Source organism: Diadema antillarum, unplaced genomic scaffold (assembly GCF_040938485.1).
Source record: "Diadema antillarum isolate AM-2024a unplaced genomic scaffold, OU_Dant_1.0 seq00000330_RagTag, whole genome shotgun sequence".
In the NCBI taxonomy this organism is placed as follows: domain Eukaryota; kingdom Metazoa; phylum Echinodermata; class Echinoidea; order Diadematoida; family Diadematidae; genus Diadema; species Diadema antillarum.
In genome coordinates this window covers 173,160-231,202 of record NW_027271347.1, presented here as the reverse complement: position 1 = coordinate 231,202, position 58,043 = coordinate 173,160, and the positions used below count along the sequence as shown (strand labels likewise).

The window sequence follows — 58,043 nt, the reverse complement described above, 5'->3', positions numbered from 1 at the left end:
GCAGTATTTATTGCTCTCCTCAGTAGAACACTTGCGCTGCTTTGCCAAAACAAATGCCAGCAATGTTTCCTAGTACACGACAACAATCAGTGCGTAAACTATCCATAAAATGCTCACTGCAGAATGACTAATGTGAGCCATAATCTCTTTATTCTGTGAGAGATCTTCTAATGACACTATGCATCATGACCACAGTAGTCTGTCATGTGTCATTTTGCGATAGCTTTTGTTGGGCTTTATTGAGTGTTGTCCCCGGTGTACTTTAGGAAGTCTATAGGGCTTTTTACACTTGCAAATTTTTGCTTAGTCCTCGTACCAACGGTTTAGGCTAAGGCGGGGGGGGGGGGGGGGGGGGGGGGGCCTTAGCCCCCCTGTTGGTACGGGACTTTCCTTAGCCCACTTTCTGTTTACACATGTTTTTGCCAAAGTGGGCTAGCCCCACCGATAGTCCTGGTACTATCTGGCCCTGCAAAATAGCAGGGTTAGCACCGCAATTGCGGTGCTAACCCCCGCAGTTGCGGTGCCAAGCAAGCGAGTGTTAAACAGAACGAAAAAACAATCCGGGGCTAAGCGACGGAGACGAAGTCCGACCCCCACTGACCAATCAGAAACGAGGTAATCAAGTGCTGCCGGTGCGTGCGTGTACGTGTACAGTGCACAGCGTAATCATGAATATTCATGTGGTTTGGAAAGTACCGGACTAAGAAATACAAGTGTAAAAAGGTCAATTTTCTCCTTAGCCCCGGACAAGAGCTTAGTACGGGACTAATTGGCGAGTGTAAAAAAGCTGAAAAATTGGTACGGGACTAACGATAGTCCTGGGTCAGAGAAAGTACGTGGTTAAGAAACACAAGTGTAAAAAGGGCTTACATGTGCTGAGAAAGGCTTGCACAAAATCTTGCAGGTCAAAGGTCATTGCATTTTGGCTTTAAATGACACCACTCAGCTGTGACTGCAGCTTGGATTCATTGGTAATGTGCATGGTATTCACAATACCATTGTAGTTAAACAATTAGTCATATGATTGGCATAAAAGGCTATGTCATGTCCTTAGCAATATCCTAACATATATATGCCCCCAGCTATGAAGGCCCATGGTACGAAGATTTAGAAATGGATAGACCATTCAAAGATTAAACTGATAAAGGTAAAAGGTCAAGATCCAGGGTCACTGAACCTTGGCTTAGAATGTCATGATTTGTGATTGTGATTTAGGAGGAAAGACAACTTTGATAACAAAGTTAATCAAAATTAGAGGAAAGTCAGTGGTCAAGGTCAATGGTTAGCCAAGTTTCAAGATTGTCATTTTCAAGCCATTACTTTAGGGGGAAAATCCAGGATGAATATGATACCAGAAGAGGCATAGAACTGAAATAGGAAATATGTTCTTTGTCAATAGGGCATTCAAGGTCAATTCCAGGAACAATGATCAAAATTATTGAACTTTGTGTTGAGGTAAATGAAGGGCCAAACTCGTGATAAAGTAAAAGCGAGAAGATGCAGGCATCCCAGTTTACTGCACTGTTTTCAAATTGCTCTAGGTATCCACAGAGCTCATGCAACTTTGAGACTTGTAACATTCTGCTTATGAATAGAATTCAGCTGCAACTCCTTTTGCTGAACAATAGATTTAAACATTCAGAAAAATCTGCAAACGCAGGCTAACATCCACACATTTATCATCAAATAATGCTTGTGCTGTTGTCATATAACAGGACAATTGACATAGTTCCGTGGAGTAAAGGTTATGAAAGCAAACTGTAGGCCCTATATTACACATAAAAATTAATGTATTGAATTTGGTACGACATGGTATGTAATGGCTTGTCAGATGGCATCAGGATGTCAAATGTTGTGACACCAGTAGTTTTCCTCTGTACACCAGAGCTCACTTCAAGAGCCCCGACGACAGATCCTCTTAAATGTTCCCCCCCCCCCAACTGAAGTGAGGTGATGACTGTAAAGGCACTGCACGGATGAGTTGTTCACACCCCCCCCCCCCCCCCCAAAAAAAAAAAAAAATAAATAAATAAATAAATAAATAAATGAATGAATAAATAAATAAATAAATAAAAAAATAAAAAAAATAAATAATAATAAATAATGTATGTGTGGACAACAATATAAAGAAAATATAAAGGGAATTCCACAAAAATTTCTTTTTCATGAAAATTGCACATTCCATCAACTTGATAGTGACATATGTTAAGGGTAGGCTAGCAATTATTCACCCTGCTTTCTGAAAGCGGTTAGTCAAGCACTCTTTCATTATGCTAGAAAAGTGAATTTTTGTTTAATTTTCTTTACATTTTGGGTTTGGGTTCCCTTTAATGTTCGAACTCGGTGCAGGAGACATCATGACATTCCCCTCTGCCTCAACTCGACAGGAACAGATGGCAATGTCCTGATAATGTGATTACGGTTCTTTGTCGCGATGACAGTCATTGCCCTCGTATGATTGACTAGCCCATCTCGGTATCTTGGGATTCAAATTCTAGGCGACCGATTCCCCACACCTGTTTATTGTGGAAGGCAGTGCAGCACAGTGCAGCATTGTTTGTCCACCAGTATGTCACTACTGCATTTTGTTTTGCAGCAAAAGTTTGCTAGAAAGTGACGGGCATCTAAACTGTGACATTATGTTCAAATTTTGTCATGTCGCATATTATGAAGTGGTGCAGATAGCAGCTAGTAATCATTGTGTGCATGACATATAAAGCATTTGGTGTACTAAGCTGTAGATATATTCCTTTAGATGCTCAGCAGACTTTAATTGGGGAAGTATCTGTGTCTTGAGGCAGAGATACAAATATATAATGCTCTTTGTTGAGAAAGAAGAAAGCAAAAGAGCTGTAAAGATTCTATCATGTCTTCACTTTTCCATTTTAAAAACTGAACTATTATTCCATGGTATCAATAATTCCTTGTTTCTGTCACAACTTTCTACCAATATGAAAGTTTCATAATTCTGACAGAGTCAAAAAGTGAATGTTACTCATGCATTGCCATTTGCCACGCTTAATGCTTTTCAAGGCCATGTATCACCAATATGAAGATGGCATCGGGTTATTGTGTAGTGAGGTAGCTATACCTATATCTCCAATCTCAAGTTACCTTTTTTGATGGATTCTTTGTCCCATTTCCAATGGCTTATGTAAACAGAAATAAATTTGCTTAGACAGCAGTGAGACATATAAGTGCACTTTCTAGCAAATTTGAATGTCATCTGTAGCACATGTGTTGGGTCACAAGAAGATAAAAAGAGTCACATTTTATTTAGAAAGAAACATGGAAGAGATTAAAACATTTAGTGAGCAAGTATGATTGTACTTTTTTATCGAGGTAGGAAAGGGGGAAGTTGGTGAAACTTAACCTGTTTAAGACTAGTCTTGAGTATTCTTGGGAAGGGGTAAATGGGAAATGGGTGTTATCGGAAAAAGCAGTCAATTTTCGATGGGTGAAGAAAGACACTAGATGATACGAAAGGTAGAGTGAAACTGAAATTGTTGATATCACAGTGAAACCTTCTGTTGGAGCAGACAACATCTTGGTCATGTGACTGAGATGTCACATGAGAATTGATTTCAATTTGTTCCGGCATGAGTGTGTGATGAATGTATGCACTTTCTGTAGCTGTTATCTATGTTTCCCCACAATGCAAGATCAACTTATTAAAGGCTCTTTCATATACAATGTACTTTTGTTTTGAGTAATCATTTGTCATTTCTGTATCTCAACTACATTTGTCTCCCTCTGCAGTTAAAGGACAAGTTCACCTTCATAAACATAAGGATTGAGAAAATGCAACAATGTTAGTAGAACACATCAGTGAAAGTTTGAGGGAAATTGGACAATCGATGCAAAAGTTATGAATTTTTTAAATTTTTGTCTTGGAACCGCTGGATGAGGAGACTACTACAGCTTGTGAGTCATATGCGTACAACAGTATAAAGAAAATGTAAAAGAAAATTCAACATATTTTCACTTTTTTCGCATAATAAAAGAGCACTTGACTTGCCTCTTTCTAAAGGCAGGGGGAATAATATTACCCATAACATTTGTCGGTAACGAGTCAGGGGAATGTATACTTTTTTCAACAGATGGAATTTTGTGAAATTCTCTTTATATTTTCCTTATATTGTTGTACGCATGTGACATCTAAGTTATTCATACACTGCAGTAGTCTTCTCATCCAGCGGGTACTGCACAAAAACTTCAAAAATTCATAACTTTTGAACGGATTGTCTGATTTTCCTCAAACTTTCAATGATGTGTTCTACTAATATTGCTACATTCTCTTAATCCTTATGTTTATGAAGGTGAACTTGTCCTTTAATGAACTTAATGTTGTAAAATTTTGATTACTGTATTATTTATTAAAAGCAAAGTAATAAAGTTCTTCCTGAAATAATGATGCAAATTTAAAAATAACAAACAAACAGACAAACAACTACAGCAACTCATGAGTGTTGTGACAGGGACCACATAGCTGCCAAGTCTGTGCTAACAATTCCCTCCCCCACCCCTTTCCCCCCAGGCTGGCCTAGCCTCTCCATCCAAACCAGACCAGCTGCTGATTGCCCTGGAGCCAGAGGCAGCCTCCATCTACATCAGGAAGTTGCGGCTGAGGGAGCTGGCTCCGGAGCACCAGTCCCAGAGGCAGAAGTGGCTGAGAAGCAGTGCGGGCAACATTGCCAAGTCTAACTCGCAGGTGTCAGAGAAGATCAGACATGGTGAGTCAGTCGATACACCTATTTGGTATTTCACTGAACCCTCTCCCCCTAGGGTTGTACCTGTCCTCAACCTCTTCCCCAACCCCCTCCAAAAATATATAGATGAATAAATAAGTGAATAGATAAGTAAGTGAATAGATGGATAAATTAGTTAATGAATAAAAAAGTAAATGAATAGACAAGTAGATGAATGAATAGATAAAATATACATTGATTATTAAAAAGTAGATAGGTACATAAATGAATATTATCTGACAAAATAGATAAAGGTCTGAATTGATGAAATGATAAAACACAAATATGAAATATATAGAATTGTAAAAACTCATTAACCTGGATTGACTGATGAATGTAATTATTATGCTATTGATAATTTTTCTTCCTCATTAATAGTAATGTAGACCAACGGGTGAGGGGAAGTGATGATATGTTTCACAAAATTCTAGTAGTGTTTGAAGATCCAAAGTAAGTTTAGTAAGAATTTTAATGCCGATACGAAGTATAGTGGCAGAAGTATAAGTCTTTGACTGAAGTGACATTTGATATTTTCTTCATGATGTTACAATGTGATTGATCACAGACGTTACTATTTTTAAAAAGTTGGGTTCCTATGAGAATAGATAATTTGATGTAGTGTTATGCATGATTTTGAGGGTGGCAAGTAGAAAATTCTTAATTATCAGTATAATAGGGATGTAATATAATATGTGATTGATCACAGACGTTACAATTTTTAAAAAGTTGGGTTACTATGAGAATAGATAATTTGATGTAGTGTTATGCATGATTTTGAGGGTGGCAAGTAGAAAATTCTTAATTATCAGTATAATAGGGATGTAATATAATATGTGATTGATCACAAACGTTACAATTTTTAAAAAGTTGGGTTACTATGAGAATAGATAATATGATGTTGTGTTATGCATGATTTTGATAGTGGCAAGTAGAAAATTCTTAATTATCAGTATAATAGGGATGTAATATAATATGTGATTGATCACAGATGTTACAATTTTTAAAAAGTTGGGTTACTATGAGAATAGATAATTTGATGAAGTGTTATGCATGATTTTGATGGTGGCAAGTAGAAAATTCTTAATTATCAGTATAATAGGGATGTAATATAATATGTATTTCTTTCTCCATACTTTAGCTGTAGTGAAGCTGGAGTGGATTCCTGCAGACTTTAAGAGAAAAGTGTGTATTGTATAGACTTTTTCTATTCCCAGCACTCATATGTGACATACACACCAAGATCAGCAATATTGGCAAACACTGGTATTGATGGTGTCCTCATGGCTTTGTGTTTACAGGGAAAAGTGTGGTCTCTCCGGTATAGTGCTTGTGTTTGGTGTTTGGTATTTGTTCTTGGGAAACTTGCGGCCATGAGCATCAGTTTGGATTATATACATTAACAGTTATAAACAGTGGTGATTAGTGGAAGTATTAATGTTAAAACCAGATAGGTAGTTCAGTAAGCTCTTGTTGGTTGGCTTTCCAGTTATGGTAGTGCTGGTGGTGGTGGTGGTAAAAACATTTTTGTTTTAAAGCAACATTTCACCGTAAGCCTTGTTTGCTCCAGTATTAACGTAGACAAAGCTGGTTTAGCTGTAGCAGGATTGTTAAGCTTAGCATTATGTTATCAGCTTGGTTGTGGTGGTTTAGGGGAGAGTGATGTGTGTGCATTTCATAAGCTTGGAAGAGTATGACATAATGAGTTTTCACACATGGTGTACTGACGTTATCAAGTTTGTATTAGATCTGCTATACTGTTGCCCTTTTATTGAATGTTTGCAGTTTCTTCTGATTTTTTTTTTTTTTTTTTTTTGCGGTGGATTAAAACAAGTTTCCTTATTTATTTTTGTACATGGCATATGTTTCAAGACAAATAAAGAGCAAGGATATTTTCTAGGCAACTAATATTGAATGTTATAGTCAAAAGATTAATGATGATGCTTGTGATGATGCTTGATCATCTTTACAATCGACATGTAAAATAATCTATCGTTGAAGTATTGGTATTTAGTTTATTGAAGTCTTTATTTGTTGAAATTTATTTGTGAATGAATGTAGTCTTTAATGTACATGACCGGTGACTCCTGTTAAAGGAAATCCTTGGGATTGGAAGTTATTTTTTGTTATATCAAAATGTCATTATATATCCAAACAAATATTAAAATATGCTAAGATAATTATAATATAGATAAAAATTTTGAGACCTGAATGCATACTTTGTTGTAACAACATCTTGTTGTTGCTGTGTTCATGATGACAGGAGTGCACTGTATACAATTATACTGTAGAACAAGGAATGTTCGTGTGCACTTTAATTTTGCGAGAGCCAAGAGTCATGAAATTAAAATGCATGCGAAGGCTCTTGTCTACACTATATATGCATTGAATGCCAGAGGCACTTTGTGAAATTTTCATGCCATGAAGAAGGCTGTCGGCTCCAATTCGCGAAAATTTCCTGCCGCTAAAATATCATGTTTTATAGTATCTCCGATATACTGTCATTTTGATGAATGAGGATATTGATACGACATATTATTTACATAAAGAGTCCCGCTCATTGAGTATTGAATGTCTGCCCTCTACTGCCAGGAACCCGTTACATGGTGGTGGACTGTGGTGGCGGCACGGTGGACATCACCGTGCATGAGGTGGAAGAAGGACCCGGTACCCTGAAGGAGCTGCACAAGGCCGCAGGGGGCATGCACGGCTCCGTCAATGTGGACCAGGAGTTTGAGCAGCTGCTAGTCAACATCTTTGGCTCCACGTTCATTGAGGAATTCAAGGTGGGACTAGCTCACTTCGAGTCCATCATGTACCACATTGTTGTATGTTTGTTTGTTTGTTTTTGGAGGGGAATGAAGCCCAAATATATGTGCATTGAATGAATGCAGCAATATTAATCAGCAAAGTTTGATGAAAATCGGAAAATCTGTAGAAAAGTTACGAATTTTCAAAGTTTTGGTGCAGCCATAGCTTGATGAGAAGACTTCTGTAGTTTGTGACATCACATTTAGGCAATGATAAAAAGAAAATTTAGTAAGAATTCTTCAAAATTTCTTCTTCTTTTCTATATAAACTGTATACATTCCCTCAACTTGTTACTAACATGTATGGTAAAGGTAATATTATTTCTCCTGTTTTCTAAAAGAGGAAAGTTGAGCGCACGTTCACTATGCTGGGAAAGTGTAAGTATGTTTAATTTTCTGTGCATTTTCTCTATATCATTGTCCATACATCACAGAATGTTGCAGTCTTCTCATCCAGTAACGATGCTACCAAAACCGCAAGAATGTATAACTTTTTAACAGATTGTCTGATTTTCAGTAAAACTGATATGTTTTACTAATATTGCTGCATTCCCTGAATCCACACATATATTTGGGTTTCATTCTTCTTTAAGGTTAATACGGGTTTGTAAAGATGTTCAAATGTCAATGAGCAGACTTTTTCTTGACTAATGTAAAGTTAGCAGTCATTGAAAGGACAAATTTTCCCAGATATGGTACACAGAATCCAGTTTATATGAAGATTTATAAACTGCATTTTGTTGACTTTACCCTTCATCTTTTTTAGCAGAGAGCGTACCTCTAAAATCTGTCGTTGTTTTCTCATACATCTTAGTCAATCTGTCCTTACTGTGTGTATTGCAATGTTGGTGCAGGTCAAACGACCAGCTGGCTGGGTAGACCTGATGATCGCTTTCGAGGCCCGCAAGCGCAACGCGAGCCCCTGGAAGAACAACCCCCTCAATGTCTCGCTGCCGTTCTCCTTCATTGACTACTACAAGAAGTTCACCAAGAATAAGACGGTGGAAGAGGCCATCCGGAGCTATGATGACGCGGATGTCAAATGGTCTTCACAAGGTAGGACAAGCTCCATTAAGTTTTCAAACTGGGATAAAGGATAAAGAATCCATGACGATAGGAAACAAGGTAATCTTTTATCTCGTGAAGGAATCGTAGTAATGTGTACAACGTTTGGCTCGCTACTGCTGAGCTTTGTCAGGTACAATGCAGTAGCGAGCGAAACGTACATCTTTAATACTACAATTTCTTCGCGAGACAAAAGATTAACTTGTTTCCTATCGTCGTAGAACTCACTGCGATGGTCAACATCCTCACAAGATAAAGAATCCAGTCGAGATTTCCCAGGACCTGCACAACAGGCTGTGAAGAACAGTGTGTGCTGTTTGAAGTCCCGGCAGCATGGAGATACATGGATGGCCCATTTCAATCGATCTCAACTGGCTGCCCACCAGGGTACATTCGAAAACCATGTATTACGCCAGTCAGATAATGTCTGCATTGAAGCATCTGCTCGTCGGTAACAATGTTCTCTAGTCTAGATTCTCCAGCTGTGTGTGTACTGTGGTAGAGATCAGTGGTAAAGCTGTCCAAAATTTGTTATGGAGGTTCTTGAATATATCCGAGCAGGGCTAGCCTTTTCCCACGCCATGGTATCCCCAAGTTACCAGGTTTTGAATGAATGCACATCTACTGCAGAAAACTTGCACATGAATCTGCATAAACTATGGAAGTGGGCATTATTTCCAGTAACCATGCCGTTGATATAATATTTCAATTCAGTATTCAGCTGAACTTTATTTCATTTGTCGACAAAGCATCTACCAAAGACAAACTAGTGGATACATTATTTCATATATCTTGAAAAACTGCAGTTGGAGCAGTATTCAGTGGATATAGCAATGTTTGAGAGTTGCAGTATGAGGAGAAGCCGTGTAATCTATAGGAACTGGATGAATTCATAAATTTTGGTGTGGATGATAATTGCAGTAGGGGATAGAATCCTGAATTCATGAATTTTAAACATTTTTGCGATATGTAGCACCATACAAAGGATGCAATTTAGGGCAAAATCTACAGATAATGGCGTATTGTTATGTAATACTAGACTGTAAGGGTGCTTTGGAAAGTTTATTTATATTCTTGGCTAATGACTGCAGTATACTGACTGACTTGTGGTATGGAATGCATGCCTTGTGTATTTCGCTGCATATCTCCCTGAACAGTTTGATTTTGCAGAAGTATACCTGGACTTGTAATCAAGAATTTATTCATATGCATGATTTAATGCATTTCTCTGACCGTTTATGTTTGTCGTGGCATATCTTGCTATTTTACGTTTTATCAGCTGCCATAAAATATTACTTTTCAGTTCTGAATATATGCGTTTACGGAGTATCACACATTATAGCCATTCATTCATATGGAATTATCAGTTTCTCACACAAAATCTTTTCATCTGATGATATGTGCAATGTCACATGTATATCTGCACCTCCAATCAGAGAATATTTCATGATTTATTTTTGTTTTTCTGAACTGTAATCAGACCATGACATGTGACTGCTGCACACAATCTTCCATATCGTCTCTTCGTCACACATTTCATGATGTACACTTCACAAGAGCCAATATTACATTCCCTCATCACAAGCAATTAAAGAGCAAGTCAGCATTTACACAGTTTTTTGACATTGTCACATCATTTTTCACTACTACCCAGTGGCATGATAAAACCAGAAATTGATATTTTCATTCAGTTTGCAGCAAGGTTGATGCTTTAAAACAACTCCAGTTCTGTAAAGCAGCCAATCCTGGTGACGCTTAGGCGGTTGATTTGTTCACAGAATAATGAAAAAAATTCTCTCTCCTGTAAATGATTTGTTGTTGATTCGAGAGCTGCACTGCCTCTAAGAGGAAATGAGATGTGAATCTCACTATTGATTATGACTGCTTTTCAGGAAAGGAAACAAATTATCTAGTCCAAACAAATTAATGTGTTTCTATACCTGGTGAATTGTGGCAGGACAATGCATCCTTTGTATTGACCTAATTTTGACTTAACACTATGCATAATGCTGATTATGATCATAGAAACTTTTTGAAATAACCTGAATACAAACTTAGATACCTAAATGCTAAATACTTTCCCCCCTCAGTTTGCATATGTTGTTTCAAGTGAAAATGATTTTATCACCAATCAGCCTCCGAGCAGATTCAAGTGAATCATAACAACTTGCATTTCATAATATGTCTGCGCATGGCATGTCATTCATTATCTCCAAGTCATGTCCAGCTTTCCGCACTGACTCATTAACCACCGCTTCCATCCTAACACGTCACCCTGGGCTGGGTTTCTCTCTTCTCTCTTCCTCTCATGGCGTGTTCCCCTCTTGGAGTTCCAGGTATGATGCGGTTCACACCAGAGGGCATGCAACGCCTCTTTGCCCGTACCCTGGCCAGCATCACCTCAGGGGTGGAAGAAGTGCTGCACTCCCCCAGTCTTCAGGGCATCTCCTACCTCTTTGTGGTGGGGGGTTTCGCCCAGTCAGCTCTCCTGCAGACCGCCATGCGCAAGAAGTTCAGCAACGATCTCCGCATCATCATTCCCCGGGACCTGGGCCTCTCCATCCTGAAGGGGGCGGTGCAGTTTGGCCTCGATCCCTCGGCGGTGCGCGTGAGGCGCTCTCGGCTCACCTACGGCGTCGGCGTCCTGAACAAGTTCCAACCCGGGAAGCATCCCGAGGCGAAGAAGGTAACCAAGGACAACATGGACTGGTGCAAGGACATCTTTGATACCTTTGTCCAGTCAGACCAGTCAGTTGCCGTCGGTGACAAGGTGACCCGCAGCTACACCCCGGCCAAGCCCTCCCAGCAGGAGATCATCATTAACATCTACTGCAGCGACCGCGAGAACGTCCGCTTCATCACCGACGCTGGCGTCAGAAAGTGCGGCACTCTGCACATTGACGTCAGCGACTCGCAGTGCGGCCCCAGCTTGCAAGGGAGGCGGGAGCTGCAGCTGACCATGCAGTACGGCGACACAGAAATCAAAGTCAGCGCTCTGGATGTGCCGACGGGGAAGTGTGTCAAATCCAGCATTGACTTCCTGAACAAGTGATCTGCATTGAGGAGCAAGTTGACATTTAATCGAGATAGTCTCTCACTTTGGTGCTTCAGCAGTGTGTTAACTCTAACAGGCGTTAACTTGTGACATCCCAAAAAAATTTTGACACATTACGACTACAATGAGTGGTAATTTGGTGGGGCCTTGTATTGTGCCTAGTATTGTTGTATATTAGACTTTGTAATGTGGCTGTAGATAGAGGTGAAATCTTTAACTTGATAACAGAACTTGCGGATGGATACCCTGATTCCATTCTGGAAAGCAAGTCCATATAGCTCCAATCATCTTGCCAGATTCCAGACTGTAGTAACTCTGGGCCCATACTTCTCTTTTCCATGTGGTACCTGGCCGAAAGGCCACCTCCAAGATGTGCCTCACGACAAGGCTTCCATGAACAGACTCGGATAAGAACTGAGAAAATGAGTTTATCTATGCATCATATGGTCTTGCCAGCTTTTCGCTATGCAGAAGTGATCCAACTCATGGCATATTTTTTTTTTTTTTAATTTCAGAATTTCTTTTGCATCTTTATTTTATGATACACGCAAGTGCACACCCATCTCTTCTTCCACTGAAATTGTGTTTAAGTATGTAGTTTTGTATGTGTATTTATTTATATTTATATCTATATTTCATTTTGTGTACCTCAGCTGTGCCAGTTTTTTTATCATTATGTGGAGAAACTACAGCAAATTGTTGGATGTGTACATAGCTTTGTGATGTCATTATGTTTTATTATTGGAATAGTGTATCTGCTTTTTGCTATCAATTTCACTTGATTATTAATCAATGTACAGTTTTGCCTGCATGGTATCTAATTCCATACATATTGTTAGTGCCAGATACAGTCTTTACTTGCATAGATGTTTACCTGCGGCTTCAAGGTACATGTATTTGTGTATAGCAGTGTATTGTTGTTGTTGTTGTTGTTGTTGTTTTTTTTTTTTGTATAACTACAGTAGACAGCAGTGTACCATTTTATGCACAATACAAAAAAGAAGAAAATGACACAAAGAAAGAAATAATGAATTTGATACCAAAACAGAATTATCCACAAAATGCTAAGCAGGGATTGTGACCAGACCAGCATCAGTGTCACAATTTTGCTACCTGATGCTACAGCTTGTGGGAGTTGAGAGAATATGGACCTAAAATTTTTCACCGAATTCAACTTGTTTTCAAAATCGTGCTTTTCTTGGAAATCATATTTTGACTACCAGTATTAAATTGGTTGCGTTTGTTTTCTCTCACGTAGCCTGCCTACCATGAGCCATTGCTATAAGTCTTACTGTTCAAAACATGATGGTAGATTTACAGAAAGGTAATTGGATTTCAGAGCTTTTTTACCATTGGAATTCACGGAATTGTCGACCATAATGTAATTTCAACTAAATGCATTGATGATTTGTGCCACCAAGTGTATTACTTTACATTGTTTCACTGTGCATCCCCTTTTCTAATGTATTCACAATCTTGGAGTTGATGATATTCCTTTGATTCCTACTGTTCTTATGATTAAGCAAGAGCGGTGAAGAAAAATGTATTTCTGTGCATTGCAATGTTCCTATACTGAGAAGGGTGATATGCAACATATTTAGCACACATTCAAAAGCATATTCTATTGAAATAAAGCTCTAGTGCTACTTTACGTAAAAGTACTGCTGTTGACTGTTTATACTTGCCTGTTAAACAAGGTAAATACCATAGTATGTGCTGGGACATTGTATAATGGCATGTGGCTCAAAACGTCATCGTGTGTGTTCCTACAAAGGAGGAGAAAATAGTTGAAGGTCTGGGTAGTCGCCGGTTGCGTTCATGGAGCGTGACAAGGGAGGTTAGGGAACTCCTACAAAGGATTAAGCTTACCCCAGAGCAAGAAATGTGACTACCTACTGGTAGTTGAACTGTCAGTGCCCCAGTTCTTGCACAGGTATATCCTTTCATTGGATGAAATCAGCTCTGCAGTGAGCAGCACTTGGAGAAGAGCCTTCGTTTTTTGATAGATTGCCTGTTCTTGTAGTACCGATATTGTATTTGATAGTAGGTTAAGTATTGTAGACTCAAGATTGATGAACTTGCCCACCGACGGTCTATGATGCTTTCAACAACAGAGGAGGGGTATTCTCCTCGTATTTGAAGTGTGCTCCATGGCATTTGTCCCAAAACTTTTTGCTTCCCCCCCCCCCCCCCCCCCATCTACTGTAGCATATTTGAGAATGTTTGTGACAAATTTTGGCACGTTGTTATGTGCTCCGTGAATATATGTACCTATATTGGCATAATATCCCCATGCATATGCTTAGTTTATATCATAGCTGCAGTTTTGTACCCTCTCTTTTACTTGTAAAATACCTAGCTGTGTTGTCATGGTATGTTAGCTATCACATGTTTCTTGTCTTTGCCACTGTGTTTACAGGTATTCTATGTTTAATCTGTATTTTATATATTTCATAGTGTAAGTATGCCATCGTGCAATTTATATTTTGTACAGTCTATGTATTGACATAATGTATAATTTACACTATTATCGGACAATATTCATTGCATTGTATTTCATTCCAGTTGAGTCATTCAAGCATGTTCATCTGTATTTCATAATGTAGCTATTCCCATTTTTGTATGCTCGTTGTACAATATTTCTCCTACATAACATTCTATTAATCGTGCATAAACCATTGGTCAGTTTTAATTTTCATTACTTGCCTTTTGATTGTAGGTTTTTATTTTGTGCTGATAAAGAATGATGAATATCTGAACAGAATTGATACTTCACTTGCCAACATGTAGTTTGTTCCCAAAATGAGATGTAGGGAACTAAAAAATAAAAGGAATTGAACATTGGTTAGTAATGTTTTCATCAGTGTGATTAAACAGAATTTGAGGGATTAAGAATAAACACATGTATACCAATATACTAAAAGGTACCTGACAGAACAACTGCACTCTGAGAGAAAGAAAGAGATAAGACAAAGTAAGTGGAAGAGTACCATGAATTTTCAGTTTGGTAGTCTGCATCACTGCTAAACACAAAAAAAATATCTGCTTGTTTGCTGGGGATTTGTCAGTATATATAAGATATACACATCAGGGTTGTGGGTAATGGCTGTCTTGCCATCAAGAAACAAAATTGAAATCGGAATTGTCAAATTGTTAAATTGCAAAATAGAAATATTTCACTTGTATGCATTATTCACGAGGGGATCAGTGTACTGTATTTCTTTTAATACTGTAGAAATTACAAACATGACGAAAAAACGTTTGCTTTACCATATTTTGATGTAGTTTCAGGAGTCTGCCTGTTTGAAATGAACTGGATCCATACATAAACTATAAATTCAAAGATTAATCATTTTTCTCTTGATAAATGTTAACTGTTTCGTTCCTTGTACAATAATTTACTCCCAATAATGTAGATGAAATCGATCTAAAGCAACATTTAGCTGCAGTTTGCTCAATGAATTCAGAAAATAAAATTACATATGCAAGATGCAGATTCCATGATCTTTTACTTTATTTCACATTGCTTGTTCCAATTCAAATTTGTCTTTGAAGACAAGATAACCCTCTTTAATCATTTAATCATACATGTGATGAAGAGTACACATGAATTGTAATTGTTTTGACGAGTATTTACCTATGTAGATGACATTTTGTATGGGGGAAAGTTACATCATTGTATTGTGTATCAATCAACGTTTATTGTTATGTATCTTTTTTATGTTACTCCGTAGGAATGTACCTCATGTTATTTCTTTATGTTATGATCCAATAAACTATGATATGGATTCATTTATGTAAAAAGAAAAAAAAATTGTGTTCTGTATATGATTTTCCTTTGCCCTGTTATGTCTGGCTTTACTTTTAAATTTTCATGAGGATTTAATTTCTTTAGCAAATTTTGTGAATCACTGTTGGGCTGTAAATTTAAGACACACAAACACCACTCTGAGAGCGCAGACCTCCACCAAGCATGCAGCTCATTTCCACCACTGATCTTGTTCTTCCATATTAGTGATTTCCACCCATACGTACTTGTAGCATTGTGTGCTGAAAGTCGCCCGATTTCCCAATATAGAAGCCTTTGTTTCTTCATAAACCCTCAGATGCCTCTCCCCAGCAGAAACTAGAGCACACACTTATAGTGCGCGCATGCAAACCTCAAATACGCGCAGCCTGAACTCCCAAATTCATTGACCCTACCTGCCAAAATAGCAAAAATCCTTCATAAATTCCCCCAAAATTCTCGGATCACTACCAAAAGTTAATCGTTTGTTACTTGTGTCGTTCTCAACCTTTCCTGCAAGTTTCATCCCAATCCATTAACTACTTTTTGAGTTATTTTGCACACGGACAAACTAACGAATGAACAAACAAACCAACGGTAATGAAAACATAAACTCCTCCCGTGGCGGACGTAATAATGCCATGTACAGTAAAGTGGTGGAGTGTGCAGACGGGCATTAGAGCACATGACGCCTCATTTCAAATTGTGAAAACAACATCTTGCAAAAATGTCTGTGACCTCATTTGATCATTTTTTGATATTTGTATACAAGAATAGCAGCCTCTACAGTGAAAATGTAAATGCACAGTCAACCTTGCTGTAGTCAAAACTAAATTTACTTGGACTGAAGAAGTAGCTTCAACTTACAGAAAATTTAACTTAAATAAAAAACTAATAGAATATAAAGAGAAGAGGACTTGAAGAGACCTTCGAGTTAGGCGATTATTTGACTTATGTGAGGTTGCCTGTAATACACTTCCACTGTTAGCCTCATGTACAACACAATCTCTCTCTCTGATGTATATATATATAAAGATAGCTTCTGACCACACGAGTAAAGAGAGTTAAGGGTTTGGGACGAACACCGATCTAGGGCTTTCAATAGCTCAGTCGGTAGAGCACTGGTCTAGCAATCCGGAGGTCTCGGGTTCGAATCCCGATGAAAACCTATTTTCTTTGCTCAAAGTTTTATATATATATATATATATATATATATATATATATATATACATGTATATATATAGTGTGATGATGCTGATATTCCTACCGCACGCCTCTGTCATCTTAAGTGAAATTATAGTTGAGACAATGTAGATAACAGAAGATGTCGGTTTCATGCCGGTTTCATGCGACATCTTCTGTTATCTACATTGTCTCAACTATATATATATATATATATATAATTTGGCAGATATTATTTCATCAGATGCTAAGGTTTAACTTGGTATATGAATGTCCAAATTAATTGAGAGGAAAATATTTTGAAAAAGTCCCCCAAAACTGTAAAGGTTATATCGCTGAAGTCGCCTTTATGTGCATTTTTCTTCTTTTTATGATCTCTGACTTTATACGGATATTGTGATGATGCACCACAACTAACGACCCTACAGAGGCCAGTACAGCAATGAGAAACAAGTGACTACACAGCTCTTTATATCAAGCTACAATATAATATATATTCTCAACACCTTGTACAATGTATCAACACAACACAAGTATTTGGCTACCTGTCAATCACCACATAATTACTTTGCACAATTCAAGATGAGCTTTATGTGAATAATAAATATCACCACAACTGCAAGTGTCAGTGAGCATGTATGTTTAAAGGGAAATATTATGAAATTAATTTTTGCTGCTCTATGTATATTAAAACAACATTTTACTCCAATTGGCAGTATCAACTGGGTAATAACTTATATGTGAAAAGCACAGCTAGAGTAAAAAGCAGGGGACAGATAATGAGATGTACATTGTACCTGTGATCTTGCAGATGTTTTATCTTGGTCCTGAAACAATGACAACTTCTTTCATTAAATACCAGATAATAGGCAATTCGGGAAAATTTTCAATCGGAAGTGACATCCTAAAACACCACAACCTAAAGAGCTGAAAAATTTAAAGTTGAGTAAAAATCATACATGGCTGTTGGTTGATAAGTGATGCATGCAATTTGATGCACACATGCAGGTAATTTTTTGAAGGTGGTGGATTCAACATAGTCGATGGCATATATTCAGTCCATTTAAAAATGAGAAATAGCTGTAACTGTGCCTCACATTCAGAAATTGCATAAACTGAACATGAATATCATACAGTGAGTAATCCAGGACACACAATACATGTATACACCTGTATGTCCAAAAATTGTCAACACACATTTACACCATCTTGTTGGAGACTGGTGAAATTTCCATACGCAATCACATCTTGAGCTACAAACATGGTAGATCGATAGTTGTATAAATTCTGATATTCAAACATTCAATGAATACTGTGTTTATATATCTGATCAAGTGCATGTACAAAGTGGTAAGTGTCTGTGAAATACAGTCATATGAGCAGCAATCACTAACATCTCGCATTTAGTTGGGGACTCTTGGTCAAAAAAAAAAAAAAAATGTATCAGGCCATACGGAAAACTTGGCACTGCTACAAATATTATCATTGTGTGTATATTATACAAACTAAAGGGAGATCTTTTAAACAGATAAATGTTGACTGTAACAACTTAGTTCAGATGAGTGAATGTTATGGATTCGTTCATTGTTGGTGATGAATTCTTGGCAATTTTAGTGGGGACTTGCAATGGTTGGTTTGGTGGTTGCTTGTTTATTCATTATACTGCCCCAGCTCATTCTACTACTTCTAGTGGCTTTATGAAGTAAATCCACACTCAAACTCAATTTGGAAAAGACAACCTGACTTTAAGTTCTTGCCAGTAATTTCTTGACTCTTGTTATGAGAGATCTACCAGTGTTTGTATGTTACTGACTTTTTTTTTTTTTTTTTTTTGGGGGGGGGGGCACTACAGTGGAGATTATAGTTATGATTACTTTAACATTCTTAATGGTCACCTGTTCATCATTGGCCTTACATTATTCAAGAAGAATATTGATAAAATTTTACAATACTCATGGACAGCAAATCACACATACAACTATGACATCATTGAAATTCACTGGAGTAAATAATCCAGTAGTCTACAAACACAATCATATTCTTTTACCTATATGCTAAATTTGAAGGCACATATCTTTCACCTTAAACATATTGTCAAAGTACACTGTACACTGATAAGGGTAAGCAATAAATGACACTTTTATAATGTGTTGAGTGGTTATGCATTCCATGAACCAAGTTTCATTTGACCTTTCACCCCATGGCCCACAACTTTGATAGGTGCACCTTTGTCCACTCGTACATACGTATACTATGCAAAGTTTCATTTTGATATCTCAAATCCCTAGGTTAAGTCGTTAACAAAATTGATTATGGACAGATGGAAGGACAGACATAAGAACAGACAGACAGACAGACAATCCGAAAACAGAATGCCTCTTGCGACACTTCATGGTGTAGGCATACAGGGTAAAAAGACATACGTGATCCGTCGCCACAAAAACTTGACACATCGCTGACCATAGAGTACTGGAGTATCAGTTTTGGTAATTGCAAATTCTGCTGACTCTAAGCTTTCTGGTGAAACATCATTTATCTCCCGTATTTCCTAAATCCTACAGCACAGATTACAAGAAAACTAACAACCAGATCAAAGCATACTGAAGAGGATATCAGTTTTGTAGTTTCAATGTCAGGGCATGCAGGATTTGAAGCATTTAAAGAAAGAAGGACAATCAAAATACTGTAGTGACATACTTCATACAAAGCAAATGCTTCCAATATCATATGTTCACACCTTGAAATTCAAATAAACGGTACAGGCGACTCCCATTATAACGGATTATAACACAAACCTAGGGACTAGCAAACATTCTTTTATATCCGAACAAATAAAGTGTATAAAAGGTACAGGCGACTCCCATTATAACGGACTATAACACAAACCTAGGGACTTCCAATTTTCTTTTGTTATATCAAACATTCTTTTATATCCAAACAAATAAAGTGTATAAAGACATGTAGATAATTATTTGCGGCCCTGAATTTTACTTCCTTGATCCAAAATTTTGTAATGGCTGTGTTCACTATGATGGGAGTGCACTGTCGAGATATACCACTTTCAACATTCAAGCAAATATCATTTTAATCTCTCTTTCAGCCAAATGTCCTTATTATGCAGTTAATGTGGTGCTTGGCCATGTATAGTCACCGTGTCAACAAACTACAGCAACTAACAATTATAATAATGGCCAAACCTCTATCTACTCTATTGCAGTTATATTGCACTGGATTATTATGTCCCATACTACTAGTACATTATTGAACTCAGTATTGTGTATTGCCAGATTATGGCTTTGTCAACCAGTAAATAAGCTACACTCCAAGGCCCAAATTCACAAAGGTGGTTTAACTTAGACCAAGGTACAAATTTAGACCATGGTCTAAAATAAGCGTGAAATAGGCGTCCCTTTGATATGCACGTATCAACGCGCGTTTGCTACTTGACGTCTGTTGGCATATTAAAGCAGTCTGTCAATCGTATCTATGCAAAAGAAATTTGCATAAGCCATGGTTTAAACCATGGTTTCAATTGTACCACCTTCGTGAATTTGGGCCTAGGTGTCCATCTAACCTCAAATCTCTTCCTACTAAGTAAGTAATGCCGATGTAAGTAAATATATTTGATGGGACCATCTTCACTCATAAGCATTTGAGTCAGGCCCATCAGTACCTATTGACTTGAATAACATTGACTTGAATAACAAAGGACACATGCCAATTTGAAGAGTTCAGGTCAGTGCAGTATTGAATCTCATGTCTTCCTTTAGAAAAAAAAAAAATGATGACAGTAATGACTAATCAAATTATTCATCTCTGGGTCCTGATCTGAACAGTCAAAAGAAAATGAACAAATGATAGAAATTAAACTGGTCTTTTACAATGAAAAACAAATATTTTACAGCCATCACTCATTTGTCATATTTGACAGCAATTATAAAGGTTATATAGCCCTCGGTTGGTCACAAACATTTTATTAGTCATCTCCCATCTTGTCTACACCAATGGAAACATATTTTACTATACACCAAAAGGGTATAAACCCTTGAATACACAGCTAAAGAGTGGTACATGTATTTGAGACAAGCATCACTGTTGATTCATCATTCTGGTTCAACAGCAGTTACATGTATGTTCAGACGATGATCCTTAACTTCAAGGATAAGCTTGTATTTAAGTATGGGACGCCAAATGTCTCTCTTTACAACGAAATCAATCATTTCATGATGAATCTGTTTTTCAATGACAAGTGATGCAATTTTGTCATAAAATATTTTGTCACAAAATTGTCATTTCGTTGACGAAATTGACATCACTTGTCAACGAAAAAATAATTTTGTCGTGAAATTGTCATTTCGTGACAAAAGAGATTATGTGACACTTCATGTCCCATACTTGACTACAAGCTTATCTTCAAAATTACGGATCACCGTCTGAACATAATTAGTGATACAAATCCTTGTTGAAATTCTACATCATAACTTGGTCCACAACTGGTTTAGATATACCTGGGGTAGTTTTGTTGTTTTTGTTGGGGTTCATCTTTTTCTCTTTTTTTTTTCTATTTTGCAAATTTCTAGAGAGCAAAATGGTCAACTACCCTTCATCACCTTGACAATATTAGCAAAGAGGGTATTACAATAATTATGATGACAATGAAGATACCTTTCACTCTTTCACAAAAGAGCGATGATTGTGATAATGATGTTTTTACGAACAATTTGTTTTATAGTGCTTTTGTGTCACATTGCAATCCTGAAAGCACTATCACAATTATGACATTCAAGATATTCATTGAGGTATATGATAAGTCTATGTATGATATTGTCAATTCAGTGGCATACCAGTTATCCACCCATGTCAGAATGTATGAGCCTGTTTTCTTATTGCAGCATATACAAACTGTATACCTCAGTCCCAAGTTCTTTCACCAATTTATAATAATGTATCAAACAGATTTTTGTTCTGTAACTGCACACACATGTAGCTAGATTTTGAACATTTGAAGAGAAAGACTGGTCAGTAACTGGCTTCTCACTCTGACACATAGAGTCAGTTCATATTTCGTCATCTAGATCTCTAAACCATGGAAGAGCATGAATGAATCGTAGAAATCTGTCATCTTCTGATATCAGTGCAAAACATTGAACAGGTGGTCTGAAAAACTCTCTCTCCAATTATCCATGTTCTTCATATCGGACTGAGAGTGGAAATTAGAATATCTTGTCCATGTCCAACATCTCCAAGGGCAAGGGGGACCTCATGTCATGCATCTTGGAAACCACATTGTTCCAACATTCTTACAGACAGATTACTTTTTACTTTGTCTTCAAAAGATAATTCTTTGTCCTCAGTTGATGACACAGTGGGTTATGACAAGGAACACACACACACACACACACACACACACACACACACACAAATATTGGCCCTCCATTCAAGTATTTAGTGGATTATATTAAGCTGGATCCTTTTCAGAATACAGGTGAGAGAGTTTTCCAAAATGCTATCATCGCTCCCCCGTCTCGAGGTTGAGCGGGCTGGTCACGTTTAGTCATCATAATCTGGAATGTCCTCGAAGGAGTAGCCCTTGTAGCCGCGGTAGGCGTAGAAGGCGAGGCGCACGTGGTATGCACCCGGTATGAAGAGGAGCACACCAAGAATCATGATGGGCCACAGCCGATCCTCGTTGTCGTTCGGGATGACACCTGTGAAGAGGAGGGCTCCCACAGTGAGCAGCACGGTGCCCATGATAAAAAGGATGATGGCAACTCCAATGGATCTCCAGGGGATCTTGGGAGGCTTCTTCTTGAACTTTATAAGAGGAATAATGTTTAACATACATTTATGATAACATCAGAAGAGTTTCATCGTTAAAGTTGGTAAGTTTGAGTGAAGATATTTTGTGCTAATCAATGAGTACATAACTTGATTCTGGATAGATTTTTGTTTCTTTGTTTTGCAAATATCATCACACCAACACTGAAGTGTTACAGTACAGTCATGGCTTTCAGAAAGGAAAAAAAAAAATAAACAACAGATGGAAATGGATTCATTACAACTTCAGAAAAAATACTAAATGAATGAGGGACAACAACATGTACCTATGACCTTCGTGCGACAATATCAAAGGGAAATTTATGTGTGTGAGTGTGTGGAGTCACTGAAGTATTAGTGGAACAAATTGCAGTTAAGTTTGAGAGAAATCAGACAATCCATTCAAAAGTTGCAAATTTTCAGTTTGGCATAATGCATGCGACGATAGTGGTACGATATAGAATCTAATAAGAATTCCACAAATTCTAGTTTTTCTTGCAAAATGAAGGAGCATACTGCCAGTAACAACATGTCAATAACAAGTTGAGGGAATGCGTACTTCTATCACAAAATACAGAAAGGTGGAATTCTTGTACCATCAAGATATTGCATGTTGCAGATTTCCCATCCAGTAATTGACTTCACACACATTTACCCCAAACCCTTAAAATGCACAACAATTTTCTCTATCACCTACCTAAACAGCCTGAAAATTTTGGGGTTAACTTCAGTGTATTTGGAGGAAAATTAACTTGTATATCACATACACATGTAAAAGCTGCACAAATGGGATAATACCAAAACAAGATAAAACTGATATGTATGAACTCCTGTTATTATAATATAAATATTAGATTCATTTAGATAAATGCTACAATCCCATTTGCATGTCCCACCACATTGTATCACACTGAGAAACAAAGCTCGCATATGAAAGGCGTAAATAGCCAATTTCCATCACTAAGAGTTCCTGTTAATTCTACCAGAGCTTATTTGTTCCACTCATTCTTTGTCTTCATGGCATCGCAGAGTTTTGGTAAAAGATAAAATGCACATACACATGCATTGAGTTTTGGACTTTTGATCTACAAGTGTACTTTAGCAACTCTATTGGTCATGAACACCCACATACGTGCATATACAGCTATATATATATATATATATATATATATACATATATAGGCGAACCTGTGTTTTGGTGCCTTGTCTGCTACCGGCGGTTTCACGCTGTCGCGATTCTCAGGCAGACTGACAAAGTGGTGTGTTTCTGTGCTCATGTGGCGCGGTGAATCTGTTTGAGGCATGGATGATTTTTCTTTTCCGGTGTCTGCATTTGGATATAAGCTCGGACCTTTTATTGAGTGCGTTTTTGTTTCGGATGATGATGGCCTTCTCGTCAAGGCAGAGGTTGCACAGGCCACTCCTTCTTAGAGTTAAGTTTGACTTTTTTTGGATGTCCCATGTCAGTGTGAAGTTTACGCGTTTTTCTTTCAGGCTCCAGATGTATTTTGAGAGTTGGGTTTCGTTTTTGTATTTCTCATTCTTGATGGATTTAACATGATTCCTATATCTGTCTTTGAAGGTACCCCCCGCCAGCCCGTAGTAGCATTTTTCCTCGTTGTCATGCTTGACGGTTGCCTTATACACAAGAGTCGTTTCCATGCATCTTCCTCTCAACGGGCATTGATCTTTTTGGCGGCAGTTGCATTTGGGTTTGGGTTCGGTGTCACGTGACTTGGATTGTTTGATAACTCTTTGGTTGTGGGATTTTATGACTGCATCCATATTTTTCATGCAGCTGTAGCTCACTTTTACCATATTCTTATTGAATATTGGGTTCAGCTTGTGCCCTTTGGAAAGTGTTTGTTGATGAGCTTCAGAAATCTACCCCCCACGTTTGTCTTGGTCGCTGCATTGTAAGGTGGGTTGAACCATGTGATATTCCTGCTCCTGTTTTTCCTTTTTCTTCTCTTTCCCTCTTCACTCGGTTTGGAGTACTTGATGTTTTTCTCGTAGCCGCTTTTTTCAGGGCTTCGTTGTACAGTGGCGCTGCGTTGTGGAATATGTCTTCGTTTGAAGACAATGTCGATATGCGTTTTTCAACTGCTAAGGGTATTTGTGTTAGTGTAGGGGGCTGGTGGTTGGAGTCCCTATTGACGTAGAGGGGGGTGTCGTTTGGTTTCCTGTACGGTTGGAAGGTGCCAGTGTCTAGATTAAGTGTGACATCTAGGTAGTCCACTACCTTGAGGTTGGTTTGGACGGTGATGCGCAGACCTAGCTCATCAAAGGTCCGAGCTTATATGCACATGCAGACACCGGAAAAGAGAAATCATCCATGCGTCAAACCGATCCACCGCGCCACATGAGCACAGAAACACACCACTTTGTCAGTCTGCCTGAGGATCGCGACAGCGTGAAACCGCCGGTAGCAGACAAGGCACCAAAACACAGGTACGCCTAATATGCTCTGCTTTACAGCATTGAGCACTTTTCAATCCTCAACAAACTACATATTCCCGATGGATATATACCAAACGGATATGTATATATATAGACATATACATAGAATCAGGTTAAGATTCACGATTGTACAGTATTTCCACTGGTATTTAGTATTGTTATGATATGTATAAATTTGCTTGTCTTGAAGTAGACTTTTACAGAATTTTGCATGCACAAATTGTCTTTTTTAATTATCATTTTGCCCATTTGTCCCACTCCCCTATGGCTGTTTTTTTAATGTCTGGGTCCCTCTCTTTTGGATAATCTTTTCCTTGTCCTTATTCATTGCAAATCCTTTTTTTTTTTTCTAATGTGATTCATGAGATATAAATAATGACGTACAGCTTCAACATTGTACATTTGTTAATGGGATCAGCCTCGAAAGGCCAATGGCCTAAACTGCTGATTTTCTTTTTGTATGTTTTTTTAAACTGAATTTGTGGAAATAGACTTGAATTGAATATATTCCTATTCAACTAACCTGTAGAGGCGTGTAGCTGTCACCTGTTGCTGGTGACTTCAGCCGGGTGTATTTGACATCTGCAGACTCCGCCCCATTCGACATCTTGTGACGTGAGGGCATTCTCTCCCTTTACAATTACTTGTCAATCTTGCTTTCTAGTCGGCATGCACAGGGTTCATACCTACAAAGAGTAAAAATAAAAAATAAAAATCATTTTTAAACATGCAATTTGATGGATCATTCGCCTAGAAGTCGCTACTTGGTTATAATGGGAAACATAAGTTGTAAGAATTATCTGTATAGTTTTCTGCAAAACAACAACAAACATCTATCGTGGTAAAGACTACATGGGCTGAAGCAAACAGATGCCAGAATTTATGTAAAATTAGAAATAATAAACAGAAACATTTTAAAATAACATACCAAATTACAATTTGGCATTCATATATTTGATGAGTGACAATATAATAGAGCTTTGCATAATATTTCACTTCACATGGTTTGGAGATAGAGATAGAGAGAGAGATGTTGAGGAAATATCGACTGAAGTTTACAATGTTTCAATGCCTATTATACAACATCTAAAGAGAATGTAGCTATCCGATTGGTCAACTGCGCACACGTGGCATTCAGTTAAAAGTACCATTGCACGCTGAGGCTGTCAGTCATGCAATTTTGTTTGAGCAAAAATGGATATCACATGTTCACCATCGCATGGCTCTGATGTCACAATAAACAAACATTTGCTGCGCGCACTCCACAAATACATGCACGCTTGCAAGTGCGTACTTTTGTCACTAGTTTTTGTAAACAACTTAAAGGGTGTGTACAGTTCTGGTCGAGGTGAGGATTTAGCTTTTAACGTTTTGCGAGATATTCAGAAACCACTCTATGAGATGTCAAAGAGCATGCAGTTCTAAGGGGTATCAAAAGTTTATTCGATGAAAATCGGTTTTGAAATGGCTGATATATCCAAAAACAAGGTGAAACAAAGAGATCCTAATAAAGTTGTGGCATGTCGCCTTTTATTATTAGCACTTTTTTGGATATCTCAGCCATTTGAAAACCAAATTTCATCAAATAAACGTTGAATCCTTAAAATTACATGCTCTTTCATATTTCATAAGAGGCTTTTCATTATCTCACTAAAGGAATGTTCAAAACATGAATCCCCACCTCAACAAGAACTATACAGTCCCTTTAAACTGATCAGTTTTGCTTACACTGCATATGTATATATACTTTATACGCTTGACTGCTGACTGTGACTGTGCAGCCACTCATTTGCCTTTTATGGAAAATGGTTGCCATTTCTGTGCTACATTCAAGAATCTGTGTGGACCACATCTGTTGACGTTCGAGGCGTTGTATAAAACAAATAGTGTATGGTTTTTACTCATGCAATGGAACAAGATTTCACACTCGAAAGATGAGGTGCACTACTTCGCCTTATTGAATAGAGCGCCTCTATCTTTCACTTGTGCGAAATCTTGTACCATTGCACTATTTAGGTTCTCATCTACACTACTGCATGTGACCATCACCTACGGAGCCACTGGTGATAATAAAAACAGTACACAAGTACGGTTGTTATTTTGTTTTGTTTCCTGTGGGTTTGTGTGTGGTTTGGTATGGCACACATGACCACTTTCACACATTTGGTCATTAATCCTGGCGTGGTACAATTACCTTCCTTTCTTCTTGAAGCATATAATATAAAATAACAAGACAAACAGTACACAAGTGGGGTCGTTGTTTTGTTTACTTTCCTGTGGGGTTGTGTGTGGTTTGGTATGGCACACATGACCACTTTCACAAGTTTGGTCATTCCCTTCCTTTCTTCTTCAAGCATATACTGTATATGCCATACATTTAGCAAGTATAAATTTTTGTGAAATGGGACTTCCTGACAATTTCACGAGTGGTTAAATTCGCGATCGTGGAGTTTAGTACTGAATGGAGAGATGTATACATGCACATAACAGCCATGTCTTCAAATTCATGAATAGCACTCGAGTCACGAAATTCATGAAAATAAAAACATATAAAGTAGAAAAATGAACAAAGAAAATGGGATTCCATTGGGATTCGAACCCGAGACCTCCGTATTGCTAGCCTGGTGCTCTACCGACTGAGCTATAGAAAGCCCTAGTTCTGTGTTCATCCCAGAAACCCTAAACTCTCAATGCTCGGATAGTCAGAAATGTGTCATGAAATATTTGGCGCATACAGTAAATACAAACAGTCCACAAGTAGGGTTGTTGTTTTGTTTTGTTTCCAATGGGTTTGTGTGTGGCTTGGTATGGCATACAAATAATGTATATGACCACTTTTACAGGTTTGGCCATTGATCCTGGCGTTGTACAATTCCCTTTCTTTCTTCTTGAAGCACTAACTTTTGAGCATGTGCCAATTCCCTAAAGAGCAACTGTACAACATGCAAGTTTATATACTATTATCTGCTAATACTTGTTTTTTTTTTCATTACCATTCACGCGCAGCAAAAAAGTCACTAGGCCACAAATGAAGCTCTATGAAAGTCCAGACTGTGCATGCCTAGAGCAGTGAATACAATGTAACTCAGGCACCCGAGTGTGTGGACCTAGTGTATTGAGTGGCATTATTGGACTAACAAATTGATGATTTTTTCAAGTGCTGTTCACAAACACTGTAGGAGGGGGGGGGGGGGGGGGGGGGGGGGGGGTTGTTGCAAGAGTTTCAAACTCTAATCAATCTGGATTTTCACACTGCAATGAATGCCTATTGCACATGTCAGCAATTTGTGTGTGTGTATGTGTGTGTGTGTGTGTGTGTTCACACACGAGAATTAATTTAGTTTTTGCATTGTGTCGCAAATATTGATTTTCAAAACCATTAATTTTGGGGGTGTGTGAACAGGACTTTCACACCTCTCTCCAATTTCCAAACAGATGGTAATACACAATAATTGCAGCAACAGTTATCTGCATGATAGGGTTGCATTAAGAATTCAGAAGAAGCAAACTCTCTGTTAAGTGATAAAGAGGGGGAAAAAAGTTTGTTTTTGTTTTTTTTACCATCAGTCGCTTTTCTAGCTCTACCCGTATACCACTCTACACAATCTAAGGGTGCAGGCTTCATTAAGTGGCAAAATGTGCTGACAGAGAAAAGAGACCTGTATAATTAATGTCAAGAATTTTGCTTCTTTTAAAGGAAAAATGGTGGAAAAATAATGTGTTTCCAATGATATTAATAAAAAAGAAATTAAAAACAGTCAAAGTGCACATGGATTCATACTCATAAAGCAATCCACCCATAATTCGACCCTACAAACGCCGTCCAAAATTAAGTTTTTGACCATCGGCTATATGCTTTTGCATGCGGTCTAATATTGGCACGGGAGGTCGAACCTTGCTGTGGGTTTTTTAGGCTTCTAGATCTAATTCTGATTCTAGAGGCATGCATGTCATGTAATTTTAACACTGAACAAGTCCAAGATGGGGAAGAGTTCCTTACACAGTGTATGTCCCCCCCCCCCCCCCCCAACTAATTTTACCACACCACTACACTTCCATATCCTTATGAGCTTACACACAAATGCATGCTGTCCCGGGCCGGCCCCACCACTTGCCAAATGTGCTAGAGACAGTTTGAATGTGCATGCATCCATGCGTAAGCTAACAAGTCTCAGGTAGTGTAGTGTGGTATAGTAGAATCTATGGGAGAGGAAAGACAGAGCTCTTTCTTTCCCCAAAATGGACCAGATGATCTAGATGTTCTTATGGTAGAAGTTGTCTGGCTGAAAATTTTGATGTTTTTATGGAATCGATCCTTGGGCGAGCCAATGGCACATAACTGGTTTTATCATGATAGGGCCATAGTAAGGCCTGCTGCCGCAGTGCTGATACTCAAAAGTTTACCATGTTTACACATGAAATACAGCAGGTATGGGAAGGGTACAGTACCCTGGTACCACGTATTGACAGGGTACCTAAACATCGGCACCCTGCGTATCATCGCTGTAAGGTTAGCATATAGAACAAAAAGACCGTACATACGTGTGGGATTAAGCACCATAAGCTATGAAAACAATAAAAACGAACAGACGAAAAACACACTTTGAGTCATGAACAAACAACAAACTAGATGGTCTAAACATGGTTCAATTACACATCCGCTTAGTAAATTATGAACACGACGCATGACTGTAAAATTAAATATCTTGATGTAAAATTTCCCCTTTGTTAGCCGCGCAAAGAAAACATGCATTGCACACACTAAAATTGCGTTATTTCACTTCGGAGATTCAGAATCAACAGGATAGTCACGAGATTCAAAACTACAGTAAATTATTTACGGCATATTTGAGGCAAAATTTCGGCAAATCTATTTTATTCTTTTGGAATAAACAAGCTAGATCTACAGATCCCTATGGTGGCGACATTAAAGGACAAGTTCACCTTCATATACATGTGGGTTGAGTGAATGCAGCAATATTAGTAGAACACATCAGTGAGAGTTTGAGCAAAATCGGACAATCAAAAAAAAATTAAAAAGTTATAAATTTTTGAAGTTTCTGCTCAGTCACGGCTGGATGAAAAGACTACCATGGTTTGTGATGTCACATGAGTACAACGATATAAAGAAAGACTAAAGAAAATTCGACATATTTCCATTTTTCTCGCGTAACAAAAGAACACTCGACTTCTCTCTTTCAGAAGGCAGGGGGAATAATATTACCCTTAACATACGTCAGTAGCAAGTCGAAGAACTGTGCACTTTATTCAAAAAGTGAAGCTTTGTGAAATTCTCTTTTTATTTTCCTTATACAGTTGTACGCATGTGAGATCATACAATGTAGTAGTCTTCTCTTCCAGCAGTGACTGCGCAGATACTTAAAATATTCATAACTTTTGAACGGATTTTCCAATTTTCCTCAAACTTTCACTGATGTGTTCTACTTATATTGCTGCATTCTCTCAATCCTTATGCAGGGCTCGACACTAACGGTGGCCCGGTGGCCCAGGGCCACCAAAAATGAAAGTCGGGCCACCAAATTAAAAAAAAGGGCAAATTTGGTGGGCCACCAAAATTTTTTGAAAAGTATGTCAATAAATTCGTAACTTTTTGCGCCGGAAATTAGCAGTTAAATTTTTTCAAAGGATGGATGAAAAGGACTGAATGAATGCCTGAGAGTGAGTGTTGCAAGTTTGTTGAAGTTTATTTATGAGTAGATATGTCCAACTTCTAATTCTTACTATCATAAATCTTAAATATGTGACTCATAAAAAAAAGGACTTTTAATGTTTTTTATTGTTGTTTTTTTTTGGGACACCAAATTTTTCTCTCGGGCCACCACAAATTTGAAATTTAGGATTTTGGTGGCCCCATCGGGCCACCAAGCAAAAAAGTTAGTGTCAAGCCATGCCTTATGTATATGAAGGTGGACTTGTCCTTTAAAGTCATAAGTGGTATCAGGGAGGTGGGAAGAGACTTCCCACCTCCCTGGTGAGGCTTATCTCAAAAGGGTCAAAGACTAGCTTACGCGTAAATTCAAGACTAGCCCACCACCTCCCCCCCCCCCCCCCCCCCCCCGTTGTCTTGAATGGGTGCGTTCATCGAACATACTCCGCCCAACACACCCTTTCGAGAAAAACGGGGGGGTCTTGTCTCAAACGGTTGTGTTGAGTGCTCCAATCCACTCCACTCCACGCCGCACCCTTTCGAGATTTAATGAAATTTATAAGCACCTGGTGGTCTGGTGGTGATACCCTCAATTACCATGGAGAGTCTCTGTTAGTAGCTCCATAATCTTACAAAGAGTTTCAAGAAATTAGTGGTCCAACGCCGAATGAACCTTGGCACCCCCCCCCCCCAAAAAAAATTACCAAAAAACAAAACAAAACAAAACAAAACAAAACATGTAAAACAACACTCCGCGGCCGGCGGGAGCGCGCGCCTTGCACGACTCGTTTCACTAATGCGTGATTAGATAGCTAGATCAATGCCAATGGTCTAGGACTCATGAGAAGTGCATTGAAACATACGTAAAATTTACATTTGATTTTTAATTTACATGATGACGGATGTACCGGTAGCTAGTTTTTAGAACCTCTTGCTCTTGTCTTTATAGCTCTAGACTTCTACTACTAACATGTTATTACTAGATCTACAATTTTTTGTATGCCCTATTTTTATTCGTGACACAGCAAGATAAATTTATATCCGACTAAATTTATATGAGCAGTGCCAGTAGTGATGAGTGAGTGAATTGAATGCATTTGTATTCGAACAATTGCCCTCTTGGTTCTATTGCAGAGATTCCAACTCTCCCGTTTTCGACGGGAGATCTCCCACCGAAAACCCATTTTAGCAAAATCTCCCGTTCTCCCGCTTGAGATTTGATTTCTCCCGCCCTGGCTCTGTGTCTCTCGGTGGAAAGGATTTCTTACTTATTGCTATCGTATGTTGAAAAAAAAAGCCTTAGGCTTAGATAGCACCAGAGAACATCTAGAGCCCTAGGAACTTCGCGCTTCGCACACATCAACTAGGAGTCTCCCGTTTGCTAGGGTAGGGGTTTCGGGCGGGAGAATCTCCAGATCAGGAGGTACTTGGGGTTGGAGTCTCTGCTATTGATTTAATACAAAGAAAGACATAGATCAAGAAACATTTCGAGATCATCTTACGTTAACAAAGACACATCAGTAATACTTCAAATGGACGAACGCATATCGAGATTTCGTGAAAATCAGTCACCACTTCCATCGATTCGAGTGAGGAAGTTCTGCAACATGCTGTACAGTACGCAAATGCACGTCACCAGTGCAGTCAGTGCAGTGCAGTGCATACAATGTGTGTGCATATGCAGAATACAAGCATAAACATTTCACGTTAGTAGCCCTTCCCCATTATACGCTCCGTAACTACAGTCACTGTCGTTTGTACAGTCTGTTCTAGGTAATACGATTAGCAAATAAAATTGACAGTTACAATCTAGTAGTGTTTGAAGCATACGAGAATAACAAATTTTACATAAAAAACAAATATCTAGTTAGATGATTATACATTTTTTCTGACATCGATACAATACGATTACTAGTATTGTCCTGTAGTGCCTATATAAAATTGCTAGTGACTGAAACTAGACTATGCGGTTACATATTTTCGGGGAAGTCCCCATGCCCTCATTAGATTCTAGTATGTGTACCTGTATGTACTGTTTACTGACTCGTACCAGGGAGGTGGAAAAACCAAGAAGATATCCGTAACTTGGTGCTTGTAAATGTAGCTTGTAAAACCTACTTGACTACAGACGTGGAGGAAGTGACGTGTACGTAATGCTTCCTTCAGTTTCATGTTTGCATAGGGTAGTGCTGTCTGCTGGTAAAAGTCGCTCATCTTCGAAAGTCCTTGCAGTTGTTACTGGTAGTGGTATAAAGAACCAAGTACGGCCTGCGCCTGCTATCGGCACCACCAGACACACGGGCATCATCAGCAGGCTAACGATGGCGGAAATCGGGCAGCGATGGAATTCTGATTTAGCAGCCTTACGGGAAGAGTTTGCAGGGGCCAAACACATCGTGTTCGTGACGGGAGCTGGTGCAAGTGCTGAGAGCGGAGTGCCCACCTTTCGTGGCGCGGGCGGCTACTGGCGAAAGTGGCAAGCTCAGGTAGCAACGCAACTAAGTTTACCCTTGTAGTATAAGCATGGCAGCTGATATATGAATTGGGCAACTAGAAATATTCTTGTTTGGGTGTAATGTTCGTTTTTGATGCACTCTTCTGAGCAGCAGCATTCCGTTTTTATTGGCCTAGTACTGTAGTAGTAGACCACTCTTGGACATCTCAAGAAATATTGACTAACAAAAAACAAATCTTGACACAATACCTTCTTATGTAGATTAAAATATTAATTATTACTAGTATTGCATTATTATGACAGTACTTCAGTGTGATTTCGATTAATTTCTTCAAATGTCATGACCATGATTGACAGTGATTGTAGGTGTGAAGTGTTCTTAGTATAAATAAACTGATTTGCTTATACACTAAAATATTCATATGAGGCTTTAAAAATTAATTCTTTCTATCCTAAGCTATACAAATGACTCTACTGTGAGTGTTATGCTCCCAATTGCAGAGTCGTACCAATGAATGATATGCTATTTAAGCCCACAATCAGGTATGGTATGTCAATACTTTATTTCTAGTTTTTCTGTTAACCAGGTACAGTATGTTCACACTTTATTTCTAGTTTTTCTGTTGATTCCCATCAAAAAGCTATGCTGGACTATATCCTTTCAAACGTAGGCCCAACTGTCATGGCATTACTTCCGTCACAAATCTTTTAATCCTGTTCACCATGCAGACTTTCTTTTAATTTTCCTCTTCTAGTCCCTGGCCACTCCGGAGTCATTTGAAGAAAACCCGTCTCTGGTCTGGGAGTTCTACCACTACCGCCGAGAAGTGATGCTGACCAAGCAGCCCAACAAGGGTCACATAGTAAGGGAGCATTCTCTTTTTGATGACATTGTGAGATAGTGAGAAACAACCCACCCTTGTTCACTGAATCTAGGCATTGTTCTATATACCATTGGAAACAAAGAGTTTAATGGTGTAAATCAATGTCACATGAGAAATTACTATCAATATTTGGCTTTGAAATTCAGTTTTCTGCGAAAGTTTATTATCAATCTTTTGACTTACAAAGTTTTTAGACTTTTAGAGATTATGTGATATATGTTTGCAATGTTTCATTTACACAATATTGGCTTATTCATGCAATGACATGCAACTTTCCCCTTTTCCCCCCATAGTCGATAAACCAAGGTGATTTTAATGCTACTTGTAAATTATTAATTTCAACATTTAGTGGGTTTTTTTTTCCTTCTTGAAAGGTTATTGCTGTGATTTGCAATGCATTGTAGTATTACAGGTTAAGACAGGACAAAGTTGGAACAATATGACTTTAGGGCCATTCTCAGATTAAGTGTTCAATTCCATGTGAGTAAAACCGAAAAATCAACCACAAAGTAATACATTCAAAGATGTGTTTTCGGAAACTTCAAAACCGGTCAAATACGAAACAAAAAGTGGAACATTCTAAATGATGGCCATTCATTGAGTAAAAATGAATTGAAATAGAGCATCATATATGATTTTTGATCACCAATCAGATACGTTACCACAAATTTACATGTTGTAATGGACTCCTAACTCTGAATTAAATTTATTGTTTTGATCCAATTTCTGTTCAGGAAAAGACATCTGTCCCCCCTAAAGATATTGGGGTTTTTCAAGAGGTAAAAATGTTGTCATCCCTTGCTAATTGGTAGAAATTATTTCTGTGTGGTAGGTTGAAATATGCTTTTTGCTGAAATGAAACATAACCTTAAAATTCACTTTGTATTTTTAGCAAATTTCGCTTACAAATAAAGTTTCGAATCCCACAAATCATGCAAAGGGAACGATCCGATCTGGAATTTCACAGGAAACAAATATGAATTGCTTTCCTGGGGAAATAACTATTGAAAAACATCGAATCACCCTTGGTAACGTATCTGGTAAAATATAAGTAATAATTTTAGTTGTGTATGAATTAATAAATATCACCTGTTTAATTATTTACCTCATGAATTGATGTAAAAATGAATGATGTAAGCCCAAATTAACCATTTTAAACATTGTACGTAATATTTAAACTATGAAATGTAGTGGAAAAGAGCCCTAAATGTGAAAGCTGAGTTCTTCATTCACAGAATATTCTCATCTTACGTCTGAATGTATTTATCCATCTGACTATAAATATTCATTAAGTTTTGATGGATAATGCAAACAAGGTTTAAAAAATATATTTTTGCAGGCACTTAGAAGGAAGTAGGAACAGTCTCTATGAACTCGATATGCTAAACAGTTGTTTGACCTATGGTAACGTATGTGGCTCATCCCTTTTAATCAAAATGAATAAATAATTGTTCAACTTATCAATGAATCTTGAGTAGTTCTTCATATGTTGAAAAACACTAGAATAAATATGCAACAGAACACTGAAACTTTTCTCGGAAGCGTTTCATAAACTACTTTTTACTCTTTTAAAGTTTGGTAACGTATCTGGCGTACCGTAAATGAATCTGTCGGTGAAGTTACAGAGCAATTTCTACTGAATATTCTTCATTTGAACATAACTTTATTTTTTTATGGAAGCGTCATTCTATGCAGAATTGTTTTATGAACACTTTGTTTTACATAACATTATTTGTCACCGTGGGTGCCCTGAATTATACGTAACGTATCTGCTAAATCTGAAAAGCAAAAAACTGATATGCTGAATCTTAGCTTCGTCTTGTAAAATAAACGTTCAAAGTTGTTGCATAGAATATGAAAGTGGCTGGGTTTTATAGAATAGAACTTTGGAGTTTATGAGCACACAACGATTTGTTTGTAAAAACATTTACAATTTCTTTTCAGCATTTTGATTATGTGGTAACGTATCTGTCGGAAAACTTGGCATTAAGTTGTGAGACACTGACGCAGAAAAAAAAATCATGTGGACGTGTTGATCTTTTTCACCTCTCTGTCCTTTTGGTGTAAGAATATAATCCTGAGGTCCAACAAAACGAAGCATGTAATGTGTAGGGATGAATTTTGACCAGATTTGATCCCCAGAAAGCACAAGACCAATGAGCAAAATTCGGTCACGTATCTGGGGTAACGTATCTGTGGTAACGTATATGGTCGATCATATTATTATGAGAGCGATATCTACCAAATATTTCTCACTTGTACTAAACTTTAATGTTGAATCGATGCGTCATTCCGAGGAGTAATGTATAATATACAATTTGTCTGACATTGCAATATCTGTCGCAGTGGGTGGCGTGAAAAGTATGTCACGTATCTGTCCAAATAAAAGTGTAGAAAACCGATATTTCAAACATTGTACCGTATTCTCAAAAAAGAGCTGTTGCACAAAAAATCTAAGTACTTGCAATGTATGAAGTATATCCTCAGGGTTTCATATACACAGGGTCATTGCATAGTCTTGTTATTTTCGCAATGCTGTAACACTAAAAAAACTGGTAACGTATCTGGCGGTGAACTTGGCGACAGGTTTCAAAAGGCTATAAAAAAAGAAGTCAATAACAATTTTGGAACTTTTTGAGTATTGTGATTAGCACATATGATATGCTCATCGTCCATGAAAATGATATTTGGAAAGTGTGTTTGTGGACGGAGAGGAGCAATAAAACATAATTCTGAAATAGCCGGCGACACTGCATTTTGGGGGTCTTAACGAAGTTTAACAGCAAAATTTTATACAATAAGGCAGACAACCGCATTTGATCGTGTTTATTTTTAACAAATAAAGTCCTCGTGATATATTATAAACATTTAAATAGTATCTAATAGGTTTCAAGGAACTGCAAACTGTCATGGAATGTCGGCGACACCAAAATTCCGTATTTGAACGCTTTTACTGAGAATGGGCCTTTAATAGGAACAAGTTATACTACTTTGAGTGTTGAGGCCGTGGTTGGAGTGTATAAATGTTCACGCACCCAGACACGCCGGTGACAAACATGTCAGCCCTGACTCTCATGTACGGACTCTTCACCAACTCAAACAAAATAACCAAAAGTCGACAGAAATATTACCTTTTGAACATGATTTATTGCCAGAACATCTGGTGATCAAATGGGGTCATCATACAATATAGAGGACACTGATTCATGCTTGTAAGCGAGTTAAATTTCTTCACATTTAGTATAAAATGATAATGGCAGTTATTATGACGGTGGCCAAGTGAGGGCGCACCTGCAATTGGATGTACTAAAAGTAACATTCATTTCTTTGTACACTTGAGAAATTTCGCTGCACGGTTTCTATTAGCTTCGTGAGCATATGCTGTGTCTCAAAACATATAATCTATAATTTATCAATAACACACAGAGTTTATTTCATCCATTTCCACTAGGCGGCGTGAAGTGCCAGCAAGGTTGCGAACTATGTCAGAAGTACGGCTTAGGCCTGTGGCGCCGTGAAGATATCGGGGCTGGTCTGGGCCAGTGAGATATGGGCGCCCCAGTGTCCTTGCGGCGGCCAGAGTGTAGCTGGTGCTGGTCGGCGCTGGGGTCAAAGGTGTTGGCGTGGCGGCGTTGACCAGTATCAACCGGCCGTAGTCAGTGGCGTAGTGGCACTGGCCGGTAGCGAGCCGAGGTCGGTGGCGCGTCTGCACTTGCCAATGTCCGGGCCAGGTTTCAGCAGCGTAGCAGCACTGGGCGGCTTGCAGAACTGGCCGTCGAGGTAGCCGTGCTGGCGTATGTTGTTTTCTTGTGTATAAACAATGTTCAGTGCCAGTTGTCGCGTCCCGAATTACTGCTGTCCCTTTTATTTCTTAGAGGGAACTGGTGTGGAGCGAAATTGCATCGTCGCAATTTTGGTAGACAGTTCCTTTGCGGGACGGCACCGCGGTACTGAGCTGAGAGTTTGTTGTTTCCACTGGTGTGCGCCCCCAAATGTCCATGGAGATGTCAACCACTCAGCTGCCATGATAGTGTCTGCGCTTAATCATTTCAGAGAACGTAAAAATCCTAGGCCAGCAAATGTAGATTTCGTGGGCTGACCAGAACGTCCGCAAGGTAGCCACTCCAATTAGTCATTACCAGTCACATGTATTCAAATGTGCCTTGAATATACATAAATAACCAGTCATGAATATGCTGTTTTATTCACTATTGGCCTATAACTGTCTGCACCAGGTCATTGACTAGCTGATAGCTGATACCAGTAATGCAGTGAAAATAAACAAACAAGAAGCATCTGTCCGCATCTTGCGTGCCTGAGATTGTGGCAATATACAAAGCTAACAAAAGGAAAGGCAAAAGCACTACGATGTAATTTCACATGGTTTAGATCAGAATTAACATGGCCAAGCCTGTTGGTATGTTATAGCAATGCTTATTGTTCATTCTCTTCATGGTATATAGATTCCTTTCATCTCTTAACATATTACATGAATAGGTTCTGTTTTTCTGGAGGGGGGGGGGGGGGGAGGGCTTTTCAAAGCCGCACTACTTTGCAGATAGAATATGCGACTGAAGTTTGTGAATTGATGACATTAATAACTCGAATTACATCCATTACAGGCCATCGCAGAGTGTGAGCAGAGACTTGCCAAACAGGGCCGCCGTGTGGTGGTAATTACCCAGAACATCGATGAGCTGCATCAAAGGGCAGGATCTAAGAATGTCATCGAAATGCATGGTAAGTGGACCATTTGACTTGATATTGTAGTCTCTTCTTTGAATTTGTTGCATGGGGAAATCATTCAGGATCTTTAGAGTTCATTATATTGGTAGATTACACCAACTGATTGCACAGCAGGCTTTAGAGATATGTTTCAGGCCCTTTGTGGGAACATACCTTTTAAGGCGACCCTCTATCCCCAGTTATATTTCTTCTTTGTTTTAACTCTCTTCTGTTTTGATTTGTTTTCTTTTTAATGTAAGTATTGTTATGACCTTAACGGACACAAGGCCGTTAATATCCCTCGTGCAGATTATTACACGTCATTATCAAAATAAAACAAACAAAAAAGTATATATAGATACACATTTATCAGAATTCAACTTTCACTTTCAGTTCATGGGTCTTTCCCTACTGCATGAAATATGTTAAAGTTTGTTAATTAGTAGTGTATAAGTGTAATATTTTGTATCGGTATAAGTAATATGGAATTAGATTATACTGAAAGAGGGCCCATTATAGTTTTTAGGACCACGGATATTTTCTTATTGGGAAAGTTAATGAAATTTTTGATTTTGTATAAAACGAAATCGGAAAAAAAAAGAAGTGCAGAACATCGACCGATCATTGGCTCGTCCGTAGTACGAAGGTTCCATAAAATAATGTCCGATATATAAATATATATATATATAATATATATTTATAGAATCGATATAAATGTTATAATGTTTGTTAGTGTTAAATATTATTGTTGATACTGGCGCCTTAATTTCACGAATGATATTTGTATTGTATGTTCTTGAAATTGTGATTTGTAATTTTCAGAGACTCCAACCCAAAGCACTTTCTGATCTGGAGATTCTCCCGCCTGAAACCCCTTGCAAACGGGAGACTCAAAGTTGATGTGTGCTATCTAAGGCTTATTTTTTCAACATACGATAAAAATAAGTAAGAAATCCTTTCCAACGGGAGACAAAGAGCCAGGGCGGGAGAAATTAAATCTCAAGCGGGAGAACGGGAGATTTTGCAAAAATGAGTTTTCGGCGGGAGATCTCCCGTCGAAAACGGGAGAGTTGGAGTCTCTGAATTTTCGATATATACCTGCAATTATCTAAAGGGATAATTGACCTGGTTGTGTATAAACCTTCTCTTGAATAAAGAAATGATTCAATCAAAAATGTTCAGAGGGTAAGAAAAACTTGTGTCTGGCTGAGGCTACTAATATCTGGTATTGAGTGTCAAAGCAAGGGTGCAACCGACTGTGCCATTCCGTGATGTTTTCAGGGGGAGGGCATCCCACTGTTGAGCAGGGCCCTGTCTTATAAAACTTGTGCTAGAAATCAATCTATTACAAATCTCTTGAAAGCTGCAATCAATCACAGCCTGTGATTGATTGATTGCAGTTCTCCGTATTAATTTTAATCATAACTCTTTTATAAGATGGATTTGCATTCAGTTGTAAAGTTGTGATTGATTTGAATCAATCACAAGTCTTTATAAGACAAGGCTTAGACCGGCCAAGTCTTATCCATTAGCCGTGAGTATAACACCTCAGGGGTCTTTCTCACGCTCATGCATCTGACAAACTTTTTCTTGTGCCTCACAAAAGAAAAATAAATAAAAACACACAAAGCACACACATACAAATGAAAAAAATGGGCTTCCAACCACCCGGATTGCACAATCAAAGACTCCAGCTCTCCTGTTTTTGAAGGAAAATCTCCCTATTCGAGGCCATTTTCTTGAAATCTTTCACATCATCCTCATGCATTTGTTTATACAAGCTTTGTTTATTTGCTTGTTTGTATGTTTGTTTGTTTTTTTTTACTTAATTATGATATTGGATTCACCACTTATCATAAACCTAAATGAGTTATCCTCATGTCTGTAACCACTTCCTGTAAACATATTGAGGCTTGAACCCCAAACCTGAGAAATTACTAGTTATATATCTTACCACCCTACTTTCTGCCAAGGCACCCTGTTCAAGACGAGATGTTTGAAATGTCACCATACCAAGGAGGATAGGAACAGTCCCATTGTTCCTGCTCTTGCCGGTAGAGGGTAAGATGAAAATCATTTATTTCTTTTTTCTAACTTGAGGTTTAATTTGGTGTGTTCCCATACAAAACTCAGCAAAAAGAAACAGGTGTGATGAGTTTCCTCTTCATGACTAAAATCCTTCACATGATTTCCCAATGTTAAATAAAAAGAAGAAGAGAAAAATCAGGTGTATGGGCACCATGAGTTCAATGACTACTTGTCTTCCATGAAAGCCTGCATTTGATCAATACCTTCACTGCAAAACCCACTTATTATTAAAGATAATATTAAGTTTTGGTACCGGTACCTCAAAAGTTTCCCTGAGTTTCCTTGTCTTAGTTTGTGTTTCAGGTTAAAGTACCTTTCGTATAACTAACACAGTGAGACTCACTCGCCCCAAAGTGCTCTCATGTCTTAGTAATCGTGCAATAATGGTTTCGTAACAGAGCAGGGCGGGCTCTGAAAAATTCGAACGAGCCGTTAGTTTGACTCGACGCGGTACCGCGACAATCAATATACACATATTGTACAAAATCATTATTGCATGATTACTAAGACATGAGAGCACTTTTGGGCGAGTAAGTCTCACAGTGTTAAATATGAAAGGTACTTTAACCTGAAACACAAACTAAGACAAGGAAACTTAGGGAAACTTTTTAGGTATCAAAACTTTATATTATCTTTAACATTAGTGGCACTGTTAGTAGTACTGGTAGCAGTAATAGTATCAATTATTGATACTATTACTGCTGCACAAAAAAAATTTCCGGCCCAAGAGCAATTTGCCACTGGCATCCCTGATCAATATAATGGTAATGAAAATGATAATTAAAGTAATGATTTGCAAAAATTATTTGCATCATTATCAATGCCAGTGTCATTTGATAACCATATGGTACACGTAACCTAGAGATGAATTCTATGTTTCTATCTGTTCAGTTACATTTTTTTTTTTTTATAGAAGAGTGTGCAATTGTATGAGTAAAGCTGTATTCTCCTGTGGACATTCTCTACAAGTGACGAAAACAAAATGATCCTCTCATAAAGGCATTTTACTGGAGCTTACAGTTGCAAGTGTTTGGTTGGACTTTAATTCACAGCTACAATGTATTTGACAAAATCCGAGCTAATAAATGTTACTTTCACATTGCTCCAGTTCACCCAGCTGACAGCTAGTGCCCATGGTAGCTAGGTACTGTATGTGCGAGAATAGAGAGTCTAATTTTTCGCGATTCAAAACTTCCTGATGATTTCACAATCATGGAGTACAGCACTGAATGGAGGAATGAATGCGTGCACATCACCCTCATGTCGGGATCAGAGTTAACATTTTAATTTGTTTTTATAACTTTGCAAATACTGTAGCTCCTGACTCACAAAATTTGTGAAAACAAAAACCTTAAAAAAATGGGCATACTGTACACTTGTAAGCAAAGTGTCAGTGTCTGTACCCTTGACTGAGATTCTTATTCATGGTCTCTTCTAGCTGTAGGAAAACTAGTACCAAGTTCAAAGGTCATAAAACAAAGGGTGTGTGTGCTTCGTTCAGAATCTAACTTTAATTGCCTATCATCTGTCTACAGAGAGCCAGATGTGAACGCAGAATCTTCACGGATTCCTGATGACCAGCTCCCGAGGTAAATAGTTTGTTTGTTTGTTTTCGTTGTTGTTGTTTTCAAGCACAATGTTGCATGGTGTACTGTTGATTAATATTTACAGAGCATACAACCAGTTCTAGAGGTTAATGATATAATATTATGACATATTTCAAGATTTTGCTTCTGAGGGGATTCTATGCAGAAATCTTCATTGCAAGCTCTCTTTTTTTTATGAGGGAAGAATTTGTGAAAATTGGTATTTCATCTGACTTTGACCATTATATACTACTTAACATTTTTTTTCTTTTTTTTCCAAACAAAGTGATGATCATGGAGTGATGTAAAATCTTCATCCACAGATGCTCCCAGCCAGGATGTGATTCAATGGTGCGCCCCCATGTGGTCTGGTTTGGAGAGTCCCTCAATGGCAATGACCTGGACGCTATTGAAGAAGAATTGGACTCGTGTGATTTAATGATTGTGGTGAGATGAATGTAGCTTTGTGCTTGCTGGAGGATAAACAAGAGTTTCAAATATATGCAGTCAAACCTGTCTAAAGCAGCCACACAAGGGCAATGAAAAAAGTGGATATCATAGACAGATGGTCACTATAGACAGGTTCTTTAAACATGCCTTTTCTCTCAGAGGAAATTGTTTTAGTGGTCATATACAGCAGGTGGCTGCTATAGACAGGCGGTCGCTAAGACTGGTTTGACTGATAGTATTCTTAAATGTTGGAGATGGATGATGGTTGTCATCTGTAATTGCTGCATGATAAAATACAAAGACACAAACACTTTCAGTTTTCAATCTTTTCCCTAGCTTTTCATCATATTGTTGTCTGGTTTTTGAAAAAAGGAATATTTAGACAACTCTTGATTGATGAGATGCTTTCATTTCATTTCATTTCCAACAAAAATGCAATTGCAATAAAGATATTTGAATGCACCCATATCAAATGCAAAACCAGCACAATATTGTGTACTGAAGAAAAATACTGTGACCTGAAGTACTAATAGATATAACTTTTATGACACTTATAGAATCAAAATCGTTGGAAATGAAAGGGACTGAATAAAAACAGGACTTGGAGTTTACAATCTCCTCATAAGAAGTGACTGCTGAACTAACAAATTAGGCAGATCGCAAAAAAAAAGAAACACACAGACAAACAAACAAACACAAGGCAACTCTGTTGTTTAAAAAAAAGTCTGAAAAAAGGATTCTGTAAATTGAGAAATATCAACATGATATTTTCGTGAATTGCCACTGGCATACTATGCATGATACAGTGCACTCCCATTATAACGAACAAAGTTATAACGAAATTCTGGTAATTACAACGAAGTAAGAATTAGGCCGCAACATTATCCGCTATGTATTTCTATTGTTTATTTGTTCGGTTATAACAAAATTTTGATATAACGAAAGAAAACTGCCGGTCCTGCGAGGACTTCGTTACAGGAGTCCACTGTAGTGTCATCCAAAGAGAATTTTATTTGAAGTAAGGGCGATGAAACATGAATCATTAATGAGAGCAAAAATCCAAACAAACAGACCAAATGATGTAGACAAGAATGAAGAATGCACTGACCACTTGCGTGCCACTGGAGGAAAGTACCTGACATTCCATTATTAAGCCATTTATTGTGAGTTGAGTGGGAAATTGTTTGTTTTGCTAGTCTCCTGTCCATTTCATACTTACAATTTAATTCACCAAGTGCTTCACATTATTTGGAAGAAAAAGTTTCATAAAGACATATTTTTTCCCCTGACAGACATGAACCATGCTAACTATATAGACACCCTTAATGTGTATGTGGGATGCAATGCTGCCTGATTAATCCGTTCCATGCCAGCAACTTTGGACGGTGTGTCACAAGGCTGCGTCGATTGTTTTCTGTACTGAAACTTGAAAGTGTACAAAAGGCTAACTGTTAATGGACATTAACACTGAGTTGCTCACTGGATTTAGTCATCTAATCTAAAACAGACTGTGAACCGATCTTCATTTTGTGTAAGACAATCTTAGTTTCAAACAGCTTATTTTTCCAGAGGATATCTTCCCATGAACTTGAACTAACTTGAACTAACTGCATTTCTCCGAAGGTGGGCACTTCTGCAGTTGTTTACCCTGCGGCAATGTATGCCCCAATGATGGCCCTCAAGGGAGTAACTGTGGCTGAATTCAACCTGGAAGAGACACCCAACACCGATATTAGCAAGTAAGCATCACCTTACCCGACCGGACAAGCTAGCTAGAAGGAGAATTTACCCCAAAAACTTGAATTGGTAGATTTTTAATAGTAAATGTTGAATTACTGGTCGGAAAGTGTGATCAGTGAAATACGAGGAAATTGGATATTCCATTTGAGACATTATGAGTTTTTAAAGTTGTGGTCAATTTCATTTCAATTTCATGTGACGTAATTTCTGGATGGAAGGGCTAGAACAATTCATTTGCTACAATAGGTAAAGTTATAAATCAGTTATAAAGAGAATTCCACATGTGTTTATTTTTGTAGTGTAATGCCCATCCGAGTATTTGACTTTAGCCACTTTCAGAATGAAAGGATGATATTACATCGAACATAAGTCAATAACAAGTGATGGTAATACATATTTCAATAAAAATGTATTCAATTTCCGCTTTTATTTTCTGTGTATCATTGTACTATCATGACGTGTATTTTTGCAGTCTGCTCATCCAGTGGTGACAGCACATGATTTTAACCAAAAGTTCAGAAACTTTTGAATGGCTTAATACTTCGAATTTCCTAAAATTCTACTGATATCAGTGATGGAATTTCCATTTTTAGCTCACCTGAGCCGAAGGCTTAAGTGAGCTATTGCGATCGCTCTTCGTCCGTCGTCCGTAAACTTTTACATTTTCATCTTCTTCTTGAGAACCCGTGACCGATTTTCACCAAACTTGGCAGACAGCATCCCTAGGGAAATAGGATCTCAATTTGTTCAAGTGGGCACCATACCCCACCTGGGGGCCCCCAGAGGGGCCCAAACCCCCCAAAATTAAGGAATCTCAAAAAATCTTCTTCTCTAGAACCAGAAGTGATAGAGCTAAGTTAATACTATGAATTAGTACATTGATGACTGTAGTTTCAAGTTTGTTCATGGCGGAATCAGGGGTGCCCCCCTTGGGACCCAGGGGAGGGGGGTGGGGAGAGGTCCTAATGGGGCCCAAATTGTACATTTTCATCTTTTTCTTGAAAATGTCATTATGAATTTTCACCAAAGTTGGCAGGTAGCATCGCCCTAGGGGGAAAGAATCTCATTCCCATCAAATGGGCACCATGGGGCCTAAATTTTGACCGAAATTGTAAATTTTCATCTTTTTCTTGAAAACCCTATCATGGTGCACTAATTTTCACCAAACTTGGCAGGTAGCATCCCTAGGGGGATAGAATCTCAATTCCATCAAATGGGCACCATACCCCTCCTGGGGGGCCCCAGGGGTCCCCCCCCCCCCCCCCCCCCCACCCCCTCCTGTAAGGAATCTTTACAGATTTTCTCTAGAACTGGAAGTGATTGAGCTAAGTTAATACAATGAGTCAGTATATTGATGACTGTTGTTTCAAGTTTGTTCATGGGAGAATCAGGGGTGCCCTCCCCAACCCCCCCCCCCCCCCCCAACCCCCACCCCCTTGGGAGCCAAGGAAACGGGATGAGATGGGGATCCAAATGCGGGCCTAAATTTTCATCTTTTTGCTGAAAACAACATAATGGATTTTCACAAAACTTGTCAAGTAGCATTCCCATAGGGATAAGATCTCAGAGTGTTTGAATGGGCACCATGCTTTCCTTGAGGGCCCCAGGGGGTCCAAACCTCCTAAATTAATGAATATTGAATAATATTTTTCTCTAGTTCTTATCAAAAGTGATAGGGCTTTTAAGTCTTTTTTTCCCAAGCTGCATAATCCAAAGTACAATGTACTTGGCAGGTATTTTTTACCATTGTGATGGAATATGTAAATGGATACCATGCTCCCATTCTCAAAGCTACCCCCACCATAAGTTTCCAATGTTCTCAGGTAAGAGTCTGCAAGAATGCATGGAAGGTGAAGTTGCGATACTCAGGTGAGCGCGTGACCCCCGGGTCTCTTGTTATTTTCTGAATTCACTAAATACAGCATATATATTGGCTACTTGCTATAATGGTTGACACCCCCACCCTGTGATTCTACTGGGGCAATTGCCATTGATATGGAAAACCACTTTGATGGCTTAGTACAAATCATTGATATCAGGCATTCTATTGTAAAGTTACAATGGACCACACAATTGTTTACGTTGTGTGATAGCATGATTTCATACAATGCAGTTGCACTAATTAGCATTGGCCTACATTATATATGATAAGAAAGATGATACTACATGTAGCCAACTTGATAATCAGAAGGATGTCAGAACATATTTCCTGTGTGATTGATATCTACTCAGTTGCGTCCAGATTAACATGGCTATAATGCTTTGAAGGGCAGTAATTTCACTAATTTCACATTTCACTTTTTAAGGGCAAAGACCCACGTGAAATAAAATCAGATGTAGATTCCAAGTTTGTTTTATTTTTCTACAACATACCATGCTCTTGATGATATCATAATTGGCAAAGTAAAAATTGTCACTTCAAAGGGAACTAATTGGCATCATCTTTGAGTTGGTGCTATCATTTTGCATCCATGTGTAGTCGGTTACCGTGAACATCATTTTGCAGTATTCCCTGAATTTTACACAATCATGTTTCTTTTTCAGGTATCACTTCCATGGCCCATCAGGGGACTTTCTGCCTCAGTGTCTGGCCCAGCACCCTAGTGAACAAGCTGAGTGAAGCAAGTGTGACACCTCGCAATATTCAACACAATGTTGCTTATTCAAATTCATGATATTCTTCCATCGAGATGTTTTTATTGCAACTGATTATTGCAACTTATCAGTTGCAATAATGTTAGCTTAGAGGTGGAAGAGTACATATAGTGTGAATACCCAGAAAAGCAGGTGGAAATGGCACAGTTCTAGACAATACTGTATACGCCATATATTTAGCGAGTCTAATTTTTCATGAATCAGGACTTCAGGGCCATTTTGTGAGAGGTTAAATTCGCGATTGTGGAGTACAGTACTGAACAGAGAAATGCATGTGTGCATGTCACATTCATGTGAAAATGAGAGTTGATAATTTGGCGTGTTTTTAAATTTGCGAATAGCACCCGATTCACGAAATGCGCGGAAATAAAAAAACCTCGCAAAATATTCATTGAATACAATGTGCAACATGAAGGCAATTTGTACTTTTCTTTCTGCATGCCCTCCAAATTTATGCAACAATAGCAGATGAGTCAGCACGAGTCGGCTCTATAAATATCAATAGATTTTGCTCTTTCGTTTCCCTTATGTTTTCTGTGAATGCAATATCTATGAGGGGAAGTCTGACTTTCACTTTAATGTTTTCCATTTTCAGTTGATATTTTCCCCTTGTGAAGCATATGTGAAGTTCTTCTATTGAGGAAAATCATACGTATTTGCTGCCACACTGTCCCTTCTTGAATGCACAACCTTTCAATATATGTCATACTCTTGGTTAGTTATGAAAAAACATAAAATGTGACATTACTGATCAACTTGGACTTTTGCACATTGCAGTTGGGTTCTGGCAATGTCCTAGAATATACTAAATGTTTAATAATGACACCAGCGTCTTTGCAAAGTTTTGCACAAATACCTAGATAATTATGTGTGGCTGTTATAATGACAGAGAAAGAAAATGTATTCCATTGAGGTTCTGTCTTCAACCTGTTCCTCACAGTGAATTGTATTCATGTCAATGCAAAGAGCAGGATGCAATGTCATCCTATGCACTAAAATACTTGCTAGTAAACACCTCTGACGTATAAGTTGTACGTTAAGCAAATTGAAGTGCTAAATATATATTTTTACTATCTCCCTAGGGAAATAGTTGAACTCTGACAGGATAAGGATTTTCATGGTTGAAATATGTTTTGTCACTGTCAATACCCTCGACCAATCAGAGGACAATAAGAAGTAACTTGTGAGGGATATAAATCAATCTATTGCATTTTCTCAACAGTGGTATTAGTAGAAACCACATCTGTAATAATACTTGAAAAATGTGAGACTTTGATAATACATACCTGTCTTGATCTTATCAACTTTGATTGTAGTTGTTGGAATAATTGGCCAGCATGCACAGTACATACATTGTAAAGTTGTACTAGTACTACACACATCACAAATAAATGGACATCTTTGTATTTACACAAAAATACTTTTTTTAGTAAGTAATTTTTAAATCTTGATGAGTATTAAGAGATGAAATGTACCAGTATACATATACCTATTATGATGAACTCCTTCCTTTGAAGCTATAATAATGAAATCGTATCTGGGCAATTACCCCCAGAGGGTAATTACCCCCCGGCTATAAATACTGGTTAGTGGTAAGGTTAGAGTAAAGATTAGGGTTAGGGTAAGGTTTAGAGTTAGGAGTTTGGGTTAGGATTAGGATTAGGATTAGGTTCAAGATTAGGATTAGGTTTAGGGCGAGGGGAAGGGTCCGGGGTAATTGCCCTGGGGGTAATTGCCCTAGACCCTAATGAAATAATGTGTATTTTTATGCCTCCGCCACGAAGTGTCGCCGGAGGCATTATGTTTTCGGGTTGTCCGTCCGTCCTTCCTTCCTTCCGTAATGAAGTTTGTGGACAGCATAACTAAAAAACAATTTAAGGTATCCTAATGAGACTTGGTATGTATATGGATGAGTGGACAAAGTTGTGTCTATCAACTTATGGGGGCACATGCTCAAGGTCCAAGGTCCAAGGTCAAAAGGTCAAGGTCAAATGCTCAAAATTTCACTACATGTATTTCCCCCATATCTATGCAACGCCTAGAGGTTTTTTTTCCTGGAAACTTGGTGTATACATATAATACCAAATAAACATTCTCCAGAGAAAGTTTTAAGTCATGAGGTCAAAGGTCAGAGGTCAAGTGAAAATGTTAAAATTTCACTTTTTTCTCCATATCTTGGAAATGGTTCAAGCTATCTTCATGGAACTTAGTACATATGCATGTACTGTCTAGCAGTGATCATCTAGGGAATGTGGGGGTCATGGGTCAAAGGTCAAGGTCAAATCCTCATAATTTCACTTTTTTCCTCGTATTTGAATGCAATACTTGCCGGATTTTTCTCGAAACTTGATATATACATGCATAACCCAATAGAGATTCTCTTGAAAGGTTCTTGCCCAAAGGTCAAGTGAAAGTGCTAAATTTCATTTCTTGGTCCATATCTCGAAAGTGACTCAAGGTATCTTAATGAAACTTAGTTCATATATCTATGCATGTTCTACTGGACAGGGTCAAAGGGTCAAAGTTCCAGGGTCAAAGGCCAAGCTAGAATGCAGAAATGTTAATATTTGATATTGAAATTACACTTGTTCTCCATACCTTGAAAGTTGAATCAATTCATAGACTTTAAAAAAAAAGGGTCAAAAGTGAAGTGAAAATCTTCAAATGCCCAAATACCTGCACTCTTAGGCAGTATAGCCATCCATTTAATTAAACCTAGTTCAAGGAAAGTGAACATTCAACACATTTGTGACAAACCTGTCATTTTGATATTTTGCCAATTATGTGAAACTCGTCACACATTTGTCAAGACATTGTACTATAGACCTATTTGAGGAGAACCATGCATTAAGGCAGAGGCATACCAGTCGCCATATGTAGCGACATTTCTAGTTTTTATATGTTTTTAAGACTTTAGATGCACTTCATCTTGATTGATATATGAAAGAGTTTAAAAATGGTGGCAAGAGCCATAGGGCAACATAAACTCCAGACAGACGAGTACATTTGTGTGTAGAAATTTACTTTACCTTGCAATTTAGATATTTACTTTTACCTTGTACTAGTATTTATTCAACATGTTAGACATGTGTACATGTAGGAAATTTGACCACAGCACTGTTTAGGAAGGTCAGTGTTGAATCCAGATTAAATTTTGCCCAAAATATGGAGTACATGTATATGACTTTTTTTTTCTACACACATGCACGCACGCATGCACGCGCGCACACACACACACACACACACACACACACACAATTATATATATATATATATAGAGAGAGAGAGAGAGAGATAGACATTTACATAAGTAGAGATTCAGATATAGTGCATCCTTGGGAATGATTATCTATAAGTATTGATCACCGACATTCTGAGATTTATAAGAAAACATGAAATACATGTATCAAAGACTCTCACTCTGATTGTCATAAAAACACTATAGTGTCCTTTATTTCATACATTCACAAACACAAGCTCTACATCCACAGCAGCATACTTCTATCAAAACTCTGTCAAATAAATCTCACTACACTCGTCTAGATGAAAAGCAAGGTGATACCTATGACACACATTCAATCCTATGAGTATACACAATATGTGGTAAAATTCAACTCCACAACTTTTCCACCTGGTTAAATACACATTTTTTATTATAAACTACCTAGTACATGTAACAATTTACCCTATTGCATGCAAACTTCACACTTCTTGGGTATTTTATTTACAGATGCAAACTTTATAAATTGGGGAAGGAGGAAAGTATTTAAAACATATATATGCAATAATTCCGCAAGGAATAGGCAAATAAGAACAAAAGCTTTTGACCAGTCACATCATTTTCATGAAATTGTGCAATATTTTGAAAGTTGGATAAAAGTCAGCACAGACCCTCCTGAGACATAACATTCATGAGTAATCAAATGATTTGAAGATTAATCGGGGGAAATTGCTATCAAAATTCCCTATGCAGTCAATACAAAGTGCCACCTAGTCGTGTCTATCATACTGTATATCTTTTGCTTCTCAAAACCAGCTTGGAGCAAAACTATGTAGACATTCTATCAGGAACATTGGTAGAAAAATGAACCATGAAATACATATGTATCCAAGGTTACTCAATGTAACTGACCAAAGAAAATGTCATTTCCTTCACATACATACAATTAGGTATCAACACAACTGGATGTTATAATGGCTATCCATTATCATAATTATAATGAAATTTATCAAACTATGTATACACTAAAAGGCAAAATAAAATTAAAACCAAAGCAAAAATTATTCAGTAAGCCAGCAACGCAGCGCAAGTGAGCTTTTTCAGTATCATTGCACCTGTATTTACACATTGGTGGTGTATAGCCTTTGATATACTGGCACAATGGGCATAACTGAATTTTTGTTTATTACTGGTAGGCACTTTTAACTTAGGGCCAGAGTTATTAAGCAGGGCTTGATATTGGCGGTAACCCAGGGCCAATGAAATAGGACATTGGCCACCAAATATCAAAAAGGTTATCTTTTGGTGGCCTGATCTTGCTAATAAGATTTAAAATAGAGTGTTCTGTTTCCTTTCATTTTGGGCTGATACATTTCTTTTTCAGGCCACTAAAATCTACAATTTAAAGATATTAATAGCCTTTAAACAGGTCACAAGAAAAAGTTAGCATCGAGCACTTCATAAAGACTTGGAGCCAATAAATCATCTTGTGTAGCATCTGAAAACTGCCATCTGGGTCACATGGCCCAAGACATGACAATAGATACACAAATTCTGGAAGTGATAACGAAATAAGTTTGTGACCATACATGCATGATAAAAGTCAAAGGCTTTTCATAACCCAACTGATGCAGTGTATGAAGTCACAACTTCTGTAACCTAATACATTGATACAATGTAAACTGTATGTCCCATATCAATAATCTTGCCTGTTGCTTTAATTTCACTGCCTTCTTTATGATAGCACTCTCAGTATGATATTCTGATTTGTTGTTGTTGTTGTTGTTGTTGTTGTTGTTGTTGTTGTTGTTGTTTACAAAGGGCTACACTCCCCACAAACTCTGGCAAAATGATATCTTCAAAAAGAATGAGAGATACAACGTATTTTAACAAAGAGTAATATGCTCTTACTGTAAAGGGTATTGCATGTTCATGAATACTGACAGCTACTACAAAAGGCACCTGAAACTTGCAAATATTTGGTTTAGAAACACTTGTTAAAATGACAAAAAATGCATCTAAATTCAAAGCACCACAGGATACTTTACTTAGAAAGCATAACTCACAAAATCTGCAATCATTTGATGTGGCTGCATTTTTTTTTTTTTCGTAAGTAGCTGGTGAACATCATGCCATCAACGGAAGTTGCACTGAAGCTTGATTTCCACTTGCATATCATCAAGAAGAAGAAACAAGGGAATTTGTGTGACATAATGAAAAAAAAACAACAACTCTAGACTCGATATTCATTACTTACACTTGCCATATTCATACCTGACTGCATAATATATTTCTAACAAGGCACTTAGCTTCATAGCAGATGAAGGATCCAATATCTATACACAAAGCAGACAAGCCCTTGTATGACATTTAACTCCACATCAGGTATGACATACACTTAGTGTATTTGTATGTCACTAACTTTCTATTCAAAGGGACTGTATTGTGTATGTATGTGTGTGTAAGTTTGAGTGTGTGAAAGTGTGTGTATGTGTGTGTGTGAAAGTGTGTGTGTGTATGTGTGTGTACAATGTATGTTAGTTGTGTGAATGTGCGTGTATGTGTATCATGCCCAACTTACGTAAACTTACTTACAATTGTACGTACATGAATGAGTAAATGCCAGTATACCTCATCATGTACTCACATCATCTTTACTTTACAGCAAGGAACACATAGCATAAAGACAAACTTATTGCAGATTGCAGACAAGCTAAGAACATTTTGTCAATACACATATATGAAACAAAGACAAAGAGAATGACACAGTCGCTTCTCAAGTGAATGTATGTTCTACATACATAGAGTATGTCTCCTATCTTGAAAGTCCACAGCGTATACACTGTACAGTCAACCTTGCGTCCACCTCGCATTTACGTTGAATAACTGCCTAAGCTGAAGGTCTTTTCAAGTCCTTGTCTCTTCATATTTTATTGATTTTAATCCCTCATAAGTCGAATTTTCTCAATGTCAAAGCTATTTCTTCAGTCCAGATTTGACTTAGGCAAGGTTGACTGTATTCTGCAGATGCTGTTCATCATCATGGTAGATATGAAGCAAAAGAATATTATGTTGTAGTAGCAATGACATTGCAGAGTGTGCACACATAAACTGTTGGGTATACTGTATGTTTTAGTAATGAAATTGAGCATACACTGTATCCAGCATTAATTAGCCTCATGCTACCATTGCCGTACTAACAAAAAGTTCTGAAGTCTTCTCTAAGACCTATTCCTGACAAAGCTTTCCAATGTGAGCTAGTTAGTATCCAATGTTTCTGAGTGGAACAATAGAAAAGTACACACTAAAAGTGTTGCAGCTCAAACAGATCCATGTAGGTTTGCATAGATGTAAAATGAAATTATCTCATTATCCTACTCTGCACAGCACTACATCAATTCTTTATTATTAATATTTCATAACTTAAAGCAGGTAGCAACAATTCTTGAGTGATATAAGTGTATGTATGTAATTATACAGTTCTGCTCATATCATAGATGTCTTTTTGTCTACTATATACACTGTATACAGTTTGTATACACTGTAGTTTATTAATATTTGATCAGTGAATATCCAAGACAGTTCAAAATTAAAGATATGAAAGAACAAAGAATGTCATAGATCATGCAATGTTTTTTGTTCCAGCTCAAAGAAACTTCCACATGGTCACCCACACTATTTACAAGACTAAAAAATAACCTGCATGTTTCCTTGTTCAAACCCTAAAATACTATACATAATATTATGCTTTGAATCACCACCTCAAGGGCTATAATCTTGAACTGTAATTCACATACTAGCCATAAGAGACAACTTACAGCATTTCATTCTTTCTTAGACAAATTTTCACGATCAAATTTCAGAAATAAATTCACAGGCTCTATGAGATACACACTGTGATATTTGACATAAATATTGAACAGAATTTGCATATAGTAATATCAGTATTCATTGTCATGTACACTGTAATTCAAGCACTTTCAGTGTGATTTCCTAAACTGGGTCAAATGGCAAGTACAATTTTGCAAAGTTTTCCTGCATTTTCTTGCCAGCAGAGTTAAAATACTCCATCAAATACAGGAGATTATGTTATTTGGAATGTTTGTGAACTGTAATAGACTACAGAAAAGGAGCATATAGGTTAAAATTCAGCAGTACCCTGCATTCTAAATGTATTCACATTCTTAACATATTAAGTTTTTAAAAGAATAAATATACTGTAAAAGTGGACATTTTTGCAGTGTGGAAATTTTCCTGCATTTCGAGCGATCAGAAACCAGCACGGAAGTAAAAACACGCGAATGTTTTTGTGTATCACATGGTCCATTAATATATGTCTTGATTCCATGAAATTAAAAACACACAAAATTCATCTTACCCAGCCAAGTGCGAGAATAACCACTTTTAGAGTACTTTGATAACAAAAAAGCAAGCTTTTAACAGGACTCAATGCACTCACTCTCAAGTGGCATGCTTCTTTTTTTTTTCTTTTTTTTTGTGGAACAAATGCTCTTCCATACTGCACTATATATGAAAAGTCATCCATAACTGAATAACCTGAACTGTTTATCAAATAACACTAACACACAAACACACACACACACACACACACACACACACACACACACACACACACACACACACAAACACAACATGCCAATTTCTCTCACATAAAATATGTAGTTCTCTAGCAATTCCACCATTACTATCTCTCTGCAGAACAGGCCTTCATGGTGGATCCATCAAACACAGGAATGAAAGAATACAGGTATATTTAAGCTGTTTATACCCATGACAAGATACTCTGAAAGACTTCCACAAACACTGTTGTATGCCAAACAGTATTTAGCAAGGACATGCACATGTATTTTGACAAGCTGCATTAATGCCTAGCACTTTAAAAAAGACAGCTTGTTAATCTATGGTGTAATTTAAAACTTCACCTCAATACCTTGATCATGTCATTGTCTATTCCTCACACACTTTTGGATGCCAATTACAGTGAGTTGCAGCCGACTGCAGGGCTGTTTAATCAATTGACATTCAATGGTTAGCCTGTTAATCACACTTTATAATGAATTCTTTGTGATACACAAACCTCCATCAGTGGATCAGGAATACAGATACATGTAGATGAAATGACATGCATGTGAAGGGGGAAGGGGTGCTTTGGAAAACACATGTGTCTGGATGTGACACCACTGTGAGAGAAATCTTGATGCCAGAGGACACTGCTGATCAGTTCTTGGTGTGTATATATGGAAGGTGGAGGTAGCCATTCATTAGCACCTAAGGTTTTCCTGCCAAGATGGTGGCGGTGGACCTGGCTGGACGACTTGACTTCCCATGGGCCATGTATTCCTGAATCACAGTGCAGCTTCATGTAGATTATAAGCCAGTATAGTGGAGGTAGGTGTGTCATCTAGTTCTTATTGGTGTACACAATGTGAGTGATGTGTCCCTGAAAAAGAAAGAGACATTTGGCATGTTTGAGCCATATTGTGATTTAATACAATTTCCTCAATTATAACATCCACCTTGTGTTTTACTCATGTTTTTATAGTCATCATATTTCTTCGGGTTCTTGTTTTTTCATGACAGGTAATTCCCATTTCCACATTTTCAACCACTATTATAGCTGTTGTCATTTTTTTGACAATATATGCAAACATCACTGTTAGAGACAGTCTGTACTTACTATGGATAAAGTAAAAAACTTCAACTTAGCATTCTGAAAGGAGTTATTGCAACATTGCTCGAAGGAAGGTGTGTTGTACTTGCTTTCCCTGCCTTACACTTGTTGTGTATAATGCCACAATTTTTTTCCTTTCTTTTTCATTTTGTCAGCCACACTAAAAACCTGAGGCTGATAGTGTCCCTAAATATTGGAATTCCTTACCTGAGTTAGCAGTTATACAATGTGAAAACTTCTTCAGACTCTCTACTTTTGAGTCAGATACACAGTGACCTTGCATCAGATAAGTTTCAAAAACAGGAGAATATCTGTCAACTTTTTCAAATGTTGACTTTACTCAGAAGTCAACAAAGTAACAACAAAATATAAGGAATATTTTAGGACTTAAATTCTGTTCACTTATGTGATGTTGTCTTACAAAAGTATACCGCAATTTGTTGCACCTCATAACTAAAAGCCTGCCATGAAACCAGTATAATAAAAAGGGCCAACAGAGAAAACAATTTTGAGAAAAATGGCTATGATCTTATGGCTAGATGCACCTCTCTGTCCTGTATCATTTTTTAGAAGCATACAGTTGTACTTACTGGTTCGCCTGCACTGCACCTTGCGCAGACCCTCCTTTCCTTGGGCTGTCAAGAAAAAGATTGGTAATACAAGGTGACAACTACTTCCTTTGCTAACTTGTAGGGTGCAAATCAGATGCTTTAACAATGAACATTATTTGGAGCTCTTTAATAGAGGTTGGATATGAACTTACGATTTATCATCATGATGATTAACAGCAAATATGTATCCATGCATTATGACCTACAATGTAGGCGGAAAAGCACTTTTAAGAACAAAACTTTATAAATTATACCTAACAGTTAATGTAATGATTAACCAAAAAACATATGGATGAAAAAGAGAACATTGCTCATCACTATCAAAAGTGCTAGTCAATTTCATTCCTTTTCATCACACTTAATCAACTGCTTATTGCAGCAAGTGCTGTCATCATGGCAATTTTTTATTTCCAGGCTAACTTCAATATACCAGGTACACCATTTTCACAAGCAAGTAAACAATTAAAAAAAAAAAAAAATCCCAGAAAAAAAAATGCTGATGGATTCATATGCACAAGCAAATATGAGGAATTAAAATCATAGAAACAAGATACGATTGTATTTTCTCCTACTTGTGAGAATGGGCTCTCGATAATGAAAACAACACAGGGCAGGTGCCCATTTCTTTTACTTGCCAGATAGTGAATTTTAGCTGGCCCCCACAGTAAATAGGTTTGCCACACCTTAAACAGATCTACAATCACAAATAACTTGCACTCACTTCAATACAGGTCGGTGGTCCACTAATTGCATACTCTGCTTGCATCTCCTCCATGGGGTTAGCATCATTCATCACAGGCTGCGTGTAATTTGCGATGTAGCCATAGTAACCATTCGATATCAGATGATTGTTGGGTCTTTCGTGACGTTGCTCAGTGACACCGACGTGATGGAAGCCATTGGGAATGTTTTTGGTCTCCATACTGTTTTGCTCGTCATAGCACTCCATACTCTCTTGCGATGAATTGTAGTTTGACAGCACTGTCGGCTCATTATTGCACATTTGAAAGGAATGAATGGTACTCAGCCCCAGACAGTGACGTTTCTGAAAAGAAAGAAGACAACAAAAACAGAAATGAAAACAATGACAAAACAAAGATTTTGCTCTGAAGTAAACCCATGATGGAATGCCTAATTTCACATAAATACTACAAACAATGCTCAGTTAAACTAAGCGTCCACAGCAACTAAAATGCACATCCCACAAGTATTTACTAATACAGTGTACATAATATACACACACTCAAATGGTCAAAAACCTCTAGATCGATGTAATTTGCCTGGTTTATTATATTAACTGACTGATCTTTGATTAGCAAATGTTTTTATAATTTTTCATAAAGCAGCA

General features: G+C 37.8%; 3 protein-coding genes, 1 long non-coding RNA gene and 1 other non-coding gene across 5 annotated transcripts; 3 read left to right on the top strand and 2 right to left on the bottom strand.

The window, feature by feature from the left end:
- Positions 1-4,537: 4,537 nt before the first annotated feature.
- Positions 4,538-12,266, top strand: LOC139730730 (heat shock 70 kDa protein 12A-like; the record flags this gene model as incomplete). Its single annotated transcript, XM_071641596.1, has 4 exons — positions 4,538-4,733; positions 7,338-7,531; positions 8,410-8,611; positions 10,957-12,266. Coding segments are annotated over 4 exons (1,308 nt in total), but the record flags the coding sequence as incomplete, so codon positions are not given.
- A 4,290-nt stretch (positions 12,267-16,556) lies between these two features.
- Positions 16,557-16,630, top strand: Trnaa-agc (transfer RNA alanine (anticodon AGC)). Its single transcript has one exon. It is a non-coding gene; the product is annotated as a tRNA-Ala (tRNA).
- A 3,075-nt stretch (positions 16,631-19,705) lies between these two features.
- LOC139730725 (transmembrane protein 230-like) lies at positions 19,706-32,220 on the bottom strand. The gene is made up of 3 exons (XM_071641591.1): positions 32,092-32,220; positions 25,445-25,607; positions 19,706-22,458 (listed from the first exon to the last, which is right to left on the bottom strand). The coding sequence occupies exons 2-3, from the start codon at positions 25,544-25,546 to the stop codon at positions 22,195-22,197; spliced, it is 366 nt and encodes a 121-aa protein (XP_071497692.1). The 5' UTR covers positions 25,547-25,607; positions 32,092-32,220; the 3' UTR covers positions 19,706-22,194.
- A 410-nt stretch (positions 32,221-32,630) lies between these two features.
- On the top strand, positions 32,631-47,461 carry LOC139730724 (NAD-dependent protein deacylase sirtuin-5A, mitochondrial-like). The gene is made up of 8 exons (XM_071641590.1): positions 32,631-33,075; positions 33,800-33,907; positions 38,551-38,668; positions 40,627-40,714; positions 42,277-42,330; positions 42,651-42,774; positions 44,401-44,516; positions 47,062-47,461. The coding sequence occupies exons 1-8, from the start codon at positions 32,743-32,745 to the stop codon at positions 47,135-47,137; spliced, it is 1,017 nt and encodes a 338-aa protein (XP_071497691.1). The 5' UTR covers positions 32,631-32,742; the 3' UTR covers positions 47,138-47,461.
- A 7,532-nt stretch (positions 47,462-54,993) lies between these two features.
- On the bottom strand, positions 54,994-57,518 carry LOC139730723 (uncharacterized). Its single transcript, XR_011710938.1, has 3 exons — positions 57,417-57,518; positions 56,675-56,719; positions 54,994-55,853 (listed from the first exon to the last, which is right to left on the bottom strand). It is a non-coding gene; the product is annotated as an uncharacterized lncRNA (long non-coding RNA).
- Positions 57,519-58,043: the final 525 nt, after the last annotated feature.

Bases quoted from the DNA above. Each gene is read 5' to 3' on its own strand.
- LOC139730725 (XM_071641591.1), bottom strand. From the start codon at position 25,546: ATGCCCTCACGTCACAAGATGTCGAATGGGGCGGAGTCTGCAGATGTC. The intron at 22,459-25,444 runs GTTAGTTGAATA...CCTCTTATAAAG, and splicing joins ACAGCTACACGCCTCTACAG to TTCAAGAAGAAGCCTCCCAA.
- LOC139730724 (XM_071641590.1), top strand. From the start codon at position 32,743: ATGCTTCCTTCAGTTTCATGTTTGCATAGGGTAGTGCTGTCTGCTGGT. The intron at 38,669-40,626 runs GTAAGTGGACCA...CTTTCTGCCAAG, and splicing joins GAATGTCATCGAAATGCATG to GCACCCTGTTCAAGACGAGA. The intron at 40,715-42,276 runs GTAAGATGAAAA...ATCTGTCTACAG, and splicing joins CCTGCTCTTGCCGGTAGAGG to AGAGCCAGATGTGAACGCAG.